The sequence below is a fragment of the Mus caroli genome, unplaced genomic scaffold (assembly GCF_978045245.1).
Source record: "Mus caroli unplaced genomic scaffold, Mus_caroli_1 scaffold_3, whole genome shotgun sequence".
NCBI lineage: Eukaryota > Metazoa > Chordata > Mammalia > Rodentia > Muridae > Mus > Mus caroli.
In genome coordinates this window covers 105,019,758-105,091,846 of record NW_028227258.1, presented here as the reverse complement: position 1 = coordinate 105,091,846, position 72,089 = coordinate 105,019,758, and the positions used below count along the sequence as shown (strand labels likewise).

Below are 72,089 nucleotides of genomic sequence, written 5' to 3'. Positions count from 1 at the left end.
AGTATTGTACTGGCTAGTTTTGTGTCAACTTGACACAGGCTGGAGTTATCACAGAGAAAGGAGCTTCAGTTGAGGAAATGCCTCCATGAGACCCAACTGTAAGGCATTTTCTCAATTAGTGATCAAGGGGGAAAGGCCCCTTGTGGGTGGGACCATCTCTGGGCTGGTAGTCTTGGTTCTATAAGAGAGCAGACTGAGCAAGCCAGGGGAAGCAAGCCAGTAAAGAACATCTCTCCATGGCTTCCGCATCAGCTCCTGCTTTCTGACCTGCTTGAGTTCCAGCCCTGACTTCCTTGGAGATCAACAGCAGTATGGAAGTGTAAGCTGAATAAACCCTTTCCTCCCCAACTTGCTTCTTGGTCATGATGATTGTGCAGGAATAGAAACCCTGACTAAGACAAGAATATTTTAAACAGAAGTCAAATCACACATATAGTATATATAGCAAATTAAGATTACTTTATGTATATAGATTTTTAAGTATCAACCTTTTATTACATGTTTTAAGCTAACTTTTGTTACAGATTTTCTAACAATACCCAATGAACTTACAAATCTAGAGATAATTTATAGCATAGTTCTAAGAGATTTTTTTTTTGAGAGCAGGAAACTTGTGGAAATAAAGGGGTTTGGGTTTTGTTGATGTTGTCTTGTTTTGTTTTTTAAGGGGGAAGTAGAGAAACTTTAGATATGAGACTTTGAAAATATAAAGTAGAGAAAATTTAGATGTAAGAGATTTGGGGTTTATTGTTAGATATAAGGGAGAGTATGACTAGACACAATTTGAAGGTGCCAGACTCAATATGTCCAGCATACCAAAATGGGCCATGAGGCTAGTGGGGAGAGCAAGAGAGAAGAGAAGGGATATGTAGATTTAAAAAAAGAGTCAAGAGCAGAGACAGCAAGGATCCAAGAGGCCAAGAGAGCAACAGAGCCAAAATGGTTAAGGTTATATAGAAAAGAGAAGCTAATAGAAGGGAAACAGAAGCCCAGCCCCTGGGAGGGAGAAGTTTAGGGACAGGGTGGGGTGAAAAGTGCTAGAAGGAGAGGCACAGCTACTGGGTGAGACTTGTCCCACATTTCATTGAGACCTAATACTAGTTTTAACTCAAGACTCATGCTTATTTCCCAAATGCTATCTCATTCAGCAAAAGCTTCCTGTCATATGAAAACATGACAAACTAGTTTATACAAACTAAAAAGGTGCTTGTAGTACAAAATAGCTGGATATACTCAAACCATCAGATTTAAGTTTGTCTCATCTTTGTTTTTCAGGTTTATGGTGTCACAGCCATATAAAAATTGACTTTGTTCTTTTTCTATTGTACCAGTGCACTGGTTTATTGTGACCTGTTAAGTCTGAAACAAAGTAATTGGTAATCTTTTAAGCATGTATTTCTACTAATATAAATACCTTCAACTTGGTAAGAGAGTTTTCCCCCACTATCACTAAAGTCATATTTATATTTTTTTGTCAATAGTAAAATGTCTAGTTTCCTAAACAGTTATAATTCTCCATTGCCAATAAAGTGTGTGTGTGTGTGTGTGTGTGTGTGTGTGTGTGTGTGTGTGTGTGTGTATGTGTGTGTGTGTGTGTGAGAGAGACAAAATTTAGTTGCTTGAGTACTCAAAATTATTGGGTTGTCTCTTAGCCCTGTTTCTAACTCTGAGTTCTATAGTAAAGAAACTGAACAGCTTTGCCCTAGAACAAAGATAGTAACTCCTAGATACTCTATAAAAATCCCTTTATAGCTGAGACTATGACTTCTACTTAGTCACTTTAAATTGTCATAAGTCAATTGGCTAGTCAATTAAGTCCCCTTCATACCATTCAACCACCTTTCTAGTGCAAAGTCCAAAAGTCTTACACATTTCTTTGGAAGAATACATCATGTTCTGGTCTGTAACATCAATACCCCACATCTGTTACCAGACTATTCTTTAATAGTTACAGACTATTTGTATAGTTACAGACTATTCTTTGTCTTTTCTACTGCTATGTCATAAGACCTGTAGGCCAGGACACCACTTACCATCTTAGCAAGTTGGTTGATATTGGTTATTAGAGGTACAGGAATTTACTTGATGTAAAGCATACATGGAACCTGCACAGCAAAATGTAATGTTGTGGTGGTTTATATGAGAATGGACACCATAAGCTCATATGTTTGAATGCTTGATTCCCAGTTGGAATAACTGTTTGAAAAGGATTAACAGGAGTGCCCTTGATGGAAGAAATGTGTCAGTGAGGGTGGGATCTGGGGTCTCAAAAGCCTGCACTATTCTGTTGGTTCTTGCTTTCTCAGTCTCCAAGTGAAGATCAAGATGTAAGCTCTCAACGACTGCTCCAGTGCTATGCCTACCTGCCTGCTGTTAAGCTCCCTGCCACAGAAGTTATGATTTCTGTCACTCTATAGAACTATGAGTTCCATATTAAGTGCTTTCTTTTATGAGTAACCACGCTTCCATAGTTGCTGTGTCTCTTCACAGCAATGGAAAAGTAGATAGTAATGACAGTAATGTGGTCTGTGCAGGTCAAGCTCAAGAAGTTTCAGAAGGGGGTAATATTAGAGATGATTCTTGTGATATTTTTGCAAAGAATGTGGGTGTTTTTGTTGTTGTCCTAGGAATCTGCCTGAGAATAAACTGAAAAGTTTGGGACAATTTTTATTGTCAAAACAGATTCCATGACAGGCTAATAGTGACAATGTCACATGGTTATTAGTGATCACTTATGTACATCTACAATGAAAATGAGCAATCAGGTGAAAAAAGAAGAAGAAGAAGAAGAAGAAGAAGAAGAAGAAGAAGAAGAAGAAGAAGAAGAAGAGAAGAAGAAGAAGAAGAAGAAGAAGAAGAAGAAGAAGAAGAAGAAGAAGAAGAAGAAGAAAGAAAGAAAGAAAGAAAGAAAGAAAGAAAGAAAGAAAGAAAGAAAGAAAGAAAGAAAGAAAGAAAGAAAGAAAGAAAATAAATAAAAAATGTACAATTTTTGGAGAAAATGGGCACCAGGAAATTCAATGCTGAAGCCAAGTCCTATGCTTAAACAGATGAGAAGCTTAAAGAAAGGCCTGGTGCCAAATGGAATAATGGGAGTAAAGCCCTCAGCACAAGACCCCCGTGGCTAAGCTTCTAATTTGTAAAAAGAAAATACCAAAGTAATCCCCTGCTTTGGGAAGCAAAGGAAAGCTTACTCAACAAAGGGAAGCATCAGAAAATCAAATCTCATGCAAATATGGTTCAAAAAAAGGGGTTACATCTCATTAAAGCAGGCAATAGAACTTGGTAAAATTGGATATGTGGTTTTGGCTTTAGAGTCAAGAAGGATACATGGGATAATGGAGCTGTAGAATCCTCTTTCTTTTAGGTTAAAGAAAACCATTAAGGCTAGGCATGTGTCAGGAGATACCTTGCAAAGAGAGACCCAGAGAGGTTATTGTGTCAATACATGAAAATGAAGCTTAGATTGTGTTGGAGACCCCAGAATATTGCTGATGCCAGAGTTTGGAATGTCTGCCATGGAGAGTGGCACATAGCACAAGAGAGGGAAATGTGTTGTAGTCTGTACAGGTAGAATGGTGGAATCATTGAAACTCTTTAACATGAACATAGAGTTATAGGATTTGGAGTTTGCCCTACTAAGTTTTGTTATTTCTTTGTTTGTACAGTATTTCTTCACTACATCCCTTTGTTCCCCCTTTTGAAATCATGATGTCTATTTTGTGCCATTTTATGTTGGAAGTATGTAATTATCTGTTTGTTTTTACAAGAAGTTACAGTTAAGTGATTGCTTTGAATCTCGTAAGAGACTTTGGATTTTTAAGCTGTGTTGAAACTGAAAGAAACTATGGGAACTTTTGAAGTTAGATTAAATAAGTGCATTTTGCATTATGTTATGGCCACAAGTCTATGGGGGACAGGGAGTTGAATGTTTGCTTTGAATGAGAATGGCCCCCATAGACTTGTATGTTTGAATGCTTGGTGCCTACTTAGTGGAACTGTTTGGGAAGGATTAGCAGTATGGCTTTATTAGAGGAGGTGTGCCACTGGGGATAGACTCTAGGGTTTCAAAAGTCTACATCATTCAAGCCCTGCCCCCCCCCCGCCACCTCCAATTGCAGATCATGCTATAAGATCTCAGCTACTGTTCCAATGCCATGTATACCTGCCTTCTGTCATGCTCTCCTCCACAATAGTCACAGACTCTATAACCTTCTGAAACAGTAAGCTTCCAATATGGCAGGTTAATAGTGAGAGTAAGCAGACAATGTGAAAAAAACAAAACAAACAAACGAACAAACACAAAACAGTGGACCTTTAGAATATGAAATCAAAATCAACCTCAATTTGGGTTTTGTCAGTCAAGTGCCATGAAGAAAGAGATGAGAAAGTATTCAAAGGAATGATTACACTGATGGACTTTGGAACTTATTAATCTGACTAAAAGAGGATAAAAATTTTAGAGGTTGTATTTATAAACTATTTTGGAAAGGGCTGGAAGGAGGGTGGGAAGAAAGGAAGTAAGGATGGATGGTTGTACAGAGGTAGAAAAAGGAAGAGAAGAAAAAGGTAGAAAGGAAGGAGGTAGTGGCACTGAGAGATGCCTGAACTTGAGATCATGGAGGGGTTTCCAGAACTGGTGGAGTCAGAGCCTAGAGTCTAGAAGTGTTATGAGCTAAACGGTGTCCCTTCCAAAGTCATGCACTAAAACCTAATCTGTACAACTTCAAGCATGACTGTATCAAAGAGATGATTAAGCTAAAATGAAGCCAAGACTTTGTGGGCCCTCCCCCACCCTGACTGGTGTCTTTACAAAAGGGAAACTTGGATACACAAAGACTTATCCTGGGTATCTGTGCATGGACCACAGTCCATAAGATGACACAATGAGATAGTAGCTATCCACACCAAAACTAAGCTCCTCAGAAGAAATGACCTAATTGTCAATATCCTACCCTGGGACTTGGAGCTGCCAAAGCTGTGAGAAATAAAATGGTTGCAGTTGAAGTCCTCAGCCTGTTATTAATCTGTTAAAGCACTCCATTCAGCAGCTCCGTCTGGTCCAGCAACATCAACAACAACCTTCCTTTCTCCACTCCAACAAACGCGCTGTTGAGCATCCGCCTCATGGGCACGGAAAACTCCGCCGCCGCCCACGCCCCTTTCTGCCTCTGGCCTGGCTGATGACTTGGGACAGACCTACAACCCCTGGCAGATATGGAGCTCCACAATCGGAAGAAGAAGCTCTGGCTCTTGGTCTAATTCGCACTTCCCTCATGAAAATTAAAATTAAGCAAAAAACGAAGTGGGGGCCCCTCATCTAGATCATGATATGCCAGTTTCCAAGACATCTTATGAAGGCCCTTACTGCTTCAAGCCCTCTCCCCCCTCCTCGCAGGGCAGGCTTGGTGCACTGGCTTCTCTCACATCTTTCTTGCAACTATGATATTCTGAGATTTGCTGTTGTGCTTAAAGACAAAAGTCTGGACTCAGCCACAAACTACTACAACCTGTCCACCTGAAATCTTCACTTACCCAGTTCTCCACCTTGTCTCTTCTTGCCTTCTTTATCTGTAAGAACACAAATTTGGCATTACAGTTAAGGGAGTGATTTGAATTGATTGACAAGTTCTGGCATGTGACAATTTTACTAAATTACCAAATTTGGTTTTTAATAATTTCACAATATTATGCACCAATATCTAATTTTAAAAATGTATGAGGACTTTGTGCTGAAAATACAGAGTATATTTTTTAAAGGAAGGCTATCTTGGTTTAAAAGCAGATTACAGAAATGTAAGCCAGCGTAAGAGCAATGGCTGGATGTAAAGCACCCAGCAGGAACCACACGCACTCTGTGCTGTTTGTACTTGAGGTATGTACTATTTGTATACCTGAATTTATTTTAAAGATAAACTGAAATGCACATAGCCAAGTCTTGACATTACAAGATTGTGTATTTCTTAAAATGCAACTTTGTGTTGTACTTTGAAATAAATGATGCTTTTTTCAAAAGAAAAAAAAAAGTAGTCCTAGGAAGATTATCAAGAGGCCATCCTGGAACTGAGTAGCTAAAGTGGGATAGAAGACAAGATGACTTGAGAAAAAGACCTAGAAGGATCCAGGACTGGGACCATCATTTACCAAGAATGTCAAAGCCAAATGGTAACTAACTAGAGAAGTTTAACAAGAACAAGTGCACTTTGGAGCCAGGAATGAAACTCTTAAGTTAAACTCTGAGGAATGCAAGGGACCAACATCGAGGGAGAATGTACTAGGATGACAAAAGATGAAAATATCATCCAGTCTTGCATTTAACATCTCTTAAGCTAGTGTAATTCTACGCTTCAATTCTGTGTCAACTTTTGGGCAGAGCTGTTCCAAACAAAGAAACATTTTGTGAGGCTTTCAGTTTCTGGGACAGAAAGCTGTCTCTTGCGACCTGCCTCACTCAGAGGTTTCAATAGCCACTTTAAGGATAATCAAGAGAAGAGGAAGGGGGCAGGACAGTCACTGGATAAGATCATTGACAACCAAGAATTACTGCTAGATTCTGACAGATGTGTTTGCAAGGTTCTGAGAAGTTTCGGTCTGGGTAAGATATCACAGAAGGCTGTTACTGGCAATATTTTGTACTACGACAGGAGTGACTGTGAATACAGTTTGCTTATGTTTATGAAGGATACAGTCTGAATAATTTTCACCTTATGTAATTGCCTTGGTTTTCAGAAATTTTCCAAGTCACTGTGGTGTGAATAAGAATGCTCTCTCACCCCTGTACACTCTTGTATTTGACTACTTGATCATAGGGAATGACACTATTAGGAGGTATAGTCTTATTGGAGTAGGTTTGGCCTTGTTGGAGGAAGTGGATCACTGGGGACAGACTTTGAGGTCTAAGAAGCTCAAGTCTGGCCAATTCCACCTACCATAATTATAATAAACTAAACCTCTGGAAATGTAAGTATCTTAGTCAGGGTTTCTATTCCTGCACAAACATCATGACTAAGAAGCAAGTTGGGGAGGAAAGGGTTTATTCAGCTTACACTTCCACATTGCTATTCATCACTGAAGGAAGTCAGGACTGGAACTCAAGCAGGTCAGGAAGCAGGAGCTGATGCAGAGGCCATGGAGGGATGTTCTTTACTAGCTTGCTTCCACTGGCTTGCTCAGCCTGCTCTCTTATAGAACCAAGACTACCAGCCCAGAGATGGTTCCACCCACAAGGGAACCTCCCTCCTTAATCACTAATTGAGGAAATGCCTCCTGGAGGCATTTCCCCAACTGAAGCTCCTTTCTCTGTGATAACTCCAGCCTGTGTCAAGTTGACACAAAACTAGCCAGTACAGTAAGCCAGCTCCACTTACATTTTTTTTTTTTTTTTTTTTTTTTTTGTTCATTAGAGTCGCTGTGGTCATGGTGTCTCTACACAGTGATAAATACCCTAACTAAGATAGTGAGGTATGTAACTCTCAAACAGAGTTTACTTGAGAATGATCATTATAAATTAGCATATATCAAGCATTTTCTAATGGGTCACAGGCTGTATAAAAGGTTTTTCACAAGAATTTTTTTAAAAATCCCAAGATAACTCTTTAAATGGCATTAAAGCAAGAGCATTATTAAATCTATTTTACCTGTCAACAAATAAAATAGAGCTAAGTAAAAAATTAAAACTTACTCAAGAAGTAGAAGTTAAGCCTATGACTTTCATATCATGTTCACACTGTATACATTTCCACACATGGATCTCTTCATTATCATTATAAGTAGGTCTCAAATAAGGAGATTCTACATGTATTGCTGTGGCTGCCTATAATGTTATTTTGAAGGCCATCTGGCTTTAGTGAGAGTACTCAGAAGTAAGAGATTACCAGCTGTAAAGTTCATCAAATAGTGAAAAGTGAAATTGAACAATTTCCTTGTTTGGGGTGATCCCATTAGTGAAAATGCCTAATGAATTCTTTCCAGAGAACTAAATAATTTATTTAATTTTCTTTCTTAAAAGTTATTTTTGTGGCTGGGAATATGGCTCATCTGTTAAAAAAAAAACATGTTCTGCTCTTGCAGAAGACCTGCGTTTGATTACCAGCATCCACATCCAGCACCATACAAGTGCCTAGAACTCTAGCTCCAGAAGATTTGAGTTAACAATTCTGGCCTCCATGGGCACCTGTACTGATAGACACCTGCATTCACATACATATAACCCCTCCCACACACACCTAATATTATAATACATTTGTAAATGTTTTAACTGGTCTCTGAGGAAAGAAATGTGCTTGTGAATGTCCTTGAAGCTACTTACCTCTACTAAGCTCTCCTAATTTTTTTTTTTGCAAAGAATTTTTTTCTTTTTTTTTTTAATTTATATTACCAGTTTATTTTTATATGCTACACATTTACAACTAGACATTATATGTCTTTTTTTAATTTTTAATATTTTTTATTACGTATTTTCCTCAATTACATTTCCAATGCTATCCCAAAAGTCCCCCATAGCGCCCCCCACTTCCCTACCCACCCATTCCCATTCTTTTGGCCCTGGCATTCCCCTGTATTGGGGCATATAAAGTTTGCAAGTCCAATGGGCCTCTCTTTCCAGTGATGGCCGACTAGGCCATCTTTCCATACATATGCAGCTAGAGACAAGAGCTCCGGGGTACTGGTTAGTTCATCATGTTGTTCCAACTATAGGGTTGCAGATCCCTTTAACTCCTTGGGTACTTTCTCTAGCTTCTCCATTGGGAGCCCTGTGATCTATCCAATAGCTGACTGTGAGCATCCACTTCTGTGTTTGCTAGGCCCCGGCATAGTCTCACAAGAGACAGCTATATCTGGGTCCAAGAATTTTTTTCTAAGGTAGGATATTCTTTCTAGCCTCTGGTCACTGAAAGGAGTCATTGAGATTCTGGGATAATTGTTTGCTTCTGGTCTCAGCTTCCTGTTCTCAACAGAAGATGAGGAAATCTGCATGATGCCTGCTGCCCATGGACTTGATGATTCAGAGGGAGTCAGTCTACCTAACATAAGCTTTGTGTGCAGCCTGTGAGTTGGCTTGTGGTCAGAGGTATTGTGTAATCCTGGAACTGATTCTACAGAAGGTGGGAAATGGGAAAGAAAAAAATCATCTGAACTTACCAAAACCTTACAACAAAAAAGTCTAATGTTTAAAGAAAAAAAAATTCATCCTGAGAGTTCAATATGGATGAATTGTGATTCCCTACACTGGCTGTGCTTATATAGTCTTGAGCAAGATCCACATCTGGGACTCCCTGGGAATGAGTATTTGCTTAAAAACACATCCAAAAGGCAACTGTAGAAGAGATGTGCTAACAGCAGTGGACTGCATAATAGAGCCTTCCTGGTTTTTATGTTTATAATCCTTTCTCTAGACCAAAAGAACCCCACCCAGGTGGAAATGAGTCTGAAACAGATGATTCCCACACGTGCATGCCAGGTCACACAAGGAGTGAGTCTAAGAGGACCACAAGTCTGGCACCACGAGGTCTAGACAGGGAGCTAGCCTGAGATGATCACCTATTCAGAACTGTGCAGGCCTAGAAGGGCTCCAGTGTAGGGAACTAGCCAAAGACTCTAACCCCACCTGGGACCATAGGCCCCAGGAAGAAGTGAGCTCAAGGCAGAAGACCATCCCCATGGGTGGTCTAGGCCAGGAGAGAACCTGAAACAGCCACCAGTCCAGCACCAGGGGGCTCAAACTGCGAGTTAGCCTGAGACGACCACCAGTCCAGCCCCTTGCAGGCCTTGTGGATGGGTGATGGATAGAGCATGCCCAAGATGACCTCAACCCTGAGTTATAATGCAAGGGGAAGGGTATAACCCTCCTTAGACAACTCCAGAGATAATCCCAGACTGTAGAGGAAATCTGTTCTGGAATATATGGAAGCTTCACCTGTCAATATAAAAACCTATGGTCAATGAGCTAAAGTAGGATTAGAAGGTGGTGGAACATCTGAGAGAGAGAGAGAGAGAGAGAGAGAGAGAGAGAGAGAGAGAGAGAGAGAGAGAGAGAGAGAGAGAAGAGGGAGAGAGAGGGGGTATTATTCTAGAAGAGAGAAAATCACAGGAGAGAGATTTGCCTCAAACACAGAGGAAGACAATCACATGAAACTTAGGACCAGGTAACCAGCCACATGACAGGATTAGAAAAGAATAATAAGATGATTAAGTTATAAGCTAGTGAGGGAACAGACATAAGCTATTGGCCTAAGCATTTGTTCATATATAAGAAGTCTCAGAGTCATTATTTTTGGCAACAAAGTAGCTGGGTAGAAAGATTGTGGTTACACCAGACAACCAGAGATCCCAGGTACCACTTAGAGGAGCAAGTGGTAGAGAAGTGGAAGAGAAAGAGAAGCAGAAGATTGTGGACTCAGTGAAGAGAAGTAGAACTCAAGCATAGAGAGGAACACTTTGATGTGAGTAGTCACTGATGCTACCATGGACCATGGTGGGGTTCTGGCCTGTGCTGCCTCCAGGGCCCAACCTGGGTCCATATCCCTGTAACAGCCATGGTCTGTTACCACCAAAGACCAGGTGGACATCCCTTGTCTAGCTGTTCTTTGATTCCTTTTTACAAGTTGAAAGCGTAGCTGGATGAAGTCTTGCCTTGAGGTCACCATGCCATTTATTCCATTTAATATAAGAATTTTCTTTATCTGTTTATCTATGTGAATACATGACTTAGTTCCATCTCACTTCCTGGTGACTCTTTTCTCCTTGAGCTGTGCATTTTATATTTTTCCTTGCTGAGCTTGCTCCTTTTCGTTACAGATCTTCATAGGAGTGAACACTAACAACCACAGGACAGAGTCAGTACTGGGCTATTTTGATATTTCCTCTGCCAAAGAAATTAAACCCAAACTCTTCGCTTTAGCCTCAAGCAGACTTTTTAGACAAGAGCAAAAAGCAGCAACATTCTTCACTGAAGTATTAAAAGAGTAGTCTCTAGGCTACATACTAAAATTTGTATCCTCTTAAACTTCTTGAGGTACGCCCCTAAAGTTCAAATCACTTTGTGCACCACTGTCTTCCATGTTCTTACTAGAGTGGCCCACTAACCCTTATTTAGATAGTTCAACTGCTTTTCTAATCCAAAGTCCCAGGTTCCATATTTCTTCAAACAAAAACATGGTCCAAGACATTACAGCAATATCCCAGTCCCTGGTACCAACTTCTGTCTTGGTTTAAATTTCTATTGCTGTAAAGAGACATATTACCACAGCAACTTGTATAAAGGAAAACATTAAATTGAGACTGATTTACACTTTTAGAGGTTTAGTCCATTATCATGGCAAGAATCATGGTGGCCTGTAGGCAGCATGGTGGTGGAAGAACTGAGAGTTCTATATCTTGATCTGAAGACAGCAGAAGGAGTCTGTGACACACTAGGCATAACTTGAGCACAGGAGACCTCAAAGCCTTCCCCTAGAGAACTGTCACAATACCTATAAATATGAACTTCCTACTTAGTACTACTTTTGTTTCATCCTATAGGTTTATAGTACATTGTGTTTTCATTTCTATTCAGTTCTAAGAAATTTTTACATTTCTTAATTCTGTGCATTAATCATTTTAACAGTGTGCTGTTCAGTCTCTATGAGTTTGTATAAGTTCTGTAGTTTCTCTTTCTGTTGATCTCTGCTTCAATTGCATTATAGCCAGATAGCATACAATAAATCATTTTAATATTTCTGTATGTGTTGACTTGGTTTGAATCTGTATATGGTATATTTTAAATTAAGTTTTATGGACTGGTGAGGAAAATGTATATTCATGAGTGTTTGAATGGAATAAACTACAGATGTTCATTAGGTCGATTTTCTCAAAGGTTCAATTTAACTCAGATGTGTCTCTATTTTTTCCCTTGAGAAATACGATAAATATTATTGGTTGTCAACTTGAGTGCCTCTGGAATGAACTACAATCCAGAAATGGAGGGCACACCTGTGAGAGATTATTTTTGCTTATCTTGGGTGAATCCACTTCTAGTAAGGACCTTTAAAGTAAGAAGACACACATCTTTGATCCAGATCTTGAGGCAGGAAGACAAACCTTTAATCTGAGCCACACCTCTGTTAGAGTTCTATATAATGACATAAAAGAAGGAAGTTTTATTCTTTGCCTATTTTCCCTCACCTTGTTAGAAAATCCATTCCTTCACTGGCATTAGAGTCTACTTCTTCAGGTTTTCAACACATACTGAAGACCAGCTTTGTCATCCAGCCTTGTGACTGAGCAACTACTGGATTCTTGGACTTTATGTTCACCACCAGCCACTGCTAGATTATCTGGACTGCATCCTGTAAGTCAACCTAATGAATTCCCTTTACATATATGAATGTAGAGAAAGAGGGGGCAGGATTAATTCTATAAATTATGTTATTCTAGAGAACTCTGACTAATACAGTCACTATACAGACATTAACAAGCATACTGGATAGAAACCTTAAACTTAATATTTGTCTGAGGGACACACATTGTATTAAATATGCAAGGTCTTATCTCTATAGGTTTGACTATAGAAACTAATAAATTATTCTCCAAATAGTGATGAAAAACAATAAAAGAGTATAATAAAAACAATAAAAACTTAAAAACTAAGACTGTGGAGAAAGACCAGAGGTTAGAAGATTCAGGTTAGATTCCCAGAACCCACATGTTGGCTCACAACTATTTGTAACTCCAGATCCAGAAGATTTGATGCCTTTTCTGACCCTCCATGGGCACTGTATGCAAGTGGTACACAGATATACATGCTCAAAAAAACACTCATACACATACATTTAAACAAAGCAAAACAGAACATTGCATTTATAAGAGTTTCTTCCTTGGTGTGATTAGTTCTAAATTATTTCACCTTATGTAGTGGAGTTTCACATAGCAAACTGCATTGAGGGGGCAGGTATTTTGGCAATACCACTTTAGATCTTTAAAACAGATTTGGGGTATGAATTGACTCCTAGTGTTTAGATCAATTTCTTTTTATATTTTGTATCAGGCACAACTGTGCTGAGGCAAGTAGAATAGTTCTCAGTTCCTTCCTTCGTGTTCTTTCTGGCTGGGCAGCTTTGAGGGAGGGAGTGGGGGGTAAACCCTGGTTACAGGTTCCCTCTAACTTCAGCAGCAGCTTTGACAGGTTGACTATTTCTTGTACTATTTTAGCCCATCTCCTCTTCAGGATTCATCCCTCAGCTCTTTGGGCCAAGAGGTGTATAGAGTCTGTAATCTTTCCTCCCACTGAGATTTTCTCCATCTCTTCTCTCAAACTGTTCTGTAACCATAATGTAAGCAGAGGTGGAAACCATTGTTTGATGATCCCACTGACTTTGCCGGTATTTATTACTAAATGTAGTGGTGATGCTGAAAAAAATCTAGGGCCTTGCTCATACAAGCCAAGAAAACTATATCTTTGAGAATTTTATGAATGCATACAATGTATTTGGATCATATTTACCCTCTATCCCACTCCTAACACTTCAGAAATACACCCCTCCCAACTTCATGATATAGATAGATTAGATATAGATAGATAGATAACAGACATATATTTATATAAGTATATGTAAAATCCCTAGTCTGGTTTGTGCTAACTATATAATTCTGTATTGGAAAACATGAATTGTAATATTGTCAACCTACTAGGTGATACACCTTAATGAAAGTTGACTTGCCCTCTCCCAGAAGCTATCACCTATCAATCCCTTCTCAGCTATGAATGGGGCTCATGCACCCCTCTTCTTCCATGCTAAAATGCTGACTCATTTGACCTTATGCAACCCACCACAGATGTTCAGCTTCCATTTTTTTATTTGAAGATGACAAAATTTGCTGATGATCTGATTAATCTTAACATTTTTTTCATTATCATTATAGATAGATAGATAGATAGATACAGATATATACAAATATACATACTTATATATAAATAGATATACATATATATACAAATATATACATATATATATGTATGTATTTGTAGAACTGTAGCACTGTAGTTCTCCAGTACTATCTAATTTAAACCTCCTTGGAGGGAGATGGTATTCTCAGCTCACAGGTGACAAAGCTGAGGTACTTTGGGTGAGATGCCAAGATCACACAGCTGCTGAGTCTAAGTAGTGAAATTGGACTTAAAAGTAAGTCATCTTGCCCTGAAGACACCATATCCTGGGTCATCCTAGAGAATCTGCTGTATTCAGAGCAGTTGACAAGAACCTCCCACCTCCAAAGTCCCAGAGCTGTCACTGGTATCCCAGTGGGCTCGGGACCCATCACCCACCAAAACCACCCCCCCCCAAATATCACTGCTCTTTTGCTCGATCCTTTCTGCTGGAGCAGACTGCTAGCCAGTCTGCTCCCCTGAAGACGCCATATCCTGAGCCATTCCAGAAGATCCACTGCACTCAGAGCATTCAGGAAACTGATACCACAGCCTGAGGCATCCCGGGAGTTCTGCTGCACATAGGATCATTGCTGAGAAACTGATCACCACTTGTCTGATCCTCTGAAGACACCACACCTTGAAGGTATCCCAGGAGCTCCTCTGTACACAGGGCAGCTGGGCAACAGACACCACAGTCTGAAGATCTCCTAGGGGCTCTGTGGCAATGCAGAGCAACTGACCCTACAAACTGAAAGCCTCCCAGGAGTTCTGCTGCACACAGGAAAACAGAAAACACAGCCCAAAGGCCCCCTTGAGGAACATCACACTGGACAACAGCTTGACTGCTCCTCTGAAGACCCAACAGTCTGAAGGCCTCCCAGGAGACCTACTGCAGCCAGGGAAACAGATTAGCAGCTTCTCTGCCCCTCTGAAGAGCCCCCAGTTGGAAGACCCCACAGGTGATCTGCTACAGCCAGGGTCGCAGCCTATCAGGAAACCTGAAGCAACACAGGGACAAAAGAGGCAGACTCCAGACAGAATTACCCAGAGAAGCAACACTAGTGATATACAGATGGTGAGAGGCAAGTGCAAGACCATAAGCAACAGAAGCCAATATAGGTGGGCATCATCAGAACCCAGTTCTCCCACCACAACAAGCCCTTAATACACCAACACACCTGAAAATCAAGAAGCTGACCTAAAATCCTATCTCATGAAGCTAATAGAGTCCTTTAAGGAGGATATTAAAAAAAAAAAAAAAAACTCACTGAAAGAAATACAGGAAGACAAATGTAAACAGGTAGAAGCCCTTAAAGAAGAAACAAATAAGACCCTTAAAGAAATACAGGAAAATACAATCAAACAGGTAAAGGAATTGAATAAAGCAGTCCAAGACCTAAAAGTTGAAATAGAGACAATAAAATAGAATACAAATGAGGCAAACCTGGAAATGGAAAACCTAGGAAAGAGATCAGGAATTACAGATCATAAACAGAATACAAGAGCTAGAAGAGAGAATCTCAGGTGTAGAAGATACCTTAGAAGAGATTGACACAACTGTCAAAGAAAATTCAAAACATAGAAAACTCCTAACCCAAAGCATCCAGGAAATTCAGGACACAATGAAAAGACCAAATCTAAGAATAATCAGAATAGAGAATGAAGATCCCCAACTCAATGGACCTGAAAATGTCTTCAACAAAATCATAGAAGAAAACTTCCCCAACCTAAAGAAACAGATGGCCATAAAAGTACAAGAAACCTATAGAACACCAAATAAATCGGACCAGAAAATAAAAACCACTTGTCACATAATAATCAAAACACTAAGTGCACAGAACAAAGAAAGAGTAATAAAAGCTGCAAGGGAAAAGGGCCAAATAACATACAAAGGTAGACCTATCAGAATTACACCAGACTTCTCAACAGAAACTATGAAAGCCAGAAGAGCCTGGTCAGAGGTCATGCAGACTCTAAGAGAACACAAATGCCAGCCCAGGCTACTGAACCCAGCAAAACTCTCAATCAACAAAGAGGGAGAAAACAAAGTATTCCAGGACAAAACCAAATTCAAACAGTATCTATCTACCAATCCAGCCCTACAGAGGATCCTAGAAGGAAAACTCCAACACAAAGAAGGTATCTACACCAAAGAAATGACAAGACTTTAAGGATCTCACAACAAAGTCAAAAGAAGAGACCCACAAGCACATGAAGTCACCTACAAAATCAAACATATCAGGAACAAACAGTCATTTCTCTTTAATATCTCTCAATATTAATGGATTAAACTCACCTATAAAAAGATATAAACTAACAGACTGGATACACAAACAAGATACAACATTTTGCTGCATGCAAGAAATACACCTCAATGACAAAGACAGACACTATCTCAGCATAAAGGATGGAAAAAGGTCTTCCAAGCAAATGGTCCCAGGAAACAAGCTGGAGTTGCCATACTAATATCCAATAAAATAGACTCAACCAAAAGTTATCAAATGTGATGAAGAAGGACACTTTATATTCATCAAAGGGAAACTCCACCAAGAGAAAGTCTCAATTCTGAACATCTATGCCCCAAATGTCAGGGCACCCACATTCATAAAAGAAACTTTACTAAAGCTCAAACACACATTGAACTCCACACAATAATAGTAGGAGACTTCAACACCCCACTTTCACCAACGGACAGGTCACTGAAACAGAAACTAAATACAGACACAGTGAAACTAATAGAGGTTATGAACCAAATGGGTTTAACAGATATCTACAAAACATTTCACCCTAAAAAAAAAAAAATGAATACACCTTCTTTTCACACCTCATGATACCTTCTCCAGAATCGACCATATAATTGGTCACAAAACAACCCTCATCTGATACAAGAAGATTGAATAATCCCATCCATTCTATCAAATCATTGTACCCTAAGGCTGGTCTTCAATAACAACAAAAAGCCCACAAACATGTGGAAACTGAACAATTCTCTACTTAGTGATAACTTGATCAGGGAAAAAAAGAAAGAAAGAAATTAAAGACTTTTTAGAATTTAATGAAAGTGAAGGTCCAACATACCCAACCTTATGGGACACAATGAAAGCAGTGCTAAGAGGAAAAGCTAAGTGCTCTGGTAAATAAACTGGAGAGATCTTATACTAACAATTTAACAGCACACCTGAGAGCTCTAGAACAAAAAGAAGCAGGAAATAGTCAAACTCAGGGCAGAAATCAACCAAATAGAAACAAAGAAAAACAATACAAAGAATCAACAAAACCAAAAATTGGTTCTTTGAGAGAATCAACAAGATAGGAAAAACCCCTAGACAAACTAACTACAAGGCCAGAGGCAGTATCCGAATTAACAAAATCAGAAATGAAAAGGGAGACATAACAACAGAAATGAAGGAAATTAAAAAAACTCATCAGGTCCTACTATAAAAGCCTATACTCAACAAAACTGGAAAATCTAGATAAAATGGATGATTTTCTAGACAGATACCACATACCAAAGTTAAATCAAAAGCAGGTAAACTATCTAAACAGGCCCATATTGCATAAAGGAATCAAAGTCATTAAAATCCTCCTAATAAAAAGAAAAGCCCAGGGCCAGATGGATTTAGTGCAGAATTCTACCAGAACTTCAAAGAAGACCTGATACCAATATTCCTCAAACTATTACATAAAATAGAAACAGAAGGAACACCACCTAATTCATTCTATGAAGCCACAATTACTCTGATACCTAAACTACACAAGGACCCAATAAAAAAAGAGAACTTCAAACCAATCTTGCTTATGAATATCAATGCAAAAATACTCAATAGAATTCTTGCAAACCAAATACAAGAACACATCAAATCCATCATCAATCATGATCAAGTAGGCTTCATCCCAGGGATGCAAACTTGGTCCAATATATGAAAATCTGTTAACATAATCCACAATACAAACAAACTCAAAAAAGAAAAATCATATGATTATCTCCTTAGATGCAGAAAAAGCATTTGACAAAATAAAACATCCCTTCATGTTAAAAGTATTGGAGAGATCAGGAATTCAAGGCCCATACCTAAATATAATAAAAGCAATTTTCAACAAAGCAACAGCCAATAATAAATTAAATGGAGACATAATTGAAGCAATCCCACTAAAATCAGCAACAAGACAAGGATGCCCACTCGCCCCATATCTATTCAATATAATACTTGAAGTACTAGCTAGAACAATAAGAAAACAAAACAAGATCAAGGAGATACAAAGTGGCAAAGAGGAAATAAAGGTATCACTATTTGAAGATGATATGATAGTATACATGAGCAACCCCAAAAATTCTACCAGAGAACTTCTCCAGCTGATAAACAACTTCAGCAAAGTGACCGGATATAAAATTAACTCAAATAAATCAGTAGCCTTCATTTATACAAATGATGAACAGACTGAGAAAGAAAATTAGGGAAATAACTCCCTTCACAATAGCCACAAATAATATAAAATATCTTGGGGTAACTCTAACCAAAGAAGTGAAAGATCTGTATGACAATAACTTTAAGTCTCTCAAGAAAGAAATCAAAGAAGATCTCAAAAAATAGAGAGATCTCCCATGGTCATAGATTGGCAGAAATAATACAGTAAAAATGGCCATCTACCAAAGGCAATCTACACATTCAATGCAATTCCCACCAAAATCCCAACATAATTCTTCAAAGACATGGAAAAAACAATTCTCAAATTCATCTGGAAAAGCATAAATCCAAGAATAGCGAAAACAATTCTTAACAATAAAAGAATGATTAGAGGAATCACCATCCCTGACCTCAAGCTTTACTATAGAGCAATAGTGATAAAAACTGCATGGTATTGGTAGAGAGACAGACACCTTGATCAATGTAATAGTATTGAAGATCCAGAAATAAAACCACACACTTACAGACATTTGATCTTGAACAAAGAAGCCAAAAACATACAGTGGAAAAAAATCATCTTCCATAAATGGTGCTGGTCTAACTGGCTGTCTGCATGTAGAAAAATGAAAATAGACCCATATTTGTCACCTTGCACAAAACTCAAGTCCAAATAGATCAAGCACCTCAACATAAAACCAGATACACAGAGTCTAATAGAAAAGAAAGTGGGAAAGATCCTTGAACTCATTGGCACAGGGGGAAACTTCCTAAACTACAATGACTCATGCTCTAAGATCAAGAATTGATAAATGGGACCTCATGAAACTGGAAAGCTTCTGTAAGGTAAAGGACATAGTCAATAAGACAAATCATCAACGTACAGATTGGGGAAAAAAATCTTCACTAATCCCACATCTGATAGAGGGCTAATATCCAAAAGAAGTCAAGAAGCTAACCACCAAAAAAAAAAAAAAATCAAAAAATGGGGTATAGAACTAAACCAAGAATTCACAACAGAGAAATCTTGAATGACTGAGAAGCACCTAAAGAAATGTTCAAAGTCCTTAGTGATCAGAGAAATTAAAATCAAAATGACTCTGAGATTTCATTGATCTTACACCAGTCAGAATGGCTAAGATCAAATCATTAGGTGACAACACACGTTGGAGAGGATGTGGAGAAAGAAGAATCCTCCTCCATTGCTAGTGAGATTGCAAACTGCTACAACCACTCTGGAAATCAATCTGGAGGTTTCTCAGAAAATTGAAAATAGATCTAATGGATCACAGGGCTCCCAATGGAGGAGCTAGAGAAAGTACCCAAGGAGCTAAAGGGATCTGCAATCCTATAGGTGGAACAACATTATGAACTAACCAGTACCCCGGAGCTCTTGACTCTAGCTGCATATGTATCAAAACATGGCCTAATCGGCCATCACTGGAAAGAGAGGCCCATTGGACACACAAACTTTATATGCCCCAGTACAGGGGAACGCCAGGGCCAAAAAAATGGGAATGGGTGGGTAGGGAAGTGGGGGGGGGGAGGGTCTGGGGGACTTTTGGGATAGCATTGGAAATGTAATTGAGGAAAATATGTAATAAAAAATATTAAAAATTAAAAAAATACAGCAATAAAAAAATAGATCTACTTGGAGATCCAGCAATACCACTCTTGGGATTGAGGGACATGTGTTCCACTATGTTCATAGCAGCCTTGTTTGTGATAGCCAGAAGCTGGAAACAACCCAGATGTCCCACGAGAGAAGAATGGATACAGAAAATGTGGTTCATTTACACAATGGAATACTACTCAGCTATTAAGAATGAGGACATCCTGAGTTTTGCAGGCAAATGGATGGAACTAGAAAATATCATCCTGAGTGAGGTAACTCAGACCCCAAAGCACACGGTATGCACTCACTAATAAGTGGATATTAACCAAAATAAATAAATAAGTACAGAATACCCAAGATAAAGTCCACAGAACTCAAAAAGGTCAACAAGCTGAAGGGCCCAAGTAAGGACACCTCAGTCTCACTTGGGAGGAAGAAGAAAGCAATCACAAGTCGGGAGGGAGAGAGGGACCTGGGAGCGAAAGTGGACAGCAGGGGAGGGGGGATGGGAGAGGGGAACCTAATCTGCTATTAGATAAAGGAAAAGGACTGAAGCCCTGAGGGCCAGCAGAAAGAATGTAACAGGCAACCTAGGGAGGTAGGGGGCTAGGGGCAACCCTCCAGACTGTGTCAGAGACTTGGAAGGTGAGAGACTCTCAGGACCCAAAGGGAGGGACCTTAGATGAAATGCCTGACAGTAGAGAGAGGGAACTTATACAGCCCACCTCCAGCAGGAAGACAGAGCAACAAGTGAGGGAGGGGGTTGTCATTCCATCGTCAAAACTCTGACCCATAATTGCTCCTGTCTGAAAGAACTGCAGGGATGGAAATGGAGAGGAGCCTGGGGAGAAGAAGATCCAGAGACAGGTCTGAAGTAGGATCCAGATCAAGAAGAGGTCCCAAGCCCTGACACTATTACTGAGGCTACAGAGTGCTCACAAAATGGGACCTATCAGGACTGCCCTTTAGAAGACCCAACAAGCAGATATTTGCAATCTGAAAGAGTCAGATGCAGATATTTGCATCCAACCAATAGACAGAAACTGCTGACCCAGGTGGTTGAATTAGAGAAAGGCTGGAAGAAGCTGAGGAGGAGGACAACCCTGTAGGAGGACCAGCAGTCTCAATTAACCTGGACCTCCAAGATCTCTCAGACACTGGGCCACCAACCAGGCAGCATGCACCAGCTGATATGAGGCCCCCAACACATATACAGCAGAGGACTGCCAAGTCTAGGTTCAGTCAGAGAAGATATAACTAACCCTACAAAGACTGGAGGACCTAGGGAGCTTAGAAGTCTGGTTGGGGTGGGGTTGGGGATGGGACATCCTCGTGGAGACAAAGGGGTGAGGAGGAGATATGGAATGTGGAACAGATGGAGGGTGAATGGAGGAGAGGGGGTTAAATCTGGAGTGTAAATAAATAAATAAATAAATGATTAAAACAAACTAAGTTGTCTTAACTTTAAAATCTGGCATGTGTTCACATGTGTTAATTCACATGTGTTAAAATTACTGATCTAATAGGCCAGATGTTGTCATTTGTCTATACCATTATGCATTCAAGATCAGGAGTGGCAGATGATGCTGGCTCAGACCCCCTCCTAGCCCCTCTTCTAAGTGCACTGAGATTCTTTTTGGGTGAGTAGCTATCTGTATGGACACGATGTTTTCTACTCTACACATTGTAGACACACTCATGCCCTGAACATGCCCTGGTTTCTAGCAGGGCTCTTATGCTAAGCCACATAAACAATATCAAGTTGACTAATTTATACACCCATATTCTCGTGTAATAATAAATGCTTCAAGAAATTGAGACTGGACCTAGAATAAATTAAATATTTTATCAATTAGAAATTCATGATAAGTGAGATGAATAACTTTCCCTTAAACACGAAGTGGTGGGTTTAGGAAGATGGCTCAGCAGTTAAGAGAAGTTGACAAGCATCAATGGGAGGAGAGGCCCTTGGTCCCCCGATGCCCCAGTACAAGGGAATGCAAAGGTGGGGAACCAGAAGTGGGTGGGTAAGTGGGGGCACACCCTCATAGAAGCAGGGGATGGGATAAGGGGTTTCTGGGAGGATTGGGAAAGGGGATAACATTTGAAACGTAGATAGGTAAAATATTCAATAATAAGAAAAAAGAAATTGTTGATCTTGCAGAAGGTGTGAGTTTGATTCCCAGCTCTCACATAGTGGCTCACAACCTCTCCTAAGTCCAGTTGCAGGGAATGAGACACCTCTTCTGAGCTCTGTGGGTACCAAGCATCCATGTGCATACACACTTATGCAAAATACTTATACACATAAATAAATAGATTATAGATAGGTGATAGATAGATAGATAGATAGATAGATAGATAGATAGATAGATAGATAGACAAATAGATGATAGATGATAAATGAAAAATTTTTAATCAAATGGTTACCAAAACCCTGGTGTTTTATCTGAAATGTACCAGAGATGTTATAATCACTGTATAATTTTTCTTGATATTTCAGTTGTTGGTCTTCTCACTCTTCCATATTTCTTTTATTTTAAATAAAACTAATTAGCATACATGCAGTGATAGAAAAAATGAAGCTGAGATTATGCTCTTAGCATGAAGCAAAAGTCAGAGGCTTGGGCGAATATACAAAAATCAGTATTATTTGGTTACCAAGTTTTAAGAATGTAACCAAAGCCAATTTATAAAGTTTACTTTAGATTCAATTTAAGAAATGTGAACTGGTCCAAGAACTTCAGATACAAAATTGAAAAGCATCACCGTCTGTCATGCCTACTCCCTTCAGTAACAGGAAGGCAAGTACCTTCCTCTCCAAGTGCCCAGCTCAAGTTCAAGCTATCATCCTCAGCTCTAGGGAAGGGACCGGCAGCCCACTGCTGTCATTACTCTTGTCGGCCACATGGTGTCACTGTCGAAAGCCTGTTTATTTTTCTAAAAATGCTTCCTTCACAGAGAGTCACTATAGGGACCCTTACTGGGAAACAGAGCTCCCTTCTATAGTCAAGGCTCTTAATGATATTGTTTTGAATCCCCATTTCTGGAGAGACTGCCATTGCTGGAACGGCCAAGAATAGTCTAGAGGCAGAAAGGAAACCGGAAAGGAGCTGGGGAGGTGGGGGAGTGTGGATAATGCAGGCCCCTAGATATTAGCTATGGGTGTTTGTTTCTACCACGGAACACATATACCTCTTCGATAGGGACCAGTGAATTTAAATGATAGTGGTTACAGAACGCTCTGCTCTCTTCTATATTTTTCATGTTTCTCCATCATATATGGGATTCTCATGAAGGCTACTTATGACATCCTTGTATTGCTTTGCCTCAATTCCCTTTTGCCTTTTAATTTTATTTGGAGCTTATACTCTAGCATTCCATTGGATCCTGGGTATGTGCAAATCATAATGGCCTGTCCTTTTACCCATTAAAATGTGCTTATGCTCATGCCGGAACACTCAAAATACACTAACCCCAGGGCCATGGTGAGTTAGTCTTGTAATCTTAGTCCATTTATACAACTGTAACAAAATACTACCCACTGTGTAATTTATAAATGACAATAATTTTTTTCTCTGTTTTAGAGCCTGGGAAATCCAGGACTGAGGCACTGTCCTTTGGTGTCTCAGGAGGGACAGTCTCATGAAGAGACATAGATGCTGCCTTCTAGCTGGGCCTGGGCCTGGAGGGTGGTCAGTGTGCAGGGCAGGACCTGGCACAGACTCAGAAATGCTGGACCTGGACATGGAGGGCTGATGGGGAAGGAAACATAGAGGGTATAAAGAAAGCATGTAGGTGGGGTCCTTGGCTGGACTTCAGTCAAGAGAACATGAGGATACAGAGCCCAGTGAGGTCTGGACAGTACAGTGTGAGGTTCCTGGCTCAGATAGGCTTTCTAATCAGGTATACACTCCCCATCTCCCCCACCCTGTTGTCATGTAAACATACACATACATGGGTTTCAAAATCAGCCAGAAGCACCTCTCAGCTTCTTAACACAGCACTGTCTGCTTTTGACCAGATTCTCACATACATTATCTCAGGCAGACATTCCCATTCCCATGGACAAACAAGGAAAGAGAAGCTGAGTGACACAAGGGACTTGCTTAAGGTAACAAAACTAGACAGGAACAACGGCTGAGTCCCATGTGCATCACCTCCTCACTTCTTGTCCCATTCCTTGCTCCCTTTCTAAAGATCAGCAGCCTGGCTGGGCCTGACGCTGGGCCTTATTGGAGAGTCATAGCAAAGCCATTTTTTAAAAAGTAGCCAACTCCTCCAAGTTCTCAGAGGCCCTGAAAAATGAAGTGTATGATTGACACGATGTGTTCATCTTGGGAACACTACAGGTTGTGTAAGCACTAGCTCATTAGCCCTCATAAGACCAGACATTCCCAAACAAATGAGTTAATGTTTGAAAGTTCTTGAGATCTGAAGACTGTAAGCATAACATGAATGAACTCACAGCAGCACCAGAAGCCTCTACAGCTATCCTGAAGTAGATGGCTTGAAGGGCTGTCCTATAAAAACGTCAAGTCATGATGGTGGAGGCAGAAATGAGGTGTGCTGGGGGGTTGGAGTCAGATCTAACAAGACTGACTGATTAGGACAGAATGATACCAAAGTAGACTCAATGGTGACTCTGGTCTATTACCAGTGCCTGACAAACAAGATGACTAGAAAAGGATGCTAAAATTGTGTCCAGGCACATTGGAAGCGACTACTGGGAAAGACTCACAGCATTTATCACATGTGCAAGACTGAAGAACTTGACCTACATGTTTCAAGAATTCATCCTTTCTGATAGCCATTATTCTGTCTACTAGAATCATCCAAGGAGCTTTTCAATCTCTTGACTGGATGAGGCATGCTGAAACCACTGGATCACAGTTGAAAAGAGCTGGTCACTGATATAGCTATCTCTTTTGAGGATATGCCAGTGCCTGGCAAATACAGAAGTGGATGTTCACAGTCATCTATTAGATGGGACACAGGGCCCCTAAAGAAGGAGCTAGAGAAAATACCCAAGGAGCTAAAGGGGTCGGCAACCCTATAAGGGATTAACAATATGAACTAACCAGTACCCCCCCCCCCAGAACTGTGTCTCTAGTTGCATATGTAGCAAAGGATGGCCTAGTCAGCCATCAATGGGAGGAGAGGCCCTTGGTCTTGCAAAGATCATATGCTCCAGTACAGGGGAATGCCAGTGCCAGGAAATGGGAGTGGGTGGGTTGGGGAGCAGGGCAGGGGGAGGATAGCATTTAAAGTGTAAATGAAGAAAATGTCTAATTAAAAATGAAATGAAAAAAAAGAAAAAAGAAAAAGAAAAGAGCTGGTCAGATCAACCCAAATACCTTTTAAAATGCTTGGTGTTTTTGATTGATAACTGTGACCTGCCATCCATTGCAAGTTAGTTGGTGATGTCATCAGAGTTCAAGAATCACTGTTTGTAAGGGTGACACTCTGTACAGAAGTAGAGAATAATTCTCAGCCTTGGCAATTGCTTGGATAGAGTAGAAACTTGTTCTTTCTTTCCTTTTTTTTCTTTTTCCTTTTCTTTTTCTTTTCTTTTCTTTTTCTTTTTTTCTTTTTTTGGTGTTGTTATTGTTGTTGTTTTTTGAGACAGGGTTTCTCTGTGTAGCCCTGGCTGTCCTGGAACTCACTTTGTAGACGAGGCTGGCCTTGAAATTCCAGCACTTGGGAGACAGAGGCAGGCAGATTTCTGAGTTTGAGGCCAGCCTGGTCTACAAAGTAAGTTCCAGGACAGCCAGGGCTACACAGAGAAACCCTGTCTCTAAAAAAAACATGTTGAAACTTGTTTTTTCAACTGCTTCAAGTTCAGAGCAAAACTGAGCAGCTCAGTCTGCATGTACCTCCTGTCTCTGTGCACACAACTGCTTCTACCCACATGTTGCCCTGTTAACCACTGGAAATTCTGAGATGAGGAAGTTAAATGATACATTCCTGAGTAACCAATAGGTCTAATAAGAAAGCAAGATGGAAAGCTTGAGACAAACATTAAAACACAACATCTAAAAAACATTGGGATTTAACAAAAGTAAGTTTAGAAGGGAACTTTCTAGCCTGTGTATATTTGTTTTTCTCAGCTAATCTAACATATCACATACCCAAGAACAAAATGACAAGTGGACTGATAAAATCAGCTGGCACTTGCCAAAAGAAAACACACTGAAATATCCAGGAAGTATTTTTTAAATGCTCATATAGTAATTTGCACCAGGGTACGCAAATTAAATTGGTTACTTACAAACAGTATCTATATTCTCATGGTGATGTAAAAGATTTCAGAACATGCTGCGACCTCAAAAGCCCCATTTTCTCAGGTTCTGTCAATGCCTAAGATCCTTCATCATTGAACTTGGGGGCTGTACTGGCTATTTTTGTGTCAACTTGACACAGCTGGAGTTATCACAGAGAAAGGAGCTTCAGTTGAGGAAATGCCTCCATGAGATCCAACTGTAAGGCATTTTCTCAATTAGTGATCAAGGGGGAAAGGCCCCTTGTGGGTGGGACCATCCCTGGACTGGTAGTCTTGGGTTCTATAAGAGAGTAGGCTGAGCAAGCCAGGGGAGGCAAGCCAGTAAAGAACATCCCTCCATGGCCTCTGCATCGGCTCCTGCTTTCTGACCTGCTTGAGTTCCAGTCCTGACTTCCTTTGGTGATGAACAGCAGTATGGAAGTGTAAGCCGAATAAACCCTTTCCTCCCCAACTTGCTTCTTGGTCATGATGTTTGTGCAGGAATAGAAACCCTGACTAAGACAAATTGGTACCATCAGAGTGGGGTATTCCTGTGACAACCTGACCATGTTTTGGGGAGGACTGTGGAAGGACTTTGGAACTTTGGGCTTGAATATCCATTCATTGTTAAGAGCTCTGTCAGATATTTTGTAGGAGCTTGGAAGATAATGTTGAGAACCAGTGCAGAAGATGGAGGCCTGGTTTGTGAAATTTCAGAGGGAAAATTAAAGACTCTCTTCAGGGCCATTGCTGTTTTTATTGTGAAGTTTTTGTAGTTCTGGTTAGCTGGGGCTGAAGAATCAGCTGTGATTAACAAGATACCAGAACTACTAAAGCAAAAACTTTGCATTACTGGGACTATTGATGCTGGTTAGCTGGAGCTAAGAAATTAGCGGTGATTAAGAAGAGACCAGCATCGTTGAGGTGACATCTTCTGGGAAGTGTTTTCTGAAAGCACAAAGAGGCTGTGTTCCAGAGATAGGCAAGGTTGTACTCCTTCTGCAGTGGAACTTGGTAATGTGTAAGGGTCACCCAGGTGGTACTGGTTTTGAAGGCATGAAGGGGTCACAACAGCTCAGGCTCGGCACTGTGAGAGGCCATGGAAGGCCATTGGTGAAGGTGCAGCCCCAGTTGTAATTGAAGGCCCAGGACTGAAGGGGTCACGCAGTGTTTTGGAGATGCCAGTACCACGAGATGACCACCAAGAGCAGCAGCAGCAGTGGAGTACAGGCATCTGGAGCCCAGAGGACGACGTGTGTGCTACAAAGGGCATGGCTGGAGAAGTGACCCAAGCCCTTGGAGGAGCCCAGAAGATTGTGAGTTGGATCCCAGACGTTGGACGGTTGGAGATTGATTTTTGCTTTGATTGTGACTGTGCCCTGATATTTTCCCTCTTGAAGGAAGAAACTGTTTTAGTGGAGCCCACAGTTAAGAAACTTTTAATTGTAAAAAGACTTTGGATTTTAAAAGAGATAGATATTTTAAAGAGATTGAAATTTTAAGAATATGTAAAGACTGTGGGACTTTTAAAGTTATTTAGATCTTGGGGATGAATAAGAATGTAAGGGTTGAGGCTTACTAGTGATGTGTTTGTGTGTCAAGTTGACAAGGGGTCAATTGTACTGGCTATTTTTGTGTCAACTTGACACAGCTGGAGTTATCACAGAGAAAGGAGCTTCAGTTGAGGAAATGCCTCCATGAGATCCAACTGTAAGGCATTTTCTCAATTAGTGATCAAGGGGGAAAGGCCCCTTGTGGGTGGGACCATCCCTGGACTGGTAGTCTTGGGTTCTATAAGAGAGTAGACTGAGCAAGCCAGGGGAGGCAAGCCAGTAAAGAACATCCCTCCATGGCCTCTGCATCAGCTCCTGCTTTCTGACCTGCTTGAGTTCCAGTCCTGACTTCCTTTGGTGATGAACAGCAGTATGGAAGTGTAAGCCGAATAAACCCTTTCCTCCCCAACTTGCTTCTTGGTCATGATGTTTGTGCAGGAATAGAAACCCTGACTAAGACAGGGGCTAAAGAGCAATTTAAATGTTCTGTGTCCGCCATATTTTATATTTTACAATAAGAGTTACATCAGCAAAATAGATTAATTAGTGTGGAAATTACTATGCTCCTCAAATAACCACATAGAAACCTTTTAATAGTTCAAAGCTTAGGCCTTAGCTGGTCAGACTCTCAACTAGCTTATCTAAGTTAACCAGACCACCTTGTCCCACCCCATGGCTAGCTATGCCTTCCAGGCCCATAACCATATCTGTCTCCTCTCATCTCTCCTACCAAAAGGGCCTTTCTTCTTCTTCTTCTTCTTCTTCTTCTTCTTCTTCTTCTTCTTCTTCTTCTTCTTCTTCTTCTTCTTCTTCTTCTTCTTCTTCTTCTTCCCAGAGTTCCTTTCTTCCTCCCAAGAAGTCCTGCCTTCCATTTCCTTCCCAGCTAATTAACCATTAGATTTTTATTAAAGCCAACCAGAGAATGCATTAGGTAGAGGAGGAATGACAGAGACACAGCTTCACACAGTCTACCCCAATTCTAAGTGTTAGTATATGATACAATGGAATGATTTTTTTAAAAATCAGTTTAAAAGTTAGCTGAACTGGGTCCTTCATCTCCAGGGTAATAACTTTTACCTCTTTATCAATATTACTTATTTGTGAAAACTTAATGTTTTTAGTTGCAGATAATTTTACCACATCTTTTGCACAGAATATTATAACAGTATCTCCAGGGTGACCAAGGCCTCAGCATATATGTGCATGTCACTATACAGCATCTTTACTAGATAGCTGTACTCCTGTATCCCAAATTGTTCAACTTCTGAATCCATTTAACCTCATTCCAGTCTGAAACTTTTTCTTGATTTGGTGTTTGAAATACTAGTATCAAGGTACCTTGTTATTCAGCCCTTAATGTAATTCGATCTTTGTGCCAGCACATTTTAATATTTTGGACTTGGTGGTGAAATTCCCCCCTATAGCCAGGTTGCATTTATAGCCATATAAGTCAAGGCATTTAGAGCACAGGGTGAGCTACAACAAGGAGACATGAGATGAGTCGGTAGTCTGCAGGTTCACAACAACCAAGGCAACATTCCAGCTGGCTTTGTTACTAAGTCCTTGAGTACCTTCAATCATCTTATTCAGGACAGAGCCTTGGTTTCACCAAGCACACTTGAACATGATAGCAGAGTCACACTGATGGGGCAAGAGACCAAAATAAGGAATGATTGTGATTAATTATGTGCCTGTATCTCTGTTTCTCTAATACTTTTAACATGAAGGGTTGCTAGATTCTGCCAAAGGCTTTTTCAGCATCAAATGAGTTGATCATGTGATTTTTTTTTCTTTCAGTTTGTTTATATGGTGGATTACAAGGATGGATTTTCATATATTCAACCATTCCTGCATCCCTGAGATGAAGCCTACTTGATTATGATGGATGATGTTTTTATGACAAAATTTATCCTGTCTACAAGAAATCCAGGGACAGGGGTGAAGCAGAGACTGAGCCAACCAATACTCAACTCGACTTGAGACCCATTTCATGGGAAATCACCCTAACACTATAAAAGATACTCTGTTATGCTTGTAGACAGGAGCCTAGCACAACTTTCCTCTGAGAGGTTCCACCCAGCAGCTGACTGAAACAGATGTAGATACCCACAGGTGAACAGTGGATGGAGCTTGGGGACTCTTATGGAAGAATAGGAGGAAGGATTATGGGCCATGAAAAGGATAGAAACTCCACAGGAAGACCAACAGAGTCAACTAACCTGGACTCTTGGGGCTCTCAGAGACTGAATCACCAACCATAGACTAAACCTTGGCCTTCTCACACATGTAGCAGATGTGCAGCTTGGTCTTCATGTGGGTCCCAAACAACTGGAACAGGGGCTATCCCAAAAGCTGTTGCTGTATGTGGGATATGTTCTTCTAGCTGGGCTGCCTTGTCTGGCCTCAGTGGGAGAGGATGCGCCTAGCCTCACAGAGACTTGATGTGCCAGGGTGGTGTGGGGGCATACCAGCTCAGAAGAGAAAGGGAGGGGACGGTGAGGGGAAGGATTGTGGGAGGTGGTGACAGGGAGGGGGGCAGCAAGGGGGATGTAAAGTGAATAAGTAAAACAAACAAACAAACAAACAAACAAACAAATGAGATGTGGCCAGCTTTGCAATCCTGGGTATTGAAACAAAATCAGCAGGGTAGAACTTGGTTTAACAACACCTGGAATATCTGTCACCAAGGAAACAAATGACAAAGGCTGGTACGGAAATGAGGAAATAGGGAGAAAGGAGCCATTCCCCATTCACAGCTGGGAAAAGTGTAAGCTGGTACTTACTACCACTCTGGAAATCAGTGTGGGGGTTACTTACAAATTAGAAAATAGAACTGCCATATGCCTCTCTGTACAGCTCCTAGGCATATACTCAGAGAACAGAATTTCCCATAGCTCATAATGTTGTTGCACCTACAGGGTTGCAGATCTCTTTAGCTCCTTGGATACTTTCTCTAGCTCCACCATTGGGGATCCTGTTATTCATCCAATAGCTGACTGTGAGCATCCACTTATGTGTTTGCTAGGCCCCAGCCTAGTCTCACAAGAGACAACTATATCAGGGTCCTTTCAGCAAATGCTTGCTAGTGTATGCAATGATGTCATTGTTTGGAGGCTAATTATGGGATGGATCCCTGGATATGGCAGTCTCTAGATGGTCCATCCTTTTGTCTCAGCTCCAAACTTTGTCTCTGTAACTCCTTCCATGGGTGATTGTTTCCAATTCTAAGAAGGGGCAAAGTGTCCACACTTTGGTCTTCGTTCTTCGTCGGTTTCATGTGTTTTGCAAATTGTACCTGCATATGTATCAAAAGACAGCCTAGTTGGCCATCACTGGAAAGAGAGGCCCATTGGACACGCAAACTTTATATGCCCCAGTACAGGGGAACGCCAGGGCCAAAAAATGGGAATGGGTGGGTAGGGAAGTGGTGGTGGGGGGTATGGGGGACTTTTGGGATAGCATTGGAAATGTAATTGAGGAAAATACATAATAAAAAATATCATTAAAAAAAAAAGAATTTCCCATAGCAAATGTCTTTCCTCACCCATGCCCATGGCTGTTCTAACTGTTGACACTAGCAAGGAAATGGAACAGCCTAGATGTCTACCAGCAGATGAATGGATAAATAAAAATGTTGTACAGGAACATAATAGTGGAATTTTATTCCGCTCTAAAGAAAAAAATGAATTTATAAAATTTGAAGGAAAATTGGGTAGATCTGAGAAGTGAAGTGACCCAAACTCAAGAAAATGAAACCTGCATGTGTTGTCTCATATACAGATTCCAGCTTGTGATATGTGTATGCATGTGTGAGAGAGTGGGTATAAATGTGAATAAGCTTAAAACTAGAGAAGAGACCAAGAAAGAGTTTTTTTTTTTTTTTAATGCTGGAGAATGGGGAGTGGAGGGGCAAAGGGATACATGACTTGAAAGAACAAAAGAACCTAGGTCAGAGAATTATATTGAGGAGATGAGGAAGAAGAGGAGTGGGGAAGTGAAGAGATGGTGTAGTGGTTTGAGTGAGACACGCCATAAGTCCTGGGCATCTGAACACTTGGTCCCCCAATTAGTTGCTGTTTAGGAAGGATTAGGAAGGCTGGCATTGTTGAAGGAGGTGTGTCACTGTGGGTAGGCTTAAGGTTTCAAAAACCTCCTGCCATCAACAGTGTGCCCTCTCTGCCTCCTTCTTGCTGATCAAAATGTAAGCTCCTAGCTATTCCTGCCACCAAGCCCTTACTCTACCATCATGGACTCTAACCCTCTAAATTCATAAACCCAATTAAACACTTTTTAAAATATGTTTCCTTGTCTTTGTCATAGAAACAAAAAAGAAACTAAATTGGTAAGATCGACTACTAAAATATATATTGTTTGAAAATGGGGCAGAGGAGAGGTGTCCACCTAGACCGGGAGGTCTTTGTCGGAGCATCCAAGGGAGCCATCTTCCTTCCTGGATCCCACCAAGACTAGTCTGCACAGGTGAGAGAGAGAGAGTGTGGACTACAGAAGCTCACAGATTCTGGGCCAGGCCCTGTTTCAGGCCTTCATCTTCTGCCAGGAAGCAAATCCAAACAACAGATATCTGTGCACCTTCTCTGCAAGAAGAGAGCTTGCCTGCAGAGAGTGCTCTAACCACTGAAACTCAGGAGAGAGATAGTCTCCCAGGTCTGCTGGTAGAGGCTAACAGAATCACAAAAGGAAAAAGCTTTAACCAGAGACAACTATAACAACTGACTCCAGAGATTACCAGATGGCGAAAGGCAGATGTAAGAATCTTACTAACAGAAACCAAGACCACTCACCATCATCAGAACACAGCACTCCCACTTCAGCCAGTCCTGGGTACCCTGAAAAGCTATACCTGGATTTAAAGGCATATCTCATGATGATAGTAGAGGACATCAAGAAGGACTTTAATTACTCACTTAAAGAAATACAGGAGAACACTGCTAAAGAGTTACAAGTCCTTAAAGTAAAATAGGAAAACACATCCAAACAGGTGATGAAAATGAACAAAACCATACTCGACCTAAAAAGGGAAGTGGACACAATAAAGAAAACCCAAAGTAAGGCAAAGCTGGAGATAGAAACCCTAGGAAAGAAATCTGGAACTATAGATGTGAGCATCAGCAACAGAATACAAGAGATGGAAGAAAGAACCTCAGGTGCAGAAGATTCCATAGGGAACATCAGCACTACAATCAAAGACAATGCAAAATGCAAAATGATCCTAACTCAAAACACCCAGGAAATCCAGGACACAATGAGAAGACCAAACCTATGGATAATAGGAGTAGATGAGAATGAAGATTTTCAACTTAAAGGGCCAGCAAATATCTTCAACAAAATTATAGAAGAAAACTTCCCAAACCTAAAGAAAGAGATACCCATGAACATATATGAAGCCTACAGAACTCCAAAAAGACTGGACCAGGAAAGAAATTCCTCCTTACACATAATAATCAGAACAACAAATGCACTAAATAAAGATGGAATATTAAAAGCAGTAAAGGAAAAAGGTCAAGTAACATATAAAGGCAAGCCTATCAGAATTACACCAGATTTTTCACCAGAGACTATGAAAGCCAGAAGATCCTGGACAGATGTTATACAGACACTAAGAGAACACAAATGCCAACCCAGACTACTATACCCAGCCAAACTTTCAATTACCATAGATGGAGAAACCAAAATATTCCATGACAAAACCAAATTCACACATTATCTTTCCAGGAATCCAGCCCTTCAAAGGATAATAACAGAAAAAAAAAAAAAAAAAAACCAATACAAGGACGGAAACCACGCCTTAGAAAAGCAAGAAAGTAATCCTTCAACAAACCTAAAAAAAGACAGCCAGAATAACAGAATTCCAACTTTAACAACAAAAATAATAGGAAGCAACAATTACTTTTCCTTAATATCTCTTAATATCAATGGACTCAACTCCCCAATAAAAAGACATAGACTAACAGAATGGCTACACAAACAGGACCCAACATTCTGCTGCTTACAGGAAACCCATCTCAGGGAAAAAGACAGACACTACCTCAGAATGAAAGACAGGAAAACAATTTTCCAAGCAAATGGTCTGAAGAAACAAGCTGGAGTAGCCATTCTAATATCGAATAAAATCAACTTCCAACCCAAAGTCATCAAAAAAGACAAGGAAGGGCACTTCATACTCATCAAAGATAAAATCTTCCAGGAGGAACTCTCAATCAATCTATGCTCCAAATACAAGGGCAGCCACATTCATTAAAGAAACTTTAGTAAAGCTCAAAGCTCACATTGCACCTCATACAATAATAGTGGGAGACTTCAATACACCACTTTCATCAATGGACAGATCATGGAAACAGAAACTAAACAGGGACACAGTGAAACTAACAGAAGTCATGAAACAAATGGATTTAACAGATATCTATAGAACATTTTATCCTAAAACAAAAGGATATACCTTCTTCTCAGCACCTCATGGTACCTTCTCCAAAATTGACCATATAATTGGTCACAAAACAGGCCTCAACAGATACAAAAATATTGAAATAGTCCCATGCATCCTATCAGATCACCATGGACTAAGGCTGATCTTCAACAACAACATAAATAATAGAAAGCCAACATTCACATGGAAACTGAACAACACACTTTTCAATGATATCTTGGTCAAGGAAGGAATAAAGAAAGAAATTAAGGACTTTTTAGACTTTAATGAAAATGAAGCCACAACATACCCAAACATATGGGACACAATGAAAGCATTTCTATGAGAAAAACTCATAGTGCTGAGTGCCTCCAAAAAGAAACTCGAGAGAGCAGACACTAGCAGCTTGACAACACACCTAAAATCTCTAGAACAAAAAAAAAGAAAATTCACCCAAGAGGAATAGACAGCAGGAAATAATCAAAGTTGGGGCAAAATTAACCAAGTGGAAACAAGAGGAACTATTCAAAGAATCAACCAAATGAGGAGCTGGTTCTTTGAGAAAATCAACAAGATAGATAAACCCTTAGCCAGACTCACTAGAGGGCACAGGGACAGCATCCTAATTAACAAAATCAGAAATTAAAAGGGAGACATAACAACAGATCCTGAAGACATCCAAAACACCATCAGATCCTTCTACAAAAGGCTATACTCAACAAAACTGGAGAACGTGGATGAAATGAACAAATTTCTAGACAGATACCAGGTACCAAAGTTAAATCAGGATCAGGTTAATGACCTAAACACTCCTATGTCCCCTAAAGAAATAGAAGCAGTCATTAATAGTCTCCCAACCAAAAATAGCCCAGGACCAGATGGGTTTAGTGCAGAGTTCTATCAGACCTTCAAAGAAGATCTAATTCCAGTTCTTCACAAACTATTCCACAAAATAGAAGCAGAATGTACTCTACCCAACTCATTCTATGAAGCCACAATTACTCTGATACCTAAACCACAGAAAGACCCAACAAAGATAGAGAAATTCAGACCAATTTCCCTTATGAATATCAATGCAAAAATACTCAATAAAATTCTCGCTAACCGAATCCAAGAACACATTAAAGAAATCATCCATCCTGACTAAGTAGGTTTCATTCCAGGGATGCAGGGATGGTTTAATATATGGAAATCCATCAATGTAATCCATTTTATGAACAAACTCAAAGACAAAAACCACATGATCATCTCATTAGATGCGGAGAAGGCATTTGACAAAATCCAACACCCATTCATGATAAAAGTCTTGAAAAGATCAGGAATTCAAGGCCCATACCTAAACATGATAAAAGCAATCTACAGCAAACCAGTAGCCAACATCAAAGTAAATGGTGAGAAGCTGGAAGCAATCCCACTAAAATGAGGGACTAGACAAGGCTGCCCACTTTCTCCCTACTTATTCAACATTGTACTTGAAGTCCTAGCCAGAGCAATTCGACAACAAAAGGAGATCAAGGGGATACAAATTGGAAAGGAAGAAGTCAAAATATCACTTTTTGCAGATGATATGATAGTATATATAAGTGGCCCTAAAAATTCCACCAGAGAACTCCTAAACCTGATAAACAGCTTCGGTGAAGTAGCTGGATATAAAATTAACTCAAATAAGTCAATGGCCTTTCTCTACACAAAGGATAAACAGGCTGAGAAAGATATTAGGAAAACAACACCCATCTCCATAGTCACAAACAATATAAAATAGCTTGGCATGACTCTAACTAAGGAAGTGAAAGATCTGTATGATAAGAACTTCAAGTCTCTAAAGAAAGAAATTAAAGAAGATCTCAGAAGATGGAAAGATCTCCCATGCTCATGGATTGGCAGGATCAATATAGTAAAAATGGCTATCTTGCCAAAAGCAATCTACAGATTCAATGCAATCCCCATCAAAATTCCAACTCAATTCTTCAAGGAATTGGAAAGGGCAATCTCCACATTCATCTGGAATAACAAAAAAACCTAGGATAGCAAAAACTCTTCTCAAGGATAAAAGAACCTCTGGTGGAATCACCATGCCTGACCTAAAGCTGTACTACAGAGCAATTGTGATAAAACTGCATGGTACTGGTATAGCGACAGACAAGTAGACCAATGGAATAGAATTGAAGACCCAGAAATGAACCCACACACCTATGGTCACTTGATCTTTGACAAGGGAGCTAAAATCATCCAGTGGAAAAAAGACAGCATTTTCAACAAATGGTGCTGGCACTACAGGCAGTTATCATGTAGAAGAATGCAAATTGATCCATTCCTATCTCCTTGTACTAAGGTCAAATCTACATGGATTAAGGAACTCCACATAAAACCAGAGACACTGAAACTTATAGAGAAGGTGGGGAAAAGCCTCGAAGAGATGGGCACAGGGGAAAAATTCCTGAATAGAACAGCAATGGCTTGTGCTGTATGATCGAGAATGGCCAAATGGGACCTCGTAAAATTGCAAAGCTTCTGTAAGGCAAAAGACACCGTCAATAAGACAAAAAGGCCACCAACAGATTGCGAAAGGATCTTTACCTATCCTAAATCAGATAGGGGACTAATATCCAATATATATAAAGAACTCAAGAATGTGGAATCCAGAAAATCAAAGAACCCATTATGGATTGGCAGGATCAATATAGTAAAAATGGCTATCTTGCCAAAAGCAATCTACAGATTCAATGCAATCCCCATCAAAATTCCAACTCAATTCTTCAAGGAATTGGAAAGGGCAATCTCCACATTCATCTGGAATAACAAAAAAACCTAGGATAGCATACCATATGGCAGGATCTCCTGCCATACCCGGAGATCCATCCCATAATCAGCCTCCAAAAGCTGACACCATTGCATACACTAGCAAGATTTTGCTGAAAGGACCCTGATATAGCTGTCTCATGTGAGACTATGCTGTGGCCTAGCAAACACAGAAGTGGAAGCTCACAGTCATCTATTGGATGGATCACAGGGCCCCCAATGGAGGAGCTAGAGGAAATACCCAGGGAGCTGGGGGAATCTGTAACCCTATAGATGGAACAACAATATGAACTAACCAGTACCCCCCCCCCAGGCTCTTGGCTCTAGCTGTATCTGTATCACAAGATGGCTTGGTCGGCCATCAGTGGAAAGAGAGGCCCATTGGTAGTGCAGACTTTATATGCCTCAGTACAGGGGAACGCCAGGGCCAAGAGGTGGGAGTGGGTGGGTGGGGGAGCAGAGCTAAACAAAGAATTCTCACCTGAGGAATACCGAATGGCTGAGAAGCACCTGAAAAAATGTTCAACATCCTTAATCATCAGAGAAATGCAAATCAAAACAACCCTGAGATTCCACCTCACATCAGTCAGAATGGCTAAGATCAAAAATTCAGGTGACAGCAGATGCTGGCGAGGATGTGGAGAAAGAGGAACACTCCTCCATTGTTGGTGGGATTGCAAGCTTGTACAACCACTCTGGAAATCAGTCTCGCAGTTCCTCAAAAAACTGGACATAGTCCTACCAGAGGATCCCGCAATATCTCTCTGGGCATATATCCAGAAGATGTTCCAACTGGTAAGAAGGACACATGCTCCACTATGTTCATAGCAGCCTTATTTATAATAGCCAGAAGCTGGAAAGAACCCAGATGCCCCTCAACAGAGGCATGGATACAGAAATTATGGTACATTTACACAATGGAGTACTACTCAGCTATTAAAAAAATGAATTTATGAAATTCCTAGGCAAATGGATGGACCTGGAGGGCATCATCCTGAGTGAGGTAACACAATCACAAAGGAACTCACATGATATGTACTCACTGACAAGTGTATATTAGCCCAGAAACTTAAAATACCCAAGATATAAGACACAATTTGCGAAACACATGAAGCTCGGGAAGAACGAAGACCAAGGTTTGGATACTTTGCCCCTTCTTGGAATTGGGAGCAAGGTACCCATGGAAGGAACTACAGAGACAGAGTTTGGAGCTGAAATGAAAGGATGGACCATTTAGAGGCTGCCATACCCGGAGATCCATCCCATAATCAGCCTCCAAAAGCTGACACCATTGCATACACTAGCAAGATTTTGCTGAAAGGACCCTGATATAGCTGTCTCATGTGAGACTATGCTGTGGCCTAGCAAACACAGAAGTGGAAGCTCACAGTCATCTATTGGATGGATCACAGGGCCCCCAATGGAGGAGCTAGAGGAAATACCCAGGGAGCTGGGGGAATCTGTAACCCTATAGATGGAACAACAATATGAACTAACCAGTACCCCCCCCCCCAGGCTCTTGGCTCTAGCTGTATCTGTATCACAAGATGGCTTGGTCGGCCATCAGTGGAAAGAGAGGCCCATTGGTAGTGCAGACTTTATATGCCTCAGTACAGGGGAACGCCAGGGCCAAGAGGTGGGAGTGGGTGGGTGGGGGAGCAGGTGTTGGAGGGTGTGGGGGACTTTTGGGATAGCATTGGAAATGTAAATGAAATAAATACTCAATAATAAAAAAAAAAAAAAAGAATGACCATACAGAGACTGCCCCACCCAGGGATCCATAAAAAAAAAGAAAAAAGAAAGAAAGAAAGAAAAAGAAATGATATAACCTCAAATACTCAGTATCCTTACTTTAAATTTAATTTAATCAACAACAAAATAAAACCTAGCAAACTCTAAATTACAGAAGCAATGAACCACAGAAACAAATGAAGGATGAAATCATACTATTATCTCTAGAGACTCAACAAGACATTTGACTTGACAACATTCTATGTCTTTTCATGATTAAAAAGTCTCAAAAAATTAGGCAATTTCAGTGATAAAAAGTTGAGAACTTTCGCTGTAAGACCACAGACAAGACAAGGAGTTCACTTAAGTCACCCCTATTCAACATGAGTTCATTAGTTTTGTTTTTTAATTTTTTTTTTTTTTGCTTTGGCCTCTACTGTATCTCAATTTTCAAATTCAATTCCTCTCAGAACATATTAAGATAAATTGAGTTGAATATAACTTATTCCAAAACAGAGTTACTTTTTGAGAATTCCAACTTGGTGCTGGAGAGAGAGCGCCGCAGTTAACAGTGCTTGCTGCTCCTGCAGAGGATCCGAGTTTATCTCCTATCACCCACATAGTGGCTCCCCGCCATCTGTAACTCAGTTTCAGGATATTCAACATTATCTTTTGGCCACTGCTGGCACCAGCAAACATGTGTTGTACATATATGAGGACAAAACACTCATACACATAGAATTAAAAAGATCTAAAAATTAATTAAATTAAAATTTCAATACAGATTAAAGAGAAAAAAGTTTAATTATCTTTATTTATAAATCGTACTATTTAATTTATAAAACTCCAGACTCTACCCTAAAGCACACACACACACACACTTACTCTTAAAGGAGAAAAAGAAATAATTTTTAATTATTATTAAAATTGTAGGGTCCATGAGTCAACTTTTCCTTTTGTGAAGGCACACTGAATCATTCCCACAGACTAGCTTGGGCCAACGTCTACAAATATTAATCACTCTCTCACTTCAGAAAGTAGAAACAAAGAATAGGAGGCGGTGTCACAAAGTGCTCTGATTAAAACAACAATGCTCAAAGTGAGGGTGTGCCATCAATTTCAGTTTTTAAAATAAGATATATAGATACCTGAAAGGAGAATGAAAATTTACTAGGCGAAGCAGAAATTATATGCCTATGTTTTCCAAACACTGTATAGGAATTAGGACTTTCCTGATCTATTTAAGTCTAGCAACTCAGCCAGCTTTGCCTGGCTACTTTCCACCTATTTGCAGGTATAATTATCTCCCAGCAACTCCTCTGACATGACTTCTCTGTCTAAATATAAGGACAATGGCTGTCTCATGTACTTAAAGAGTTTGCTTTAAGGACTGTAGGTGGGTTCCGGAATGATTTTAGTATGTGTCTTTCTAGTCTTGTTTTAATTTCTTCCTAAAAGCAATGTGTATTTCTTGTAGAACTTCAGAAAGAGTGTGTAACTCTAATAAATCAAGACTAAAAAATATGATCAGAAAGTTGATTAAAATCATTTAACATATTCAATATCTACACATAGAGATATAAATATAAAACCAACTTTCTGTTTTAAAACTTTTAAAAGATGATTTATTTTTGTTTTATGTGCATTGGTGTCTTTGCCTGCATTTATATTTGTGTGAAGTTGTCAGATTCCTTGGAACCGAAGTTATAGACAGTGCCATGTGGGTGCTGAGAATTGAACCTGGGTCCTTTAGGAAAAACAGCTACTGCTCTTATCCACTGAGAAATCTCTACAACCGCTGTTTTGGAACTTTTTAATGGCTGTGTGGTCTATATTTTTTATTCTGACTTCGTAGGTCCTTTTGATAACCCTATTCTGGTTCTATTTAATCAAAATAGTTCTTTGCTATCAGACATCAGATTTGTCTTGGTGCTAAAATATACCCTACAGGAAGAGCTTACAGAAGAAAGGACACAGTCTTGTTGAGAGCTGTAGACATTTCTGTTCATTTGGGTATGGGAGGCATGCCAGTGACGTGATGGGAACGTGGGGCAGAGACAATTTCATCACACAGGGGCAGGTAGTAGTGAAAGAGGCTTGGACCAGCGCCTTTGCTAAAACCTTCAAAGACTCACCTCACAGTAACCCACGGTTATTAGCCAGGTCTCACTTCCTAAAGGATCTATAACCTCCCCAAGTAATCCCACCAGCTGGGAACACTAAAACACAAACCCATAGCCTTATGACAATCTCTGGAAACTGAGCTATTGTGAGCATTCTTGATGATATTCCAAAAATAAACTTTTCAGAGTAAATATACCAAATGAATGCATATTGTAGACTGTTAGTGAATGTCACCAAGCTGCTGTTCTGAGAAGATGCACTAAGGAGCCCCATAGTTCTCTGCAAGAAAAGGGATGGTGGAAATATTATCAGAAACCTGTCCTACAGGAAGAAATGAGGGCAACATGTCATTATCTGCTTAGATTTTACTTCAGGAAATGTTTTTCATATAGACTGGTATCTGTGATTTGGTGTAAAAAACAAAACAAAACAAAAGCAAAATCAAAACAAACAAGCAAACTGGTACTCAGTGGCCATGCCCACTCTTCAAGCAATCGGAATCTAGAATAGCTTTTATGATGTTTGTGTTGCCAGATAATAAGAAACTATTTTGACACAATCTCCCAAGGGGATTTCTAGACAAATATAGATGATTCGCCTCAGAGTACTGGCTATAAACAGAGCTTAACAAGGAAGGAGGGAGACTTGGGAGAGTTTTTCCTCTGAGCAACAGCAATGTCTATCATTAAAGAATTTACAAATGAAGGGAAACTCTGAATCATTTAAATATGGACAACTAAGATAAGGATGACAGGAGTCCATAGGCATGCAAGTGGAAGGTGTGGCATTCAATGTGGGTGTGGCTGAGTTCAAGTGTGGTGTGGTGACGGTATTCTCTCTGCTGCGGACATACAAAAATAGGAGTCAGGTCTCTGTGAATGGCCTGGAAAGGGCGGGGCATTGGACTGGCAGGAGTATATGTCAGTAATATGCCTAACTTCGCAGCAAGATCTAACAGCAAAGATGGAAGCCATGCCATTTCTTTCTGTGACACACTTAACTTCTAAGTCTTCCATACAAACTTAAGTCCAAAGTCTCCCTGATACCGACCCTCATCCCTCCACCTTGTGTTCTGTACTGTCATCTGTATTAGCTGCTGTTTAACATTAAGAAAGCTAATGTTCTGACTTGTGTGGCACTGAGAAAATAGGTGGTTATTAAAACATTTCTGTTACATGCCTCATACATTGTCTTTTTAAACAGAAAATTGAGAAAATATGTCCATGATGAACTCATTTAATTTATGTCTTAACTCCTAAAAGAAAAAAATGTATCACGGGGTTTTGTTGTTGTTAAATTTTAAGTCTTTGCAATTTTAAGTGGTCTTAGACTATGCCTGCATTCTTATGTTCTTACAAGAATATATGCTCTTATATTACATAAATTCATTATCACTTAGTTTTAAAGCTAGTAATATAGTTTTGCCCAGAACAGCATACTATATTTCTACTATACTATTAAATTGAACTGAATAGAAAGTGTAGAGCTTTTCAAACCACACCTTCTTTCAGTGCTTATCAAGATGTACATACACTGCTCTACCCAGAGGGAGTTTACTCTTATTTTGAATTGCTTTCTCAAGTTTTGAATGTCTAATTATAGCCTTTTCCATTGTACAGAACAATCTCACGCTGCGTACATACAACTGAAAGTACTAGAGCAGGACCATTGTGGATTGTTTTCCCCATGCTCAATCACTTGTGAATCGCCGGAACTCCTTTAATATGAACTGGACTGTATCTTTTTTCACATGCTTATATTTTTATAATTTGAAAAGTACAATAAAATTTGTATTTTTAAAGTTTGCTAAAAAGGGATAGGAAGGGGCAGATCTTGAGATCTACGACCCACTGTTTTTGAGTCCATACTTTTTCCATAACTGTCCTTAATACAGCATCTCTGTTCATGGTAGCATACTTTAACCTTGAAACTTTTTTTTTTTTTTTTTTTTTTTGGTCTTGGGAAACAAGAAACTAGGAACTTCAGTTTTGGCTTCCAGACTCCTCCCTAAGATTGACAACCTTTATCACCAAGTCCCTTCTGGTTCCCAGGAACTCCAGCATGATAGTGTGGTGGTTTGAATGAAAATGGCCCCCATACACTCATAGGAGTAGCACTATTAGAGGTATGCCCTCCTTGGAGTTAAGTGTGGCCTTGTTAGAAGAAGTGTGGCACTGGAGGTGGCCTTAGAGCTTTCAAATGACTAAGCCAGGCCCAGCGTCACTTTCTCTTCCTGCTGCCTACCAATCTCCAGCACTATGTCTGCCTGTGTGCTGTCATGGGAACCATAATGACAGTGGACTAAACTTCTGAACTTCTCATCAATCCCCAAGTAAATGTCTTCCTTTAGAAAAGTTGCTGTGGTCATGATGTCTCTTCACAGCAATAAAAACTTAACTAAGTCAGAAGTTGGTACCAGGGACTAGGGTATTACTGTGATAGACCTGACCATGTTCTTGTGTAGAGGAATGTGGACTTTGGAATGCTGGATTAGAAGAGCAGTTTAACAATTTAAGTGGAGATTAATGGACCATCCTAGTAGGACCATGGAAGACAGAGGTGCTGAGATAATTTGAATGTGGCTGCTTTCTGTCCCTGTCCCCTGCCCTGCCCCCCCAAAAAATCTGCCTGAGGATAAATGAAAGATTTTTGGATTTGCAGAGGAGATTTCAAAACAGCCTAGTGTTGACTTTGCCATGTGGTTATTAGTGGTCAGTCTTATGTAAATCTATAATGAAAAGGAGCAGGCTAAGTAAGGAAAAATACAAAATGTACATACAGTTCAAGGAGCAAAGTGGAACCTGGGAGTACAAAGGAGATAAATCCTATTTTCAAAGACATAGAATGATTAAAGAAAAGCCTGATGCTAAATGGAGTAAAGGGTGCGGTGACCTCAGGGTAGGACCTCACCCAAACAAGCTTCCAATTTGTGAAAAAGAATTGAGGAAAAAGGCTCAGACTATGGTGGTACATGCCTCTAATCCCAACACTCTGGAAGCAGAGGCCAGGCTGGTCTACAGAGCAAATTCCAGGACAGCCGAGCATAGGCAGTGAAGAAATCCATCAAAAATAAAAAGCTGGTGAAAATGTATATGAATGAGGGGGTCATGCTCCAGCCCCAGCAAGCAGGAGAACTTGGGAATTTCAGGTGTACGGGTCTGGCTTTAAAGTCAAGGATAGAAGAAAGGAGTTATAAAATATCTCTCTCTGAGACGAGGGAAAGAGACCAAAGTGACAGAAGTGTTCCTGCATGGAGCCCAGAGAGTCCACTGTATGAAGCCTAAAGTCTGGATTAGCTTAGGGACCCCAAAAGACTGGAAATGCCAGAGCTATGGGATATCTACCAAGAAGAGTCACTAACAGGAAATGAAAACAGCCCCCAGCCTAAGAGAAAGACAAGTATAGCAGTCAACAAAGCTGAAACAAGTTGGAGATCTGAAAAATACTTTGACATTAGACATGGAGTTGCAGAATTTGGCATTTGCCTACCTGGTTTTCAGTCTTGCTTTAGTCCAGTATTTTCTTATTTGCTCCCTTTTCTCCCTTTGGTAATAATGTATATACTGGTAATAATGTCTAGTCTGGAAGCATATGATCTGATTTTTCATTTTGATTTTTAGAAATGATTACAGTTAAGGGATTGCCATGAAACTTTGGACTTGAAACTTTTAAACAGGGTTGAGATTGTTATAGACTATGGGGACTTTTGAAGGTGGACTGAATGCATTTCTGCTTTATGATACAGCTACATGCCTATGGGGCTAAGGAGTAGAATGAGATTGTTTGAATGAAAATAGCCTCTATGGGGAGTGCCATTGTAAAGAGATGTGGCCATATGCGAGTAGATGTCATCTTGTTAGAGAAAGAGAATCACGGGGAGTAGAGTGGGCTTTGAGGTTTTCAAAGCTGAAGCCTGGCCCAGTGCTGCTGTCTCTTCCTGATTCCTGTGAATCCAGATGTAGAACTCTCAGCTACCTTACCATCACCATGGCTGCCAGTGTGTAGAATGTGTCCTGCCATGATGACAATGTCCCAACCTCTGAACCTATTAACAAGCTCCAATTAAATACCTTCATCTATAAGAGTTGCAGAGACCATGGTATCTCTTCACAACAATGGAAATCTCAATTAAGACAGCTTTAGGCCTTTTCCCTTTTCCATGTTTAAACCCACAGGTTTATAGGAACCTCATCAGAAACCAACCTACTGAGAAAGGAAATGAACTAAACACTCTGTGCAGCTATAAGAGCTCCTGATTTTAATCATGTTAGATTACAATTCCATCATAGGTATCTCTGGATACCTATGGTATTCTCTTATAAAAATGGAGGAAAAAAACAGCTCTGGCTATTATTACTATTATTCTCATTATTATTATTATTATTTATTCACCTTACATCCTGCTCACTGCTCCTTTCCTGGTCACCCCTCCCACAGTCTTTCCCTTCATTCTCCTCCCCTTCTCTTCTGAGCCCTCCTCCCACAATCTTTCCCCTCATCCCCCCTCCCTTTCTCCTCTGAGCTGGTGGCAGCCCCCTTGAGGATCCCCACCCCAATCCTGGCACATCAAGTCTCTGAGGGGCTAGGTGCTTCTTCTCCCACTGAGGCCAGAGAAGGCAGCCCAGCTAGAAGACTATATCCCACATACAGGCAACAGCTTTTGGGATAGCTCACACTCCAGTTGTTCAGGACTCACATGAAGACCAAACTGTACATCCGCTACATATGTGCAGGGATGCCTAGGTCTTGTGTATGTTCTTTGGTTGGTGGTTCAGTCTTTCAGAGCCCCAAGGGTCCAGGTTAGTTGATTCTGTTGGTTTTCCTGTGGAGTTCCTATCCCCTTAGAGGCTGCAATCTTTCCTCCTGTTCTTCCATAAGAGTCCCCAAGCTCCATTCACTGTTTACTTGTGGTATCTGTATCTGTCTGAGTCAGCTGTTGGGTAGAGCCTCTTAGTGGACAACCATGCTAGACTGCTGTCTGTAAGCATAACAGATTATCACTAAAAGAGTCGGGGATTGGTGCTTGCCTTTGGGATGGGCCTCAAGTTGGTTCAGTTATTGGCTGACCATTCCCTCAGTCTCTGCTCCCTCCCCGGTGCTTGCATTTCTTATAGACAGGATAAATGTGGGGCTGAAAGTTTTGTGTATGGGTTTGTGTCCCAGTTGCTCCATAGGGGTTCCTGCCTGGATATAGGAGGTGGCCTCTTCAGGTTCCGTATTGCCAATGTTGCACATCACAGAGAAGGACACCCCCCATGATTCTCACACCTCCTTTATTCCAATCTCTCTCTCATCCTGGAGATGTCCCCCACCTTTCCACAACTCATCAGTTGCACATGTCCATTCGTTTTCATGGCCATCTGGCCATCTCTCCTGTCCCTCTGCACACCTTATCCTGACAACCCCCCCCCTACTCCCTTCCCATCCCCTCTCCCATCCAGCTCCCTCCCTCTATTTACCTTTTATAACTATTTTATTCCCCCTTCTAAGTGAGATCAAACATCCTTGCTTGAGCCTTCCTTCTTGTTCAGATTTTTTGGGTTTGTGGTAGCATAGGAATCCTGTACTTTATGGCCAATATCCACTTATAAGTGAGTACATACCACACATGTCATTTTGGGACTGGGTTACTTCACTCAAGATGATATTCTCAAGATCCATCCATTTGCCTGCAAAATCCATGATGTCTTGATTTATAATAGCTGAATAGTATTCCATTGAGCAGATGTACCACATTTTCTTTATCCATTCTTCAGTTGAAGGTCATCTAGTTTGTTTCCAATTTCTGGCTATTACAAATAAAGCTGCCATAAACATAGTTGAGCAATTGTCTTTGTGGGATGGTGGAAAATCTTTTGGATATATGCCCAGGAGTGGTACAATTGGGTCTTGAGGTAGAACTATTTTCAGTTTTCTGAGAAACTGTCAAATTGATTTCCACAATGATTGTACAAGTTTACACTCCCACCAGCAATGGAGGAGCGTTCCCCTCATTCCACATCCTTGCCAGCATCTGCTGTCAGTTGAACAGCTCTGCGGTTTTGTTTTGGGTTTTGGGGGGATTTGTTTTGTTTTTTGCTTTTTTTTATTAAGTTATTTATTTCGTTTAACATCTTGATGGAAGCCTCTCCTCCCTCTTCTCCTCCCAGTCTTTAACTCTCATTTCCTCGCCCACATCCACCCTACCTCCCCTTCTCCTCAAAAAAAGCAGAAACTTCCAGTGACTATCAACCAGCCTTGGCATTACAATACACAGGAAGACTAGGTACGTCTACTTCTATTGAGGTTAGACAAGGAAGCCCAGTTAGGGGAAAGGTATCCAAAGGCAAGCAATGTAGTCAGAGATAGCTGCTGCTCCTGCTTTAGGAGTGCCACATAAAGACTCCACTGCACAACTGTACAGAGGGCCTAGGTCTGTACCATGTATGCTCTCTGGTTGGTAGTTCATTCTACATGAGTCCTCATGGACCCAGGTTAAGATGGTTCTGTAGGTTTTCTTGTGGTGTCCTTAACCCATCTGGCACCTTCAATCCTTCCTCCCACTCTTCTACAGGATTCCCCAAGCTCCACTTAGTGTTTGGCTGTGGGTCACTGCAACATTTTCCTCAGTTTCTGGGTGAAGCCTCTCTGATGAGAGTTATGTTAGGCTTCTGTCTGCAAGGATAGCAGAATATCATTAATAGTGTCACAGTTGGGCTGGCGAGATGGCTCAGCAGGTAAGAGCACTGACTACTCTTCCGAAGGTCCTGGGTTCAAATCCCAGCAACCACATGGTGACCCACAAACCCCATAATGAGATCTGATGCCCTCTTCTGGTGTGTCTGAAGACAGCTACAGTGTACTTGTGTATAATAATAAATCTTTTTAAAAAAATTGTGTCACAGTGAGCTCCCTCTCATGGCATGGGCTTCAAACTGTGCCAGTCATTGGTTGGCCCTTTCCTCAAATTCTGCTCCACCTTTTATCACTGCATATCTTGTAGGCAGGACAAATTGTGGATCTAAGGTTTTGTAGCTGGGTTGGTGTCCCAACCCCTCCATTGGAAGTCTCGTCTGGTTACAGGAGATGGCCAATTCAGATTCCATATCCCTCATTACTAGGAGTCTTAGCTAGGGTTACCCTCATAGATTTCTGGGAATTTCCATTGTCCTATGTTTAAGAACTAATTTCTTAAGTTTCTAAGATGTAATTAAAAAGCCTCTGACAATTATTTCCTACTCTCCCTTGGGAAGTCCATTCCCAGTCTCGGGATTGTCTCACGATTTGACACTCTCATGAGAAGCCCACAGTGACACTTGGACATGTTTTTTTTCTTTCAAAGTGATTCTTTCTCCTAGCCCTCAGGGTTAAAGCTTTTATTACAATTTCTTTAATAAAGTCAAAGTCTTGAAATTCTTTTCTGCACTAATGTCACAAGTCCCAACCTAGCTTGCATTGAGGTCCATAAAAGATTAGGGAAACTCTTGAGTTTGCTTCTGTACACTCACCCTGATAGAAATAAAGTCTATTTTTTATTACACAGACCCTTGTTCTTCATTAGGCTACACAGAGACAGCTGCTAATCTTTATCTTTTAAGAGTCTTTTTGAATTTTGTATTGCAGAGATTTTTAACCCAGTACCTGAGAGTTACCTATAGGCTCCTGGGTAGATTTTGGGGGAATGGGGCCACACTTTAGTGGAAAATCAATAGTAGCATCACTTTGTACCAACCTTTAACCAACATGCTAACTGCATTTCCTTTCATTGTGACTTCATGCAATAAAAGAAAGTAGTATTGAAACTAATGTTCCATTTTCACCTAGAGTATTTGTGTATGTTTTTGTATCACACTGAATTGCTCTTGGTACCTCAAAAATCTCAGTTTCACTGGCATCCTGTTTTAAAAGTATAGTAAATTGCTTTACTCACAAGGTTGCAGGTAGAACACATGGACAATTGTCTGTTTGTCTTCAGATGTGAAGCAACAAAGTAGACTATCAAAACAACTACTATATAATTTTGACTTATTTTTATTTTATTTATGTGAATAAATGTTTTATCTGTATGCATGTCTGTGCACCACATGTAGGCACCTGTGGAGCCAGAAGAGAATATTGGATCCACTGACACTGGAGTAACAGACAGTTGTAACCTGCAGTGTGAGTGCTGGGACTCAAAACTAGGTACTCTGGAAGAGCAAGCCGTGCTCTTAACCACTGAGCCATCTCTCTAGCCCCACTTCTAATTTATTTGATAAAATATTATAAGGCGTTGATTTACTTCTTATGTCTATATATTTTATTTTATGTGTTTATAGATATTATTAGAAAAAGTCTCCAAGTTTCACTAGATTGTCAGAGGGATCATAGCACAAAGATGTTAGAACTTTGGATCAGCCACCACAGCAGGTATCTTGCCTAAAGGAAGTATGCACCTGTCTAATAGCAAACAAAATTCTATTAACTCTCTTGTCTGTTATGCAGGACAATGAATAACCAAAGCCAAGTCCTCTGTATAAAATCCCAATCGTATTATCTGAATGTGTTTCGTTAATAGTTGGTCCTTGGATGGTCCTAGGAGATAGAAGGGACTTTAGAAGTAGGACCTTGTTGGAGGAAGTGAGTTGTTGGAGGACGTGAATCTGAAGGTTACATCTGGTCCCCAGTCCCTTTCTCTATCTGCTTCCTCTCTACCATAAAGTGATCTGTGTCCTGTTATGCATGCTCCTACCCGAAGGATGTTCTACTTTCCCACAGGCCCATGATCAGTGCAGCCTGTACCCCCCAGACTGAAAGCTCCGAAACCATGAGCAAATACATAGTTCTATCCCCCTCTAAGTAATTCTGCCAAGCAGTTGGTTAAAGGATCCTTTTACATTAAAATAAATAAATAACAAGGTGTAATTTGTGCACCAAGAGAGAAAAACATGCTACCTTACCCAGGACTTTGATAACTGGAGCACCCAGCAGAAAGAAAGATATCTAGCTGATTTGAGAGCCTCGAGGGATAGCATAGCCATGGTTATCTGTTGATAGAAAAGGCAGAAGAGGGGATAAGGCAGGGAAAGCAGGAGAGAGGACCCAGAGGAAAGCAAGCCCTAGGCATAGATGCTACCCAACCTGAAGACCACAGGTCACTGAGAAGGAGGGAAAAACAGAAGCTGTGGACAATGACATTGGCTTGTCCTACTCAGTGTATTCACTGTGTGTAACCTTTCAAATCAAATTCTATTACGTTAGAAACCAGATCTCCAGACCCAGAAGCCTGTACTCTGAAAACGTCTTTTGTCTTCCAGGAAAGGTAATAGATCTTCCTGTTAGGAAGAAGTCCTCTCTACGTGACTCCGATAAATTGTCTGATGAGAGAGGGTGTCACTTCAGACATAAAACTAAAACCACAGGTGAATGATAGCGAATACTTAATTTTATGCTCAGAAGCAAGCTTGGGAAGCATTCCCTTGTGAGCTTCCTGACCCTGCCCCACCTCTCTTCTGTTTTCCCACCGTTTCTCATTTTCCTTCTTGTCTAACTATCCTGACCTTCCTCTTTACAGAAACAGTCTTTGTCTTTGCAAGGCAAAAAGGTTTCTACAAGCTGCACAACTTCAGCCTTGAGTAGTGTTCACAGACATTGTCAGTATTATATATTTCCTCTCCCATACTTGGGTTAGCGCACTCTCAATGAGATTTCCCAATCCAGGTAAGTGCTTTTCTCTCACTTCAGAGGGTTTCTTAGAGATTCATTCACATACAAATGGGAAAAAGCATATGAACAGTAAAATATATCTTTCTTGTTTTTTTTTTATTTTGGTCCTTCTTGGTCTTAAAAAGGAAATCGGAGATCTTTTATTAAAAAAAAATGCACATATGCACAATAGTTAGCTCTGATTTTTATCTCAAACACTGAAGAGTTTATCTCAGCTATGCTGAGAACAGTCCTTAAGTCTGTAAAATCCCTTCGGAGAGAGTGCAGTTTGCTGCCTTGTTTGGTTTGTGAATGTAGACACTGACATCATGTGCTGATGTCAGCACATTTCCTTACAAAAGCAGAAAGGGTGGGATGTGGCACAAGGTGCAAAGTCTCACAACACAGGGAAAATATACAAATTACAGTGAAATACAGGAAGCACGCCCTTCTGTCTTGTGTTCTTTTTTAGCAGTTATATTGCTGTAAAGAAAATAAAATTTACATTAGCTTATTACCAGTGTCAACACAAAATGCACAGTCTTATTCAAAGTAAACATAACATAGAATATTTTTTTTTCATCAAAACTAGGCCAGCCACACCATTAGGGATCAGATAGAGCTCACAAAATGTTTCCCAAACAAACCAGACCCACTTACTTCCCCAGGAAAATTTACAGAAAGTGTTCATGGAAACTTCAGGATACTGACACAGAATTGGCTTGTAGTGTGTTTGTGTTGGGTCACGATTCTAGGGGAGTAACTTAAAATAATGCCGTGGGAATTTCAAATCAAATGCTACCAAGTTAGGAGTCAGCTCTCCTAAACTAAATCCCCTGTCCTGAGAGAGCACCTTTTGTCTTGCAAACAAAGGTCATAGATCTTTCGAAATGTTAAGAAACAGCACTTTGTACAGTGACTCTGACCACAGACCACATGCTTGCCTCCACCTCAGGAAGTTATCTCTCCTCACAAAACACAGAATCAATTTTGTCCACCGACTCCGTCGGCTATGCCCCAAATGCCCCAGCACCAAAGGCCAGCAGCAGCTGAGTTCATTCTCTGCTTTGTCTGAGTTTCAAGGAACAGCATAGGTTTGCGTTTAGGAATCAATCTCAAAGGTTGATTCTGTTCTCCTTCCCCTCAGTTGCCTTAAAAAAAAAAAAAAAATGCCATACTAAAATTTTCCCACTAGGCTGTTTTCCTGGAAATTTGGCAGGATCCCAAAGAAATTCTTAATCTTGTGGATTTGCCTGATAGATAAAGCTAGAAATAAATTGTAACTTCCTCTCAAAATGAATAAAAAATTTCCCATATATTTTTAGCAAAGGGTTTCCCAGTAGCCCTGACTTTTAGTTTCTATTAGGTTTTATTTGTTTGCTGGTTTCTTATTTTTATATTTGCGGGGGCGGGAGGGGGTTGCTTTGTTTTGTTTTGTTTTGCCTTATTTCCAAGGCAAGTCAAAAGACATTGAATTAGGAGATAAATGGAATGAAATAGAAAATATAAGTGAAATAATTTTACTTTATCTTGTCTTAAATAATAAGACATAAAACAGCAACCTCCTAAAATGGCCGATTTTAACTTCCCATCTGTTCAATAATATACGATTTATAGAGACATAGAAAAAATATTTCAATAAAACAGAAAAAAATAACTTTCCCTGTTACAAACAAGTGGATATTTCATTCCTAGGTCATATCCACAGGAAATGAGAGCTTCCTGGTTTTCTTTCACATAGAGTTTCTTTCACAAGGACATTCAAAGGCTACTAATTGCACTCGATGCTTACTGAGTACGGGTAAGGAATTTTTGTTATTCCTTATTAGGAAAGAATTACAGGGAACCAAACAGGACAGGAAATGTAGCACCAAGGTTAAGAGGAAGGGCTTGGGCATAGAATAACTGAAGAGTTGAAGTCTGTTACCTCCTGAGTACGTGATCTTAAACATCTTGTTCAATGCTTGAGTTGAGCATGTGAATGGGGAGTGAGATTAGTGCTAACATCTTATGGAATCAGTGTTGGGTACTATTCATGTGTACTTAGGAACATGAAGGTTAAGTATCTTGACACTCATACCTGTAACCAGAGCTGGGTGGGTGGAACATACAGGGGACTTGACTTGAAGGAGGTACTGTGTCTATAGGCAAGTGTTTCTGTGCCCACAGAACGATCTACAAGCCAAGGTGACTCAGTCTATGAGACTCGGTTCTGCAGCCGAAATTGAATGTAAGAAATGCCTCCCCACAAAGATGAAGTAGAGTAGGTTCTAGTTAGTTGCCTGTGCCTGGTTTTGCCTTTACGGAGAAGAATGGAGCCTTGTTGCCACTACAGGGCTAGACCTCCACACAATCCCACAAGTTCTCACCTGTTGGCGAGAGCAGCAATAGCCGCATAAGCCTCCGAGCATTCCGTTTATTACTTGAATGAGACACAAGATGAATTCAACTGCGGCAAAAGCCAAGAGGATAGAAAATAGAGTCACATGCCACTCCACAATATGCTTGGGCTCATAGCACTTGGACCACATAGAGGAATTCAGAAGGTACCTGTGGATAGAAGAGGAACTTCAGACACGTGCCCACAGTTTAAGAGGATATCTCATAAATTGCCTTTATTGTTTAGAGGTTTTCATTCAGAAACATGAAAATGAATTAACACAATATTATGTGCTAGCTACTCTGTTCCAACAAATGGAAGGGTTTAGCCCAAAGATTATCCCAATGATAAACATAAAATTAAAACACAAATTTTGACACTAATCTAGGATTCTGTGGTTAAAAAATTCACACGTGGGAGATTTTTATATTCTTTAAAAGACATATGACTTCTTGTGAGGAAGAAAAGCAAAAGTATATTAGCATCATGGTTAACACCATGTAACATCTTGTATCATATGGCTGTGAACTAAAAGTAAAAATGGAAAAATGGCTCAGTTCCATGCAGGCAGGGGCAGGACCTATTCCTATTCAGGCTGGGGTAGTAAACTTACAAAACATATTTCTATCCTGTTACCCAGGTTTATCATTGCTTAATCTTTGTCTATGAGCAAGATATTGAGTAAATTTTTTATTTGGAAAATATATTTTACATTATATTTTAAACTTTGGGATCTTAATTAGCATTTTATTAAGCTATTAAACACTTTCCTCTTTTGAAAAGTATCCAAATTCTTCCAAGTTAAAACTCAAGAGGCTTTCATTTTCAAATAAAATTTGTTGATATAATTTTTTTAATTTTTAAGCAAAAAGTTAATTCCCAATAGAAGGTAGAAGGATTTGAGTTCAGCCTCTTTACTTCCATGACATCATGCTCTGTAGCAATGAAGAGCACCTTTTATTCAGTTATTAGACCAAGATGGCTGATCTGCTGCTGTGTGAGTGCAACGTTGAGCTAAAGCTGCACCGTAAGGAACATTCTGTTCTGAAAGAACATGGACTCCAGCAGAAGAACACGGATTGAGAACATCAATGCCAAGTATGGGGATCAGGGAAACAAAGTGAAAGGCTACCATCAAAAAACCCTTCCCAAGAGAAGACCTGTTTATACCCACTCTGCAAGGCTCAGTTCCATGCAGGCAGGGGCAGGGCCTATTCTTCTTACACCCAGCTACCAGCACAGGATCTGGAACATTGTGTATGTTTAAAAATCACAGAATGATAAATAGCAACTTGAACTCTCTTTGCTAAAAAATCACCAGACCATACTAAGGTCATATGTGACTTTATATGTACACAACGTGAGAAATTTCTTCTCGTGCTCGTGTGTGTATGTGTGTGTGTGTGTGTGTGTGTGTGTGTGTGTGTGTAGATACATACATACATACATACATACATACATACATACATACATAGGCATGCCTTGGATCTCTTTCCTAGAATGCCAGCCACTGTTACTCCAGAGTAGTATTTGAATTCCCAATAAAGTAGGATTCAATCATGTGGGAATGAACATCCAGGAGTGACTTAACCCAACAACAAGGCCTGGTACAATTTCTTATCACTTCTTCCTGCCCCAGCTTGAAACCAAACATCTAACATTGGAACAGTACACTGAGCCAATAAGATTCAACTTGTTGATTTAAGACAAAACTTACCACCACCACTCCACCCCTAAAAAAATCAAAACAGAACAAGAATATGGTGTTCTGTCCCTGTGTTTCTGCTTGTCAGTAAAACAAAGGCTTTTATTCAGGTCACACAGAGTCAAAATTTTCTTTAGCTCTGTTTAACTACTGAAAATTTAATCAGTGGCTTGGAACTGCTAACAGTTATTCTATGTATTGAGATCCCTAAACAGATTCAAATAAAGAATGATCTAGAAGAAAAAAGACTTTTTTTTGAGAAGCATAAGTGAGACAGATGTACAAACAGCTCTTAAAATCTGTTTAGTAATAGGCATAACCCTGGATGTACTTGGGATCATTTTCTATGAGCACGTTATGTTCTGAGCAAAGTTGATGACAGTTGGAGACATTAAGACTCCAACTTCAATAAGTACTGGGTTTTCTTCAGAGGCTACCATTCTTTCATGTTCATCCTAAACTAACTCTGGCCGTGATCACAATGTGTCAGCCATCACATGAGCATTTCACACGGATCGCCTCATTAATGCTCATGACAACTGCCATTCTCTAGATGAAGTCACTGAGAGACAGGAAAATTAGTTCACGTCTTCCTGTTCTTAGTGAGTGAGGCGCTCGGCCCGGGGGATATCTGGCACTTCATTCTGAACTCTGTTGGAACCTGCACTCACATATGCATGCATGCATGCATGCATGCATGCACGTGCGCACACGCACACACACACACAATATCTTTTCTTTTAAAGAAGGCAAGTCAGGAAAGAACAATCTATACTCGTCCATCACCAGCTTTTCTGATTCTGTTCTTCTGTCATAACTGACTAAAAACAGGAAATCCCAGAATAAGACAATGGGCCTGTCTTAACGACACTGAAGCTGGAGTAGTGGGGAAGACCTTTGCTCTGTCTCTTGGTAACTTGAATCAAGGGTGTATGTGTTATACATGCTTCACGTATGCAGGCATAGGGTGGAAGCATTGTTTGTCCTAGGTTTTGAATACATAAAAATACTATAATACTGTTCTATGACCTAGTAAAATGTGCTGCATTTGACCTGAGTGTCATTGGGGTTTGCAGCACATACTAGCTGAGCACAAACGCTATGAGGCAGACAACCTGGACTCAAAGATTCACTAGTACTTTCTAGCAATGGGACCTTGCACAGATCACTTCATCCTTCCCTGCCCCCTTTTCTCATTTGTAAAAGAAAAGGAATTATGGGAGCATCTCCATACGGTCGTTGTAAGAACAAAATCAGTGAATATATGCAATAGTATATTCACGGATTAGAATTTCCCCAGGTTGATGACTGCCCATCTATCCTTACATATTGCATGATTTAGAGTAAGGAAATATTGGATGGGTGAATAGATAGATAACTTAGTTTTAAGTATTGTGGTTAAGAATGTGTTACTAGGTAAAGAACAGTTACATACTGTCCCTCAGTGCTGGCAAAAGTGTAATTCCATACTCCATTGGCATCGCTGCACTTTGGTCCTTCTGCCAAACCCAGTGATGCCACAATGACACAGTAAGCAGATCCCACGATTCCAATCAGAGCAGCCAGTACAGAAGAAAGCATCTATGGAAAGGAAAAAGCAAGAAGTGACCCTCCATCCTGTGTCAGAAACGAAGCACATTCCCCAGGATGCAGCAGCACCGGGAGGCTTACCGAGCATCGCTTGCCGTAGTTTTCATAGCCGCAGCAACCACAGCAGTCCTCTTCATCCATCCCAATGAACACAAACGCTGGCAGGAGCATCTGCTCAGAAGGCAAACAGAATCAAGTCATGGCCTTTCCTGATTTCCTATGGGTGGGGTCAGGAGTTTCTGTAAAATATATCTATGTCCTCTGATTAGGTCAACCAAGTATCATGAATGATGTAAAGGCCTAAGAAGAGTCGAAAGTATTACATTTGCTTGTTTCCATGTACAGTGAGTGAGCACACAGAATGTGAAATAATAACCTGTAAATGTGACCTGTCAGCACTGTTAAATGTAAAATCTGTCTTTAAATATCATTCCCCCCCATCCTCATCAAACATAGAAGATCAAATCTTGAGTAGAATGGCTGAAACATTTTGAGTACGTAGAAAACATAAACATTTTTCATAAAAAAAAATGATCTGTTTCTTTGAAGATACAAAGGCTCCAGTTCAACTCAGCAATGGTGCTCTTCATGTAAGAATGAGCTACTTGAAATTTAAGCCCAAAAACAGTGAGTATGCCCATTTGTATTATTTGCACTGATTATGGGAACATGAACGATAGTGATGCTTAAGTTCAAAGCACATGCCAGGCAGTGGTGGCGCATGCCTTTAATCCCAGCACTTGGGAAGCACAGACAGGTGAATTTATGAGTTTGAGGCCAGCCTGGTCTACAGAGTGAGTTCCAGGACAGCCAAGGCCATACAGAGAAACCCTGTCTCGAAAAACAAAAAACAAAAAGTTCAAAGCACATTTGCCACGCCAATGCCACGAGGAGTCCATTAGGTTTCAACATCTTAATTTTAATTGACAAAGGAAATAGTGTTCTCTGCGATCGTAACAATTCCATAAAATTTCTCTTTGCAGTTCTTAAGTCTAGCATTTTAAGTGGACAAAGTCAAATGTGTCTACATTCCATCTGTGTGGAGATGGAAACTAATACTTCACCTCCCATTGTGTCAAGTAAATTCCTCCCAACTTCAACTAAAAACAATCTGTAAGGGGGAGGGAGAATAAACCAGCACATTCCATCGTTAGACTGAGATGCTAACCTGCTTCTAACTCCACCCTCAGGAGACCACTTACAGTTATTAGAAAATACCAGTTCACTCCCTAAATGTTTTCCCATGTCCTAGATGCCTGAAAGTAAGCAGCAGAGAGTAATTTAGACCCCAAACTGTTGTCTCAGAGCCAGCCAACTCTCTCCAGCTCCAAATGAGGACTGACCATTGCTCCGGCACTCAGAAACTCGATAGTCTCTCAAGTCTCCTTGGAAACTGATCATTTCTCAAGCTGTAAAGTAAAAACTTCTGAGAAAAGAGACTTCTCTCTAAGGTGAAAGGTTTTACTAAAGCAACATCTAATAAGGTCAGCAAAAGTTTAACACAACCTTAGAATATTCTGCTCTCAAAGAGAGAGCGCAGCAACAACGACAAAATCCAGTTTTTACAGATGGGCATTATAGAAAACGTCGCATGAGAAGAATACACTCTGCCGTTCGAGAGGAGAGGAAGTTTTAGTGATAATAGTTCTGAGTGACTCACCAGCAGGCCTCCGCCTACAATGCCGGCAAAATACCACACGAAACGGCTGAGGTGGTCCTCTGTAGCATACTTTGTCTCCCCATTAGGAAAGTAGAGCAAAGCATTAGCTACGATGCAGAAGACAGCAGCCCACACCAGAGAGTATCCGATGTATCTTGCACACTTTACATAGCACATAGTGGCACCAGGAGTCCTGCAGGCTTTCCTCTGTTCCCTCTCTTCAGCTCAGCGGTTCCACAGATCGGATGATAGCGTGCCCCTTTGTGGAGAAAGCCGATGCTCACAGCCCATTCCTGCTAACACTTAAATAGTGCCAGTGCTTAGTGCCAGTAAACGAGGTTCTAAGCTTTCATTGGTCCAGACTTCAGACTCCGGTTGGGGTGGAGGGAAGTAATGGAGTGCCCCGCCCTTCAAATGAAATCCTTGGGACAACGAAACCAGTAGTAGGATGTGAGAAACATCCTCAGTCACCTGCAAGAGAGAAAATGACTAATCCACTATGCCGCTTGCTCACAGGATAAAGACGAAGGGGAAGTCTGGCACAGTCTTCCAGTAACTGTTTAGAGACGGATGCTTTGGGCCTTGGAAAGAGCTGTGATCTCTCTCTTGCAGCCTTTTGGACCGTTTCCAGTCTGAGGCTGTGTTCACTTCTACATTGACACCAATTTAATTTGCGACCTGGGGCAAGTTTCCTAAGCTCTGAGCTCATTTCCGTGTCTGATTGAGGCAACGTGTCCAAGCTGTCACCCACAGATTTAAGGAGGCTGCTGGGAAAATTACAGAGTGGCTTCTTTTCCTCTGCCTGCGGCTAGCTAGGCAGGACAGATCCCATAGCTGGGTTCCCTGGGTCAGCGCGACTGAGGGCAGCTGCCTCAGAGAGAGATGGTATCCAACAACACAACAGCTCAAACATTCCTGACTAATGCCGTGTAGCAAAGCAGTGCCAGAAAAGGTGAAGGAGGCCCACGGCACGGCTTAGGGTGGAAGCTGGAAGAAGAAGGGGCTCATTTGCCCTTCCTTGGTAGGTCAGATAAGGAAGCTGAGAAAGACTGAAGAACCTAGAGACTCCAGCTTAGATCAGTAGTATCTCAAAGCTATAGAAAAGGAGTGGATGCTCACAGTCAGCTATTGGATGGATCACAGGGCCCCCAATGGAGGAACTAGAGAAAGTACCCAAGGAGCTGAAGGGAACTGCAACCCTATAGGTGGAACAGCAATATGAACTAACCAGTACCCAGGAGCTCTTGCCTCTAGCTGCATATGTATCAAAAGATGGCCTAGTCGGCCATCACTGGAAAGAGAGGCCCATTGGACTTGCAAACTTTATATGCCCCAGTACAGGGGAATGCCAGAGCCAAAAAGGGGGAGTGGGTGGGAAGGGGAGTGGGGGGGTGGGTATGGGGGACTTTTGGGATAGCATTGGAAATGTAAATGAGGAAAATACCTAAAAAAAAAAAAAAAAAAAAGGATACAATCTGCCACTAAACAGCGCAGAGACTAACAATAAGTGATGAAGTCACATTCCCAACTGGACTGAAGAAATAAATAAATGTAAATGCCGGAAAACCGGAACCATCTGGGTGTGTGCAGAGTTAGACCCATAAAAGTCTCACTCTGTCTCCAGCACACTTCTAACAACAGGGTGTATGGTCTTTGTGCTGGATTGTGAGTCCTGTCTAGATAGCATCCCATAGCTGATAAGGCTGAAAGAGCAATATAGGCAAATGGCTGAATTCTTTTAAAACATAGCAAAGCACTTAGAAACTGATTTTCCTAAAAGGCATCCACTCCTTGCTTTGCCTACAAGGTCAGTGGAAGCAGACTGGAGTCTGCCACCTTTACCTTTTGTCTTGCATTCCTATCCTTTACTTTGGGTCTCCTACTTACCTGCACATGCTGATAGGTAAATCATTCATGATGTGTCTCTCTAGAAACTGCTAATAGTTAGCCTATGTCATTCTCCTTCAAGGGGACAAGCACAAGATGAAAGAGCTGGCATCTTACTATCAACCTTCTAGGCCTCTAAAAGGCATCTCATGGTCTCTAGTCTGGTCATTATGGATTGCAAAAAGAGCAGAGCCTGATAGAACAGACCACCCTCCAGATGAGGGAAGTTATTCAAAATAGGAGGCTATACTCTGGAGCCCTAGTAGTAATCTCCAAGGAACCAGCTTGTTCTCTCGAGTGTTAAGGGCCCTTCTGAATACTTGCAGAAACATCACTCTTAACCCCTGCCCCAGTTCTTTCTCCAAATATAAAGCTCACCTCAGTGCACTGAAGATGAGCATTCGGTCATTGGACAACATTATTTAGTCCTGTTCAGTGTATATTGATTAAATCTCCCTTCTCTGTGATAAATTATTGTGATAATTTATCTTTCTAAGTGGCATATTAAACCAGGTGGTATTCTGCCCTTAAACCCCAGTTACACTTAGTTGGAGTGTTTTCATTATAATCTGCTATTCTATTGATCTGTCCCATTAATAGCCAAAATGGGGGAAAGTGTCCATTTGAGGACTTTGCCCCCTAACCCCTAGTTTTGAAATCCTCTGCTGTCTTCTCTCTCCCATGCCTGTGATCAGGAGTGCAAAGAAGAGAGGGTGTGGGGCTTGGATATTTCAGAAAGTATGAAGTAAGACACAGTATCCCTTCCTTCCAGCTTTGTGAACTGAGGCAAGTCATTTACCTTCCAAGACTGTCCCTTTGTCTGCACAACTATATTAGAAGAGAACCTGAACCAATGGTTAGATTTACCAAGTCTGTGACTGTGTTGCTATGATAGTGATTCTCTCCAAAAAGAAAAAACAAAATCCAAACAAAGGAAAAGAAAGAAAAAAGCAATGCCATTGTATATAATCAATCACTTTTTCATTATTTCTAGAGATTCATAAGCTCTAATTGAAGCCAATTGGTAGATCATTTTCTATGTCTACTCATTTAATCACACATGAAGATTTAGGACTCACCCACAACACAATGAATAGAAAGTTCCCTGCATGAATTCTTTTTGTTCTCTCAAGTTTAAGAACCAAAACCTCAGATAAAGTTCACTCATGTCTGATGTTCTCTGAGGTTCTTCTTTAACGACCTTTAGCTGTGGCCAGAAGCCATGGAACATAAGCTGCTCGACCTGACCCTGTTGCAAAGATTTGATGTAAGGTATTTTCAGATGAAATGTCAACCTTGTCTTGTGCTTTTGGAATAACAAAATGAAGGGCACAGGGTAGCCAAGAACCAAGAGATTCTCTGCTCTCAACCTTTTGATAGTAGAGGTCTCAGGAGTATGCCACCATGCCTGGCCTTTATAATACATCTTTTCTCCTTACTCACCCTCCTGTCTCCTTCAGAGTCCTGTGCTTCTGCAGATGATCACCTAACCTCAGTTTAGGACTCTGGCTTAAAACTTTAAAAAAACGTGTGATTTGAGGGGACAATTTCTTAACCATGTGGCCATGTTACTAACCAGACCTTAGCTGGGAGATAACCATGGCCTTTCTTTTGGCCTCAAAACTGTTTGATATGCACAATTGCCACCTCCACAGAGCCTTTCTGGTCTCAGTTCATAACCCTTGGTGCTGGTCCTACCTCTAACCCACTTCTGTTTCTGCTCTGAGCATCATCTTCTCTTGGAGCATCATTTTGTAGGCTTCTACTCACATGCAAGTTGAGCTTCCCTGATGTGCAAATCTGATGTCCTGATAGAATGCTCCAAAGTCCAAAATCTTTTCGGCACTGATGTGACAGCACATGTGGAAAAATTCCATATTTGCTCCCATGTAGTGGAGTGCCATCAAAACACTGGCATAGGGCCTGGGAATGGGCCTTTGGGCTCCTGCCCAGCATGTGGAAGGTCGTAACCGAATGCTCATCTTCAGTGCACTGAGGTGAGCTTTATATTTGGAGAAAGAACTGGGGCAGGGGTTAAGAGTGATGTTTCTGCAAGTATTCAGAAGGGCCCTTAACACTCGAGAGAACAAGCTGGTTCCTTGGAGATTAGTACTAGGGCTCCAGAGTATAGCCTCCTATTTTGAATAACTTCCCTCATCTGGAGGGTGGTCTGTTCTATCAGGCTCTACTCTTTTTGCAATAGTCACTAAGTTGATTCCTACTATGACAAAAATAAAATAAAATAGAGCCACCAAACCTAAGATGTATTGAAAATATTTACTGCTATAATTAGCTTCATCCCATGTGTATTGTGCTAGGTGTACACACAAAATATTAAGTATATTTCATGTTCAAGCTTGAGTATATATATATATATATATGTATATATACACACATATATGCATATATATGAATATGGAAACATATATATTACATATTCCATATACATATGTATACAAATATGTAAATATATATACTTACCATATATATGTATGTAATTATATATATATATATATATTACATATTTCAAATATGTAATCTGGAAGCTCAGGTGTTGAATAAAGGAATGCAAACCCATGTAATTTGCCCAGAGGCCTCTCTGAAGACCTGTCTGCTGATGCCTAGTCCCACCCCCACTATTCTCCATCCTATCACACCTAGTGCAGAACTACCATCCCCTGAGATTATCCTGTGTGGTTGCCCATCTCACTCCTCTTTCCCAGACTGCAGGTACCTCTGCGTTGTCTACCATTGTCACCATGCTTGACATAACACCTGGTGTAGTCCAAGTGCTTAGTAAATACTGTTAAGTACTTGAATGCATAAAACAATGGAACCAATGTTCTTTTAAAAGTATGTTTATAAGGTTTATTTCTTTTTATTTCAAGCAGATGGATGTTCTGCCTGCATGTGCTCACTGTGTGTGTGCATGCCTACTTCCTGAGGAGGACAGAGGATGGTATCAGACTCCCTGGAGCTGGGGTTATAGGTGGTTGTTAGGAGCCATGTAGGTTCTTAGAATCAAAGCAGGTCCTCTGGGAGGGCATCCAGCCCCCTTAACTGCTAAGCATCCTCCCAGCTTTCATGCTCCTTTAAACTTGTTCATGGCATGACAATCTAGTAGTCCGTCTGTTTTCAGTACCTTCTGGGAACTCAAGATCCCAGTTTGAAAGTCTTCTTAGATACTCAGGTAATTTTTTCATGGTCCTGACACCACCTGGCTACTTAGTCTGTTTCAACTTATCTGTTCTGTGGTTTCTAATTGTCTATTCATCCCTGATATTTATTGTGTTCACATTATGCCTTTCTATAAAATGGCTGGAAACACAGTGGTAAAGAAAACAAGGTTTTGTTTGTTTGTTTGTTTGTTTGTTTGTTTGTTTGTTTGTTTTTTGCTATTATAGAGCATCCATTCATGAGAAAGACTTGTTTTTAATAAGTGAACTACAGAGCGTCTAAGATTATGGTGAATGGGAAAAGGGGGTCGGGTGAAGGACACGACAGAGTAGATCTCTCTGAGACAGATGATAAACTTTATCTCATGGAGCGTGATGTGAAGCAACAAGTCAACCTATGTAAATCCTGACGCATGTGGCATTTAGCAACAACACAGTTCACATTATTTACTAGTAACTCACTAATTCCAGCCACCCACTCTTCCAGGCAAGACACTTTAACTTCATCTCTGTTTTGTTTATTTTTCTGGGGCTCCATCAATCTGACATCATTGCTTTTGTTTATTGTTATTGTTCCTGATTAGTTTTTAAATACTAGCATCCCAACAGCCCTGGCTCACACCCAGCTCCTGCACACCTCTGGAATCAATGAACGGATGCCTCTGGGAGAATTTTTTTTTTTTTAACTATAGTGTAGAACTGTAGATTCTTGAGCACTGGTCTCAAGCACTCAAACCCATAATTTAGTATGCTGCTCCTTCTAGAAAGTTCTTCCCTGGCCCACCCTACCTGTGCTCCCTGGGCTAAACTCATTACTTCTTCAAGCATGCCTTCAAGTATACTGTACCACCCCACTTCTTCCATGCCTGCTCATGATTTTGTTTTAAACACAGCAAGCCCAACTGTGGCCCACACCATGTGACCACAGGTATGAATCTGTATCCTTTCCAGTGCAAAATGAGACTGAGCTACCAGATATTTGGACACTTCAGCTCACCTCATAAGAGCAGAATACTCGACACAATGGCAGGCATTTCAGTGACTCTCAATAAACACTTGGCAAATGAATAAATATTTGTTCACAGAAATAGATTGAAGTTGAAAATGTTTGGTTCTAAGGTTGTTTGCATATAAGAAAAGTCAACAGAGCTTGAAAAGTTAGGCAGAGCTGACATTTATCATGTTTATGTACTTGTGCATGTGTATGGATGAGAGCAGATATGCATGGCGGCCAGGGGTATGAGGGCAGATTCCTCCTTAATTTTCTATTCACCTTAGTTTTTGATACTACCACTGAATTTGAAGTTCACCAACGGGTTAGACTAGCAGGCCAGGGAGCTCCCGGAGCCTCCTGTCTCTGCCTCGCCAGGGCTGGCATTACAGGCAGGTGCTGCCATGCGCCTTGTTTTACACGGAAACTGGGGATCTGAACTCAGATGGGGATCCTCACGTTTGAACTGAAAGTACTACCAACTTTTCTATCTCCCCAGACTCAAAATTTATTATATTTAAATTTAAAAACATTTAAATCTTACTCATCATTCACAAGCCTGTTTGGGCACTCCATCTAATGTACACAATACTTTCAAGAATAATTCCACAGAAAACTCCTACGATACCAAGTGCCATGTTAGTACAGCTTTTTATGTTGAAAGAACTCTTGAGAGAGTGACTGTCAGTGTTTTCATAGACCACACTGGACATCTTAGAGTTGAAGATGTTAACAGCAAACAACAACAACAACAACAACAAAAACTTTCCCAAAGGTTGTTTAGCTTGTTGGCAATGGAATTTGGTAACCTTTAAGAACTTAAAATTAGAAGCCTATATTTCCGTGTGTTTGTGAGAGTCTAGAGATAGATTCGTACTCAGATCTCCTCTCTCCTGGTTGTATCTACACATATGTCCCTTGCTTGTCTAGAAGACACTGGCTTCTTACTCCTGTGAGTATGACAAGTGCTATAACTCATATGTAGTGACCATGCTCGTTAGAGTTTATGACTATAAGTAACAAATACAAGCTCAGCTGCCTTATCTATAGAAGCATTCATTATGAAATTTCAGATGAGAATAACAGATAGGACCATGGGACTCGGGAGCAAAGGGGAGCAAGAGGGCCTTGGTCATACTCCTTCCTGCATCTTTGTTCTCTCTGTCTGTAGGACTTAGTTTTCTGAACAAACCTGGTTCTACTTTCTCAGTCCACATGAAAGAATACAGCTGTACCTTTTCTTTGAGTCATGAGACGGTGCCCAGAGCAGGTTCTGAAAGATCTGAGTGTCACTAGATACGACTGCATCAGAGATCACACCTGTGAGTCCTGCACAGTTAACTGCAGCTCTGCAAACACATGACAGAAGACACTGTGCTCAGTCATCATGCCTGAAACCAAAAGGAGAAGCACACTCCAGTGGGTGAGTCTAATGCTTACCTGGAGTTGGAGTCTACTAATGTAGGTGGTCTGTAGTTTTCTTTATTTGAAACTGTAATCATGACACACAGGCAAAGGAGCAGTTGAAAAGAAGCAGTAGAAAATGGTCTTACGCACAGCCACCTGGCTTTTCCCCTCTTTAAACTGCAGCTCACTTTGTTCATGGGTTAAAATAAAATTCTAGGTTCAAGATTAAACCAGTGTTGATTTCTTATCCCTTGACATCCTCACGCTTATCTGGTAGATCTCATAAAGCATCTCACAGCAGCCCCCAGCTGAGGAATCTCCCAGGTTTCAGCTGTGTTTTTCAAACAAAGCACTCCCTGCGTTTCCTGGGCCACAACTGAAAGCTCTAAACATGTGGTTCTCCCTGCCCAGCAACAGGCTGCACAGCCTGACTTCCTAGTGGATGGCTTAGATTGGGGTTTCAGAACATGCATGAGACAGACTGTGTGCAAACACTAAATAAAAGAAAGATTTGTTTGCCCCTTGGAGTATCATTTCCTTTGATTTTCAGTAGCTAGAGCCTGTGATCCTGACTTTCTACACAGGGCAAGAATCAGGTCTTCAAAACCACTTGTGTTGACTTGGCTCTAGGGAAGCAGTCTCGAAAGCTGGTCAGAAAAAGCTCCACCCCCAAGGGATTCTGATGAACAGCCAGAACTGAAGTGTACTGATGTAGGCAGTCCAAACTTATAGCTTTATAAATAATGCTACTAATAAATAAATAAATAAATAAATAAAGCTACTGAGGTCCAGTTGAGAAGAAAGGCCAGAGATTAAAACAAAGGTGGGGAGAACTGGGAGGAGTAGGAGGGCACTGTAATCAGAATCTATATGTGTATGTATGTATGTATGTATGTGTAATAGATAGATAGATACATACATATATATATATATATACATATATATATGAAATGCATATATATATATGAAATGCATATATATGAAAAGGATCTATTTTCAATAAATTTTATGTATATAAAGTGAATAAATAAGTAATTCTGAAATATTTATTTTAAGATTTATTTATTTTATGTATATGAGTACACTGTAGCTGTAGATGGTTGTGAGCCACCTGTGGTTGCTGGGATTTGAACTCAGGACCTTAGGAAGAGCAGTCAGTGCTCTTACCCACTGAGCCATATCACTAGCCTGTAACTCTGAAATATTAAAATTAAATAATCATCTACACAGTGAGAAGCACATGGTTCTTATTGTGAAATGGGACCAAGAGACATCAGACTCCCAACACTCCCCCTATGATGTGAGATGTCAAGTTTTCTACCCCCAAAACGTGAGGCTCTCTCCCAGTTGGCTTACTTCCTACATCTGCCTTGCCCTGGAGAGAATGTCAGTAGCTATCAGGGCTTAGGTAATTCCCCAGTTTTGTTGTGCTGAAGAGAGAAGAGCACAGGGCAGGAGAAGGAGGATGAACAGGGCTGTTTCTCCTTCAGGAGTTAATTTTCCAGGTGAGAAGTTGGAGCTTGTGAGCTAAGGAAGCAAGCAGGCCAGGACCACAAGGCCAACAAGTGACAGTTGGGATTTTTATTCCTTGGTTTTGTGACTCAGGCAGGCATTCTCTTTTCTGCAGGTTTGATTCTTTTTTTTTTTTTTAACTGCTTCATATGTCTAATGAGAAACAGACTTAGCTAGACAGACTTAGGGATTTCTTATCTTAAAAAAAACCAAACCACAATTTCAAGACATTCACCCTTTGAACTCCATTTTTCTGAGACCCGAGGTTTGAAGGTTAATTTGACGTCTTTTATATAAGAGGTTCCACTGATGGGAGCTGAATGACCTGAACCCTGCCTGGCAACTCAACGCTCAAGGGAAGGCTAGTGTCCAGTAGCTTGGTGTTAGTTACTGTAGCACAATAGACTCTTAACAAACAAGGGCCACACAGTTACACAAACACCTCCTATGTTCAGAATAAGACATAAGCAAGCCTCATCCAGACATGGGAAGTCCTGTGGTTTTGGCATATTGGAGGATGAAACCAAAGGATCTCAAATTTAAAGATAACTTACAGTAATTCTCTCTCTCTCTCTCTCTCTCTCTCTCTCTCTCTCTCTCTCTCTCTCTCTCTCAAAAAAAAAAAAAAAGAAGAAAGAAAAAGAAAGTCTATTCTCTTTTATTTCCTTCCTCCTGATCTAAGCATTCACCCTACCTTCCCATGCCCATCTGCCTTTCAGCCTTATACAATAATATGCATGCTTGCAGAGGAGAGGCTGGCCATTGGTCTGTCCCTCTCCCACTTTGGTAAGCTCACTCAGTTGCTGATGTTACACGAGTGTTTAATGATGGTGATTTTCAACACCACTTTTCAGAGATCCCTAGCAACAGAGAAGCTATGTCATCCAGTTGTGAATGAAAAGAAATCCTGTTGAGCATCTGTACCAAGTGCTTCTCTGACTTCCGAGTTCTCAGCCACTTAGTTTGAAGCATAAATAAGATTCAGTGTGAGCATGCTCCAAGCAATCATGATGAATCAGTGAGTTCAGGCTCTACTGACTAGGCTCTGCCACGCCCAGTCAAAAACAAACTGGCTTTTGTAGCTGTCAAATAGCAACATGGCAAATTTCCCACTGATACTGATCAGACTGAAAACTCAGGTTACTGCTGGTATTTCCCTGGGGTAATTTTATCAAAAATGACCTTACAGCAGTGAAAAGTTGAGGTGTGTGTGTGTGTGTGTGTGTGTGTGTGTGTGTGTGTAGTGGCAAACACAAGGACAAGGAAAAGTGACAAATTTAGACAGGCTATGACGTTTACTGATAGCCAAAGTGAACATTTGCCTTTCTACCTCCCTGTTTGGAGTCTCTGCCTTGCTTGGATACAGAATAGCTGAATTATGAGTAAGTATTTGCTTGGTGTCTAATATAAACAAGCAAGCTTCATATTTTCTACCCAGAAAGGGAGTTGAGGTTCTAACTAGATGAATCATCTAGTGACAATTGCCTTCTTTGTATTAGGTTACTATAGGCAGCTTAATGGAAAATCCTTTCCACTTTCAGCTTGAACCGTTAGCCTGGCATGTTTAAAATGGCTATGAGATTTGACAATGCCATGATTTGTGTGTAATGCCTTCAGGGCAGAATGGAAATTAATTTTTCAGATGTGGTCATGTGAAGGATTGCAAAGAAACCAAAACCCCAATTTCAACATAAGAATTGTCTGGGAAAATTTTTTTAAATGCATTTACTTCTTCCTCAAGAGGAATCAGAGCTTCCTACTGAGACCCTTTAGGATAACTGTCCCTCAAAAGAGGTAAGTCAGGAAATTGGAGATGTGCAAAAGGTCCTAGTATTGCAGCAAGCACAGGATGTGAGACCACATATTACCTTGGTCTCCTTTGGCAGATGTAGATCCCTTTGGTTTTCACTCTTTGGTGAAGGATGGTGAAGAGCCTCCCACTTCTCAGTCACCCCATGTGATTTACTGACCATTCTTTTAGTGATCATGGTGGAGTTGTTGTTGTTTGTTTGTTTGTTTGTTTGTTGTTTTAAATGAGTTTATGTTTTTAGTAATTAGAGACCCAGACAAAGTCACATCTAGGTTTGGTATCAGACTCTCCTAAGTTCCTTTCCCCCCCTGCCATTAAAGCTGTATTCCAGGAACAGACATGTGCTTGTGTCTTTCCACAATGCCAGAATTTGTTGCAAAACGGTTCATTCACGAGTTGTATTAGCTTTCTTCCTGCTATTTACCTAGTAATTTGGATTTTTCTTGGCAGCTGGACATTGTAATCACAGGTTTTGTTACTTTGATTTTAAATAGTGCCCTGTGTGGTGGTGCACACTTTTAATCCTAGCACTTGAGGAAGAAGGAGGGAGATCTCTGAAAGCTTGAAGCCAACCTGGTCTACAAAGACAGTTCCAGTCCAGATAGGGTTACATAGTGAGTGAGACCTTATCTTAAAAACCAAAAACCAAACGAAACGGCACAAGAAAACCAACCATAATTACTAACGTTAACTCTTGGATCACATCTTATTATACTTGGCACAGTTATATACAGAATGTTATGCAATATATCATGAAATAGAATGGCTATAAAAGGATTAAAGAAGCCTCAGATGTCAGAGACCTTGAAGAGGCAGAAAGATGATGCATATATGAAGAGTCACTGCAGGTGTTTACAGTAGACCTTTATTAATCTGGTTGAAGACTTTGTCGACCCACATAGCCAAGCTATTGGGTTGCAGGGTAGAGTAGAGCCTAAGAGACATAGGACCTGACAAAAACTAGAAACTTTAGTGGGTGACATAAAACTGTAGGACATCAAGTAGCATGCTGAGCTGAAGCATCAAGGATATTCAGGACTTCTATGTCTGTCGGTCTTCCAGTGCACACACAAGATAGTTGACAGGTTCATAGGGATGTCTTCATTACAGCTTTTTCCCTTTTACGTGGTTCAGGTAGGGTGCTGTTCACTTTGTTGTCATGATGTGTTAGGTAAATTCTCAATAGTTTCTATGATATGGTTTTAATATACCATATGATCATATGTTCCCAATCCACTTTGTGGTTATATAGGTTACATCTTTTTCCTCTTAGGAATAGTTGGTGCCTCGTTGTGGCGATGGACAGGTGTTGATGTCAGCACATGTAAAATTGCTTGCTGGGAGTCATCCTGCCTCTGCATTTGCACTCATAAATGGTGCCAGATGTCTTTGTTTAAGGCAGAGTTCCTAGGGAAAGGGAAAGCTTTGAAAACCACTGCTTTAAATGATAGGGAGTCACCTAGAGCAGGACATAACCTGGCCTCCACATTGCTTTCTCTAAAATCCATATGTATGCATTTTCTTTGTTTTGTGTTAAGAGCCAGTGTACCAGGGAGGGGGTGGGGTATGGGAGACTTTTGGAATAGCATTGGAAATGTAAATGAAGAAAATATCTAATAAAATTTTTTTTAAAAAAAGAAAAAGGTGGAATGCTAATTAGGAGGAATGGGGGGAAGATAAATACAAAAGAAAGAAAGAAAGAAAGAAAGAAAGAAAGAAAGAAAGGAAGGAAGAAAGGAAGAAAGGAAGAAAGGAAGAAAGGAAGAAAGGAAGAAAGGAAGAAAGGAAGAAAGGAAGAAAGGAAGAAAGAAAGAAAGAAAGAAAGAAAGAAAGAAAGAAAGAAAGAAAGAAAGAAAGAAAGAAAGAAAGGAAGAAAGGAAGGGAGAGAGAGGAGGGGGGAGAGGGAGGGAGAGAGAGAAGGAGAGAGAGAGAGAAAGAGAGAGAGAGAGAGAGAGAGAGAGAGAGAGAGAGAGAGAGAGAGAGAGCGAAATAACAACAACAACAACAAAAAAGAACCAATGTCCCTTGGCAGATGTATTAGCCTAGCTTTCTTGTTTTTCTTCTGGATTATAAGATTGGTGCTTGCTTTGAGAAAATACATTCAGATACCACACTCCCTTGTGTTCATGTCTGTTTGTCACCCTTTTCTCCACAACTCCTTGCTTGCCTGTAACAGGGACCCAAAAAACTTTTCCACAGATTGAGGGAGGCCGACTGGGACCGGTCTGTGACACACTCATATGGTATTTTGACTAAGAATCTCTGTTGCTGTTCACAGTGGGGCTGAAGGAATAACTGTGATTTTCAAAGAGGTCAGCATCATTGAAGTGAAACCTTTGCTGGTCAGTTAAAACTGAAAATAAGCTGTGATTAAAAAAGAGATTATTACCATTGGAGTGAAATCTTCGGAGAAGTATTTCCTTGGGAGTCAGCAAGCTGAATCTATGGTCCAGAGGAGCCAATGCTGGTAGCCAAGCTTGGCAATGGGTATGTTTCTGACCTGGACCTGATTTTGAAGACATGAGAGATACAGGATTATGGGACCCTGGAGAGAAGATAAGGACTGATAGCATATCAGGGTCAGGGTACTTGAGAAGAGACAAGAAGAGGCTACTGGAAACATGAAGCCTCAGTTGCAGAGAAAACCACAGGATGCTGGAGAGTCTAGGACCATGGACCATCCACCACAGACAGCAGCAGATGTGAAATCAAGCCAACTTAAGTTTATGAGACTAGCTGTGTGTTCTGCAGATGGCAGAACCAGAGAAGCAAACTGTCCCAATTTCTTTGGAATCCAGATGATTATGAGTTCCAGATGCCAGACATTAAGCTATACTGCTAAATTTTGGGTTTTTCTTTGATTTGGATGTTTCCATATCCAAATATTTTCTTTCTGGAATAGTAAATATTTAACTCAGTTTTTAATGGGATCTTACAGTTAAGAGATTTTTAAATTTTTAATAGACATTGAACTTATAAAGTCTTCAATGTTTTTTAAGACTGTTGGACTTTTAAAATTAACCCAAAACTGTAAGGAATAGCTGAAGTCTTAAGTGAATGTGTACTATTGACAAGAGATGGCTATCCATGTCAAATTCCCTGTGCTTCAGACCCATACAAATGGTAAATCCTTCTCCTGATCTATTTTCAATATTAGCAGTGCAGGCAGAAACTATTAACCAAAGCTCCTTTCTCCTCACAGGTGACTGAGTTTCCCCACTGTTACCATGGCTTCATCAGAACACATGGCCCACCTGATCTGAACTTTTCTCTGTGTCTGTGTGTGTCAATCTGTACATCTGTTCATCTGTGTGTCTGTGTGTGTGTGTGCATGTCTGTGTAACTGTATGGCTGTGTATCTGTGTAACTGTGTATATGTGTGTCTGTGTGTCTTTGTGTCTGTCCTTTACTTCATCCTCTCATTGCCATTTCAGGTCAATCCCTAAAGCCACACAAGTCACAGCACAAACCCATAATTAAAAAGAAAAACCTGG

At 40.6% G+C, this 72,089-nt stretch overlaps 1 protein-coding gene across 4 annotated transcripts; it reads right to left on the bottom strand.

Annotated features, from left to right (window-relative positions):
• Window positions 1-50,644: 50,644 nt before the first annotated feature.
• Window positions 50,645-65,575, bottom strand: Tm4sf1 (transmembrane 4 L six family member 1). Of its 4 annotated transcripts, XM_029475673.2 has the most exons (7): window positions 65,307-65,572; window positions 65,102-65,215; window positions 57,813-58,283; window positions 56,234-56,323; window positions 55,998-56,143; window positions 52,847-53,027; window positions 50,645-50,960 (listed from the first exon to the last, which is right to left on the bottom strand). In XM_029475673.2, the coding sequence occupies exons 3-7, from the start codon at window positions 57,987-57,989 to the stop codon at window positions 50,946-50,948; spliced, it is 609 nt and encodes a 202-aa protein (XP_029331533.1). In that variant the 5' UTR covers window positions 57,990-58,283; window positions 65,102-65,215; window positions 65,307-65,572; the 3' UTR covers window positions 50,645-50,945. The 4 variants fall into 4 exon arrangements, with proteins under 4 accessions (XP_029331533.1, XP_085692006.1, XP_085692008.1 ...); XM_085835880.1 differs by lacking the exon at window positions 50,645-50,960 and having other exon boundaries at window positions 52,763-53,027; window positions 65,307-65,575; XM_085835882.1 differs by lacking the exons at window positions 50,645-50,960; window positions 65,102-65,215 and having other exon boundaries at window positions 52,763-53,027; window positions 65,307-65,569.
• Between the last annotated feature and the right edge of the window lie 6,514 nt (window positions 65,576-72,089).

What these genes read in the sequence shown, in the direction of transcription:
- Tm4sf1 (XM_085835880.1), bottom strand. Translation starts at nt 57,989, where the DNA reads ATGTGCTATGTAAAGTGTGCAAGATACATCGGATACTCTCTGGTGTGG. An exon ending in TTGTAGGCGGAGGCCTGCTG is followed by an intron (nt 56,324 to 57,812) that starts GTGAGTCACTCA and finishes CCTTCTGAGCAG; the next exon opens with ATGCTCCTGCCAGCGTTTGT. An exon ending in TTTGCCAGCACTGAGGGACA is followed by an intron (nt 53,028 to 55,997) that starts GTATGTAACTGT and finishes TTCTATCCACAG; the next exon opens with GTACCTTCTGAATTCCTCTA.